This window comes from Mauremys reevesii, linkage group 25, assembly GCF_016161935.1.
Source record: "Mauremys reevesii isolate NIE-2019 linkage group 25, ASM1616193v1, whole genome shotgun sequence".
Classification (NCBI taxonomy): Eukaryota; Metazoa; Chordata; order Testudines; family Geoemydidae; genus Mauremys; species Mauremys reevesii.
In genome coordinates this window covers 9,480,961-9,549,871 of record NC_052647.1, presented here as the reverse complement: position 1 = coordinate 9,549,871, position 68,911 = coordinate 9,480,961, and the positions used below count along the sequence as shown (strand labels likewise).

The 68,911-nt window shown below is 59.0% G+C and overlaps 2 protein-coding genes across 2 annotated transcripts; one reads left to right on the top strand and one right to left on the bottom strand.

Moving 5' to 3' along the window:
• Positions 1 to 1,713: 1,713 nt before the first annotated feature.
• LOC120391484 (phospholipid phosphatase 3-like) lies at positions 1,714 to 18,104 on the bottom strand. Its single transcript, XM_039515129.1, has 7 exons — positions 17,917 to 18,104; positions 16,693 to 17,085; positions 8,983 to 9,140; positions 7,929 to 8,209; positions 6,173 to 6,230; positions 3,972 to 4,148; positions 1,714 to 1,948 (listed from the first exon to the last, which is right to left on the bottom strand). Exons 2-7 carry the CDS (start codon positions 16,883 to 16,885, stop codon positions 1,847 to 1,849), a joined length of 969 nt encoding a protein of 322 aa, XP_039371063.1. The 5' UTR covers positions 16,886 to 17,085; positions 17,917 to 18,104; the 3' UTR covers positions 1,714 to 1,846.
• Positions 18,105 to 35,968: 17,864 nt separating this feature from the next.
• On the top strand, positions 35,969 to 57,611 carry LOC120391194 (E3 ubiquitin-protein ligase RNF220-like). The gene is made up of 14 exons (XM_039514654.1): positions 35,969 to 36,512; positions 46,697 to 46,817; positions 47,100 to 47,142; positions 47,661 to 47,753; positions 48,183 to 48,225; positions 49,036 to 49,082; positions 49,519 to 49,645; positions 54,166 to 54,287; positions 54,566 to 54,570; positions 54,766 to 54,773; positions 55,168 to 55,240; positions 55,571 to 55,688; positions 56,372 to 56,446; positions 57,310 to 57,611. Exons 1-14 carry the CDS (start codon positions 35,969 to 35,971, stop codon positions 57,379 to 57,381), a joined length of 1,491 nt encoding a protein of 496 aa, XP_039370588.1. The 3' UTR covers positions 57,382 to 57,611.
• Positions 57,612 to 68,911: the final 11,300 nt, after the last annotated feature.

Genomic DNA, 68,911 nt, shown 5'->3' with positions numbered 1-68,911 from the left:
TGCCTCTCCATCCCGACCCACAGCTCCTACTACCTCAGCCCAGGGATCCCCCCCAGCTCTGCCAGTGTCCCTCAATCCTGACCCACAGCCCCGTTATCCTAGCTCTGGGATCCCCCCTCCATCCCACAGCCCTGCGGTGCCTCTCAATCCCGACCCACAGCCCCTACTACCTCAGCCCAGGGATCCCCCCCAGCTCTGCCAGTGTCCCTCAGTCCCGACCCACAGCCCCTACTACCTCAGCCCAGGGATCCCCCCCAGCTCTGCCAGTGTCCCTCAATCCCGACCCACAGCCCCCTGCTATCCTAGCTCTGGGCTCCCCGCTCCACCCCACTGCCGTGCAGGTGCCTCTCAATCCTGACCAGCAGCCCGCCCCCCACTATCCTAGCCCCCTAGGTGCCCCCCCAAGCTTTGCCGGTGCCCCTCAATCCCAGCCTGCAGCCTCCTGCTAGCCCAGCTCTGGATCCTCCGATCAGCTGATTGTACAGTCAAAAGGAGAATAAAACAACAGCCCCTATTAGTTAACAGTGCCGGGGGGGGGGGGGCAGGGATGGGATAGTTTCCCTCCCCCCCATCCCAATCCCAGCGCACAAGGACACATCGGCTGGAGGAAGCCTTATCAGCCGGGAGGAATGTGGGGAAGGATCCTGTGCCAGGACACAGCGGCCAGGCGGCTCCTGCGTGAGCTAGGAATTAGCCCCTGCGCCACCACCATTCAGCTCTGGGCTCACAGCCCCTCCGTCCCCCAACAATCCCCCCCCCCGACAGCCCCCTCCTTCAACCTCCCTTCCCCCCCAATCGCCTGCCTGAGCGCTGGAGGGCAGCTGCTGAGGCGGGGCTTGCAGAGAGGAGGAAAGCCCCTTGCTTGAAGCCCCCGGGACCAACCCATGCGCCCCACACCAGAGCCAGCCCCAGCCCAGAGCCAACCCAGTCGATTGTCTGTACCATTTATTACAAAAATACCATTCACATTATCAGGGCCAGCTGGGCATGGAGGGGGCGAGACGCACAGTCCAGCGCCTCCCCCACTCCCCCGGACGGGGCCCGGAAGCGTCTGAGAATGGGAGCCACTCGTGGCACAGATGAGCCCCCTTTGAGCCATCCCTGTGGCCCCCACTCCTGCCCAGCAGCCTGTGGTTCATCCTTCATGTTCGACCACCAGCCGCTCTCCCCGCCCTCCTCATCCCCCCGTCCACCAATCACAGCCCTCCTCCCCGGCAGCGGGGAGGGGAGGGGCCATTTCATTGGAGGAGCAGGTAGCAGAGTCTGGGAAGGTGGCCAAAGCGTATCATGCAAATCGTCATCATAATCCTTCCACGAGCTGAGAAATCCCAATGTGTGTGGGGGCGGTGAGGGAAGAGATGGGACTTCCTGTAATGCCCATGTCAAAGGAAGGCGGGACTTCCTGCAGCGTTGTGACGTCCGTGCCAAAGGCAGGCGGGACTTCCTGCAATGCCCTTGCCAGAGGAAGGTGGGACTTCCTGCGATGCGTCTGCAATATCCATGTTAGAAGAAGGTGAGACTTCCTGCCATGCCCGAGCCAGAGGAAGGCAGGATTTCCTTCTGCGACGGACAGAGGAGAACCCCGCCCAATAGGAAGCCTTTTGGGAGATGGCGACGACCTGACCCAGGGCAGGCATTCAAGAGGAAATTAAAGTGCTTGGAAAACAGCCGGCGGCGACCAGAGCAACACAGGAAAGCCCAGCCCTGCCGGAGAGGAAGCACATGGGGCCACGAGCGCTGCGGAGGAGCAGAAAGTGGGGCTGGCTCTCCCCCACGCCGTGCGGGGGCCTGCTGGGTGCTGGTCCCGGCAGGGTGATCCCTCCAGTCCCCCGTTCCGGCATGATGCCTAGCAATTAGTGTGGCCGCTGGAGTCCGGGCTATCGGGGCAAAGCGGAGGCAAGCGGGAGGCTGGGGGCTTGTGGCGGAACATGCCTGAGATGTGGAAGGCCTGGAAGGAGGAGAGAGAGAAAACCGGGGTGTGAGACCTAAAAGGAAGGGAGGGGGGAACTTATTGCACTGACGTGACCCTGCCCCCCACCCCACTCTCGGGGTGGGGGTTTATTCCACAGCTGGAGGGGAAACCGAGGCAGGCTCCAGTTTAGCCACAGGCTCAGGCTATAGGGTGAATCAGTATGTAAGGCAAGAATAGGCCCCCCCAGCTCCAACCTACCCCCTCCCACTCCCAGAGCTGGGGATAGAACCCAGGAGTCCTGACCTACGTTCCCTCTAAGCTGCAGGGCCGTGCAGCAGCCTATCAAGGGCTGTGCAGGTGCTCAGGGCTGCGGTGGGGAGAGGTGCCTCTCCCACGGTTCCATCCCCAGAGCTGCTGCGGCAGGGAGAGACTCTCTCCCCCCATTCCCGGAGCTGCTGCGGTGGGGAGAGGAGCCTCTCCCCTGGCCCTTTGCTGCTGGGGGGACAGAGGGCTGGTGGGGAGTCCTATCTCCCCACTGCGGCCTCAGGGCAGCCTGCACCCCAAACCCCTCATCCCCACCCCAAAGCCTAAATCCCCAGCTGCAGCTCTCATCCCCCTGCACCCCAAACCTCTGCTCCAGCCCTGAGCCCCCTCCCGCACCGAACCCCTCATCCCCGGCCCTACCCCAGAGCCAGCACCCCCAGCCGGAGCCCTCACTCCCCCTGCACCCCAACCCTCTGCCCTAGCCCACACCTGAACCCCTTGGCCCCACCCCCACCACAGATCACCTCCATATTGGTGCCCATAACAAGATTCATCTCACACACGGATGGGAAAAATTAGAGGGATCATTGGTCCTGACTCCCAGCCCCCATGCTCTGACCCGCCAGATCCCCCGCCCAGAGCTGGGGATAGAACCCAGGAGTCCTGACTCCCAGTCCCTTGGATTCTATATTCCATGCTCCCGGGCAGGCTGCGTCCCCCCTCAGTGCCTCAGTTTCCACATGAGTATAAGGGAGTTCACACCTCCTGCTGGGGCTGTGCTAAGGACCCCCAGGGTTGCGGGGAGGGAGCTGGGCCCCCACGGAAGGGGAGGGGAGGTTGACCGGGAGCCCAGCAGCCCTGTGATGAGGGAAGATTTCCTCCCTGTTGCCTGTTCTAATGCTGAAGCAGGAGGCGTTTCCTGTGCTGTTTCCTGGCAGCCCAGGAGCCATGGCCCTGGGAGCAACGGCATTTCAGCCCCTCAGCTCCAGGCTGGTTGCACAGCCCCCACCCCCTCAAGACTCGGGGTGGGGAGAGCATGGGGGAGAATCCTGGCCCTGGCTCCAGCGCCTGCCACCCAAGGAGGTCAGAGCGTTCTCCACACGTTCCCTCCAGCTGCAGCCCCTTAGAGCGCGAAAGGGACTGGCCCGAGGTCACACGAGTCAGCGGCAGAGCCAGGAATGGAGCCCCAGGAGTCCTGGGTTCTGGCCCCCACATTGAGCTAACTGCTAGACCCCACTCCCCTCCCAGAGCTGGGGAGAGAACCCAGAAGTCCTGACTCCCAGCGCCCCACTCTAACCGCTAGACCCCACTCCCCTCCCAGAACTGAGGAGAGAACCCAGGAGTCCTGACTCCCAGCGCCCCACTCTAACCACTAGATCCCACTCCCCTCCCAGAGCTGAGAACAGAGCCCAGGAGTCCTGGCTCCCAGCCCATCCTGCTCTAAATCCTAGACTCCACTCCCTCTCCCAGAGCTAAGAATAGAACCCAGGAGTCCTGGCTCCCAGAACCCCGGTCCCCTCACTCGCTTTAACCCACTAGACCCCGGAGCTGGGGAATGAACCCAGGAGTCCTGGCTCCCAGCTGGGCTCATGGTCTGAGTGTGGGGAGGGCTGGGACATGGACTCCGATGCTCTAAGAAACCAGACAAACTCCTCACACTTCCGGGAGCCGGGCCAGAGTCGAGCTGGTGACCTAGAAGGGTCCAGGCACTGATTTGTCCTGGACAGACGGCCGGCCGGCTGGTGGGGGGCCGGCTGGTGGGGGGCCGGCTGGCCAGCTAGAGGCTCACACTTACCACCCAGTAGGCGATGAGCGCCCCCTGCAGGAAGCCCACGGCCACGTCCGAGGGGTGGTGCCAGTAGTCAGAGATGCGGGTGAGGCCGGTGTAGAGCGCCAGCAGGAGCAGGACGAACTGCAGCAGGGGGCGCAGCAGACGGGCGCCCCGCCAGGTTAACCGCGCCTGCAGGTAGAACTGGGGGAGGGGGAGAAGGGGGGGGGTGCGCAGGGGGGGAGGGCACTGCTCCTGGTCGCCACTCCCCCCAAACGCTGCTGCTCCCGCCCCAAAACCCTACCAGCTCCCCCCTCGCGCTCTGATTCCTGCCCCCTACCCCCCTATGCTCCACCCCTCACGCCCCACCCCCAAACCCTGCTCCCCCCATCCCTGCCCCCCCCAGCACAGCAAGAAGAATAAAGGGCATCTGAGCTGGGGGGGCAACTCACAGTCCTAGTCGGTGGCGTCACCGCTGCCCCCGCCCGAGACACGTTCCCAGCCCCCACCGCCCGTCAGCCAGGGACGTATAAAGGACCTGTTTGTGCAGCTCCCCAAGGGAACAATGGGCCCTTCTCCATTGCCAGCCACATGGACCCAGGCATCCGGGGCGGGGGAAGGGGCCATTTGGGTGCGGTGGCGGCAGCCGGAAACTGATTCCCTTTGATGAGGGGGGAGATCGGTCAGGTGTGGGGAGTGGAGGAAAGGAGGGGAGTGAGTGGGACAGGTGCTGAGAGCAGAGTCAGGATTCCTGGGTTCTATCCCCAGCTCTGGGGAGTGGGGTCTAGTGGTTAGAGCATGGGGGCTGGGAGTCAGGACTGTCCCCTCACCCACTGGACCGCACTACCCTCCAGTCAGGAGACAGGAGCCGGGGCAGCCAGACATTGGCTGCACCGCAGACGATTGGCTGCTCAGGTGCCGGATAAGCCTCTGTAGGCATGTGGGGCCCAGAACCACTCTTCTGCCATCAGCCACTGGAGAGGGCTCTCTGCTCGCCCCACCCCACTCTCAGAGCCAGAGAGAGAACCCAGGTCACTCCGCTCTAACCACTAGACCCCACTCTCCTCCCACAGCTGGGGATAGAACCCAGGAGTCCTGGCCCCCCGTGGGCTCTGTGTGTAACCTTCCAACTGCCATGCTGGCAGGAAGTGCCTGGCACGGAGGGACCCTCTGCTGGGTTATTCCAGGCACTTGGCTCCACTCCCTGCTGAGGTCTCAATCGCAGGAGTCACTCTGGCTCGGGGTGGGACCCTGGACAGAGGTCGCTGGCTAAGAGGGGCTGCCAGGCCCAGCTGCTCCTTCAGGGTGAGCTCACCATGCACCCAGTGACCTCCCCCAGCCTGGCTCTGTGGGGAGATCTCCCCCTGCCCCCCGGTGACCTCCCCCAGCCTGGCCCTGCGGGGAGATCTCCCCCTGCCCCCCGGTGACCTCCCCCAGCCTGGCCCTGCAGGGAGATCTCCCCCTGCCCCCCAGTGACCTCCCCCAGCCTGGCCCTGCGGGGAGATCTCCCCCTGCTCCCCAGTGATCTCCCCCAGCCTGGCCCTGTGGGGAGATTTCCCCCTGCCCCACCGGTGACCTCCCCCAGCCTGGCCCTGTGGGGAGATCTCCCCCAGCCCCCCAGTGACCTCCCCCAGCCTGGCGCAGCGGGGAGATCTCCCCTGCTCCCGGTGACCTCCCCCAGCCTGGCCCTGTGGGGAGATCTCCCCCTGCCCCCCAGTGACCTCCCCCAGCCTGGCTCTGCGGGGAGATCTCCCCCTGCCCCCTCAGTGACCTCCCCCAGCCTGGCCCTGCGGGGAGATCTCCCCCTGCCCCCCGGGTGACCTCCCCAGCCTGGCTCTGCGGGGAGATCTCCCCCTGCCCCCCCCCGGTGACCTCCCCCAGCCTGGCCCTGCAGGGAGATCTCCCCCTGCCCCTCAGTGACCTCCCCCAGCCTGGCCCTGCGGGGAGATCTCCCCCTGGCCCCCCGGTGACCTCCCCCAGCCTGGCCCTACGGGGAGATCTCCCCCTGCCCCCCTCGGTGACCTCCCCCAGCCTGGCCCTGCGGGGAGATCTCCCCCTGCCCCCCAGTGACCTCTGCACAGGGCTCCACTGGTGAGGGGAACCCCTGCCCCAGGGCGTTGAGGGGTGACCCACGAGGGATGGGGCCAGGGTTGCCGGGGGAGGTTCTAGGATGGTCAGCTCAGGCCCGTGCACTGTTAAGGTGGGTGGGGCTGGGCGGGGGCACTTACCACCAGGTATGTCATGCTGTACATGGCGAAGGAGGCGTGGCCGGAGTAGAAGGACTTCCTACAAGGGGGCAAACAAAGGCCTGGGTTACAGCTGGCGGCACCGCCCGTTGCCGGGGGTGCAGAGGGATCCCGCCAGCAACCCCTCCGCCTGCCTCAGATCCCATCCAGGGCCAGGCCGGGGGGGCTCCGAAGCTGCTGCCCAGGGCGGGGGGATGTCCAGCATGGCGGGGGCAGTCTCCACGGGGAGCCACCCCCACAACCCCAGACCCTGGGACAGGGCAGCCGCCATGGGACCCCTCCGGGTATTACGGACACACACGGTATCTTGGAGCATCTGTGCGAGCCAGGGGCCGTGTTCTGCCCCCCTGGGGGCACGGAGCCAAGCTCCCTCCAGGAACTAAACTCAGCAGGGACAATTACTGCAGACTCTGGGAGCGACTGCACAGACTGGGTCGGACGGGGGTCCAGAGGCCCGGGAGCTGGCGGTACAAAGGGCCAACCTGAAGTAGCTGGGAACCCTTCACTTTGACCTTTAACCAAGAGGTCGCACCCTGTCAAAGAGCCTGAAGGACGTGGGCACCTCCTGGCCCCCCAGGCGGAAGTTGGCGGCCTGCTGAAGTGGGAATTTTTGGTCGTATTTGTTGTGAAGCCGGAGTGTGCCTCAGTTTCCCTGATACACTGCATGGCTGCCCAGCGGTGAGGCGGGGAAAGGGATGACGTTTGCTCTCGGTGGGGGATAAGTTGGCTTGGAAACCCCGACGAGTCTTTCACCTGGGAACGGAGGAAGTCAGAGACACGCACAGGGCCTGCAAATGGGGGTGACTAGGGATCTGGGCTGAGCAGAATCTTCATCGAGTCTCCATCTGTCTGTGCTGGGCCCCAGCTGATTACACAACCCGCTGCTGGAGCGTCACCGGGACTCCTCGGTCCCTGAGGAGCAGACAAGCCTCCCCCCGAGGTCTGTCCCAGCAGAGCTGGGGTGTCCAGACAACAAATGTGAAAAATCGGGACGGGGGGTGGGGGGTAATAGGAGCCTATACAAGAAAAAGACCCAAAAATCGGGACTGTCCCTATAAAATGGGGACATCTGGTCACCCTAGGCAGGAGGGCCCCAGAGGTTTCGGCCTCGGGAGGTGGAGCTTGGCTGGTTTACGCCGAGTTTTCTCTGCAACGCTTCTGGCCCAAGAAGAACCGGCCTAGCCCCCGGGAGAGAGCAGAACTGCAGGCGGGTAGCTGGGCGAATTACAGAGGGGCTGCAAGCCTAGGTCTCCGGAGGGGCGGGGGTGCCGAGGCCTAAGAGGACATCCCCTGAGCAGACACCGGTTCAAACCCGGCCTGGCTCAGAGGTGCGGTAACCCTGAAGCTGTGTAAGGGACCCACTCCTGGACCCTGCGGAGGGGCAAGTTGTAAGGGGATCCCCCCAACACTCTCCATGGGGACCTCCCCCCAGATACAGGGACAGGGCAGGGGGGCATGACACTGGGGCAAGGGGCAGTCTAATGTCAGAACTCCCCCTGGCCACCCATCACGTCACACTGGTCTCAGTGGGGAATCTATAGGGGATTTTTTTTAGGCCAGGCTGCTGGACACAGACAGACCCTATGGTTCTCCCGAGCCTGTAAGGCCAGGTGTCACCACCAGGGGGACCCCCCCAAATCTGGGCCCACACTCTGCAGCTGGCTCCACTAGAGGGGGACCCATCCTTTACCTCAACCCCCCACCCTGCCTTAAAGGGACGGTGCCCCCGGGAGCTCACCTGGCTTCCTTCTCCTGCGACGGCCCCGCAGTGCAGGCGTACTCCTCCACGTAGCCCCGGGAGCAGTTGAGGAGTGCGAGGTCCGGCCGGCAGACGGCCAGGAAGTGGGGGCGGAGGCGGCCGACGGTGATCTTGGCCATGTTGGTGAGGGACTGGCCCACGGTGCAGCCGAAGAGGAAGGCGCCGATCTCCTTGTAGAGGACGGCCACGTAGGGGTTGGGGATGAAGGAGCGGGAGCTCAGGTGCAGGGAGTGGATGCGGTAGCTCTCGCCCAGGGCGATCTGCATGGCAAGACGGGGAGGCACCGGGGGACGGCAGCTTGAGACGGGCAGCCGTCCCAGCTCCCTGCTCCATGGGTTGGGACACGGACCATCCCCCAGGGCCGTGGGAAGCTGGGGAAGGGGGGGCTCCCTATGCACTTTGCAGACCAGCAGAACTCAATTCCCTGTGTCCCCTGTCCCAGCCCCTTGGTTTGGGGGAGGGATAGCTCAGTGGTTTGAGCATTGGCCTGCTAAACCCAGGGTTGTGAGTTCAATCCCTTGAGGGGGCCATTTGGGGATTAGCCCTGCTTTGAGCAGGGGGTTGGACTAGATGAACTCTTGAGGTCCCTAATAATCTATGATTCTACCCTATAATCTCATCCCACCCAATCCCCATTTTTAAAGCCAGCCCTGCCCCCCACCCTCCTATTCTGCCCCACACCCTGCAGCAGGGAGTTCAACAAGGCAAGCAGCCTGCTGGAGGTGGGGTTCAGTGGCAGCGGATCGTGCCCAGGCTGGGATCCTGTCTCCGGGGCCAATGGCTGATGCTTTGGAGGAAGGGTTGGAAACAGGTGTTCTGTGCTGAGGGGCACAGCTAGCATTTTGTAAGGGGCACACGGGGGTGAGCTACCCAGAGCCCACCCCTCTGCCACCTCCAGCCTCTCACCCCCAGCCCCTGACACCCCGCAGGGGGATCAGCAGGGGGTGCTCTCTCCTGGCAGGCAGCGCGGGCCCCAGTGCGGCACTAGGGGGCGCTGTGCTGCAGGGGGCGCTCGCCTCTCACAGCGACTCACCGAGACGGAGGTGATGAGGATCCCCACCGAGATCAGCACCGTGTCGCTGACGGTCTCCGCCCGCTGGAGCGGGTAGCGGATGCTGCTGTCGTTGCAGTAGAAGCCGCGGCGCATGGGGGGGACCAGGCCAACCTCACAGACCAAGAACGGGACGGAGGCTGCAGCGGGAAGAGAGAGCGGGGTGCTGAGCAGGGGCTAACCCAGCCCAGGGAGCATCTGTGAGGCCCCCCCCCGCACCAATCCCACGAGCTTCCCCCACAGGGACTGGCTCAGGACACCCCAGTTTGACTGCCCCCCTCAGGGACTGCCCTCCCTTGTCCCGCCCCCATCTCACTGCCTCTCCTGCCCCAGGGCACCAGCTCATGACACCCTGCAACAACCCCCCCAATACTGACACCTCCCCCACCCAAATCCCACTGCCCTTCCCCCAGGCATCATGTCATACCACCCAACCCCCATCCCACTGCCTCCACCCCTCCAGGGACCAGCCCAGGACACCCCACCCCCACTATCCTGCTTCCCCTCGGGTCTGGTCCATGACTCACCCCTCTCCATCCTGCTGCCCCCCCCATGACTGGCCTGTGACAGCCCCCCCGACTCCTGATACCACACCTCCAGGAACCAGCCTCATTGCTTTGGTGGGGCTCTCCCCTCCCTGCCTCCACCACCCCAAGGCAGGGCACATGGCTCAGACCCCAACAGGTGGCAGCCCCCCCTCAACTCTGACCTGGGAGCAGAGCAGGGGGGGATCTCCCCTCTGATCCCAGCAGGAGCAGCCCTTGGATGCTGGGACAGGGTGCAACCTGCTTTGCATTAGGGCTGCTGGCAGGAGCCAGTGATGGGGGGTGCAGGGAGGGAGGAGATTAGGCCTTAAACTTCCAGCCAGGAGGGTGAGTTCCTGATTCCAAGAAGCCACGTCTGTGCCTGGCTCTTAAAGGGGCAGTAAAGCCAAATTCCCCCTCCCTCGTTAGAAGAGGAAAAATGCCCACGTGGCCCAGCTTGTCTCCTCTCCACCATGAACCCTGCACTCGTGAGAGACCCCTGCAGCGCTGGGGGCTGGAAGCACCAGTCTGGACAACGGTGAACAGACCCTGGTGAGGTGGGAGCAGAGACCCGGACGCTCCCATGCACAGATCCTGTCGCACGTGGGGGCTACAAGCGTGAAACCAGGGAACAGGCCTGGATCCCAGCATGCTGGGGGACTTAAGTGTGAATCCCGCCGGGTGGGTCCTGCTGCACACGAGGCTGGGAGCAGGAAGCCTGGCCCTCGGGTGCTTGGACACCAGCGTGATCAGCCGCTGGGAGCGGGAACCACAGTGCTAGTGCCCTCACGAGTGTGGATCCCAGTGAGCTGGGCTTGCAAATCCTGGCACTAGCACCCTGGCACAAGGATCCTGGTGGGCAGGGTAGGCATGTCCTGGCACTAGCACCCTGGCACGAGGATCCTGGTGAGCAGGGTGTGCATATCCTGGCACTAGCACCCTGGCACGAGGATCCTGGTGAGCAGGGTGGGCATGTCTTGGCACTAGTGCCCTGGCATGAGGATGCTGGTGCACTCAGAGGCAGGGAGCGTGAACCTGTGCAGTAGCAGGCTGGGACGGGAGTGTGAAGAGATGGAAGAAGATCCCAATGAGGTCAACGTAGGGAGTGCAAACGGTTCATCCTTCTGCTTCAGTTTGGTGGGATTCAAGCCCTGGTGGGACCCAGGCGTCCTAGCAGGCAGTGCCTGGGCTGTCACTTTAAGAGACAACGAGGCTGCATAACCCTCCCAGGGGGCTCTGGGCTCCTTTTTGGGGCTGAGAACGATGTTTCCACGTTTGGTTCCCAGGTTCCCTCCCTTCCCGTCTCACTTGGCAAATGAGTTTTCTCAGGATCGCTCTTTCCGACAGGCTAGGCCGCCTGCCAAGGGCCAGGGCGATGCCTGCAGAGCACCTTGGGACCTAGGAGGGGGCGCCCGACTCCCTCCTCCCAGCAGGGGACACCTCGCGGCGGGTGAGTGTCTAGGGCTGGGTGTGCTCTCCTGGGGGGCCAGCAGGGGGCGCTACCACCCTTAAGACGGGCAGGGAGAAAGCAAGGACGCCAGAGCTGGGAATGTCCACTAGGGGGCACTGCCAGCTTGGGGCAGGAGCCCTCCATAGCTGGGCAGGCCAGAGGGGCATGTCACCCTGGTGCCTGCAGGGGGCGTTCTCGGGAACGCAGCCCCCTGGCAGGAAGGAGCCACCCCCGGCTTTGACGTCAAAGATCTGAGACTCATGGGGACGGCTGGCCTGGGCCAAGGCTGGACCCCACCCAGCTCCCAGCGACTCCCACGCTGTGCGGATACCAAGGCCCCAGGGACTGGCTTGAGCTGGCTCCAGGTTTCCATCCTCACTCGGCTGCGCCGTGACCTGCCTGGGCAGGGCTGTATTTGTACTGAGAGCCCAGGGCTGGAGCGGCAGCAGCACGTTCAGAGCGGTGCCGGACACGCCAGCCGTGACCGGGAGCCCCAACCCACTGGGGCCAGATCCCCAGCCGGTGTAAATCAGCGCCCTCCATTGGAGCCACGGGGCCAGATCCCAGCTAGTGTAAATCAGCTCCCTCCATTGGAGCCAAGGGGCCAGATCTCCAATGGTGTAAATCAGCGCCCTCCATTGGAGCACAAGGTTTGGACAGAAGAAAAGTCCAAACACCCTGAAATCCGGGGCGGGGAGGAGGGGGAGGGGTGTTGTGTAGCAGCCAGAGACCAGCCTGGGGCTTTAGGGGCACACGCCCATCACGCCTTCAGCTACCTGCCCCCTTAGGGGGGTGCCAGGGCCTCCAGCCCAGAGGGGGAGGGGGGCACGCAAACGTGCACACGGGGGTTCGGCTAGCCGAGTGTGGGGGAGCTTCTTGTTGGCAGGACACCACCGTGCGAGCAGGGCGGGCAGGCGTGCAATCACATCCACCGAGCGGCGGCTCGTGCGAAGCCGTCAATTTCCTTGTGGGCCATGGGCTGAAGGCAGCTTCTTAGCCAGCGCACGTGGTACCCGGGCATGAGTCTGCGCCCACAGAGGGCGTGATTCAGCCCGGTGAGCGGGGGAGCACCGTTCTCGCCCACCAGGGGGCGCTGTCAGGACATTGGGGGCACTTCACCCACCCGGGGGGGGGGGGGGCACTGCTGGAACAGCAGGGGAAGATGCCCTGTGTGCCGGGGGCCACTGTGACACTGAAGGGGCGGGGACGCTCGCTCAGCCCCTTGCCCTGGTCTATATCAGCTCCGTCGACGCCAGCCCGGTGCCCCCAGCCTGCCCTTGAGCCAGCCCTGCCCAGCCACGGTGCCTCAGTCATCTCAGACACGCCAAACCTCCCGGCTATTCGGACAGGGCTCGGCTATTAATAGCCCCTCTCTTGTCCATGTTCGGGCGTCCCCCGCTCCCCCTGGCTCGCTGCCCGGGGCTAGGGGCTCCCTGCCGGTCAGGCCCAGGTGCCGGGCTGGGAGGGAGAGAACAGGGCCTGGGAGGGGGTTCCCTACCGTGCTGCGGGGGAGGGAGGGATTCCCGGGGCTAGTGCCTCAGTGGGTCAATCTTGCATGGGGGGGGGGGGACTCTTGGGACGACTGCTCTGGTGAACGGATCCCAGGGCCTGCAGGCACTCAGGACGGGGGTGCCAGCCCTGTGCCCCTGCAGCACCCGCTCCCGCCCGCCCCCGGGGTGGTGTATAGGGCCAGAAGCTCTCCCCCACTCCCGGGTAGGTTCAGCAGGCACCGCTGGGGCCCGACACCGAGGGGCGGAAGCAGGTGGAACCGGCGGCGGGAGAGGCCAAGGGGCACCCAGCGAGCGTCCTAGGGAGAGGAGCGGGGAACAGCTGCAGGGCGCGGCCGGCTCTGAACGGCAGCCAAGAGCCCAAGGCCAGGAAGGGAGGGCGGCAGGGACGGGATGGGACCAGGGCGGGAGGAGGAGGAGAAACGCGGGCGAGAGGCTGAAGCAGACAGAGGAGGGGAGCCCCCCTCCCCCCCCGCAGACCCCTGGCGGGCAGTGAGCTGGTGCCATGGGGTGTGGGGGGAGGTACTGGCAGGGGGCATTGGAAGCTGCCCAAGCCAGGTCCCGATCCTGGGGTGGGCTGTGCTGGCGGAAGGAGGGAAGCACTGGGGTCCTGCAGCGGGCGGGGGGTTCCCCGTGGGTTGGGATGATGGCGTGGGCGCTCCCCGGCGAAGGGGGATGGTTGGGATGTGGGCAGAGCCCCGGTGGGAGTAGGGGGTCATGACCTGGCACAACCTGTGACCCTTTCTTAATCCCCCTCCCCCCTCCCCCTGATGCCTTATCCCAGAGCCTTCTGGAGATCAGCGTTGTCCACCTTCCCCACAGCCCAACCCCCACCACCTGCCCCACCAGCGAGTCCTCCCCTCCCCCCCGATTTAACACCCCGCCATGACTCAATCCCCCCAAATAGCCTCCCTTTGCAATACAACCCATGCCCCCACCCTTCCCCCAGGATCCAGCACCACCCACCTTGTCCCAACCCCCACGATCCACCCTGCCAGTCTGCCCCCCTCCCCACCAATCTGACCCCTTCTCCAACTCTGACTCTCATGATCCACTCCACCAGCCTCCCTCTCCCCCAGGATCTGATCCACGCCACCCTGGCACAGTCCTATGATCCAACCCACCTTGCCCCCTCCCCAACATGATCCAACCCAAGACCTGAAGGCCCCCACCAGCCACTGAGCTCCCCCAGTCCAGCAGCAACCCCCATCCCTCAGAGTGGCGGGGCTGACGCGGCATCTCTCACTGCTCCCCAAGCCAAACCGACTCGGATCCCCCCCAGGGCACCCCCAGCTCTGCTAACGTGCTAGGATACTCCCCTGGCTCACTCCACTAACTGCCCCTCTGAGCCCAATGGCTAGTGCAGTCGGGTCAGGGGGCTCATAGAGAGGAAGGATGGCCAAGTGGTTAGTGTGCTAGCCCGGGACCTGGGAGAGCTCAGTTCCCAACTCTGCCACAGAGCTTGGGCAAGTCACTTGCCTCTCTGTGCCTCAGTTTCCCCAGGGGGTCCTACCACGCAGAGGGGCTGTGAGGCAACGTACATTACAGATGGTGAGGGGTTGGATACCAGGGCACGCGACTTCCGTGCAAGAACGAGCTCTATCTGGGCTTTGCCCTGCTCCTGTTTGATTGAAGTGGAACTGAAATAGGGTCTGTAAATCGGTTCGGAAACAGATTTACACCAGCACAGCCTCTCTGCAATGGGTTCCATTTGCAATCAGCTTCAACTGAACTGGTGTCAGGTTTTGTACATACGTTTCCCCCCCACCCCTTTAACTTAAGTCAGCTCCCTGGCCAGTAAGTAGGGGCCTATGAAATTCACGGACCATTTGGGACAATTTCACAGTCAGAGGATTTTAAAAATCGTAAATGTCCTGGTTTCAGATATTTCGATCTGAAACGTCACCGTGTTGTAACCGAGGGGGTCCGGACCCAAATTGAGGTCCTGGGGGGGAGGGGGTCACAAGGCTCTTGTAGGGCGACACGGGACTGCCACCCTCACTTCTGCCCTGCTGCTGGCAGAGGTGCTGCCTTCAGAGCTGAGCTCCCAGCCAGCAGCTGTCCGGAGGTGGGTTTGACCGAGCCCTGGGAACGGTCCATGCAGGGGAAAGGGAAATCCCATCCCTTCCTGGCCGGGCCGGGACTAGAAGCTAGAGCCTGATTCATGGTCGGAGCTCCCAGGTGGGATGTCCCAGCCCTTCTCCTCCTCCAGGCCCAGCACTTGGGGGCTAAAGGGGTCGTAGGCTGGGGGGGGGGAAGAGTTGTGTCCACAGCACCCCCCCCGACCACGGCGCCCCGGGAGGTCCCCCACCTGTAAGGCCAGTCCTGCTCTTTCCATACCATCCCACCCATCCCCTATTGCCCATTTCTTCTGGCAAACAGAGGCTAGGGACACCATCCCTACCTATCCTGGCTAATAGCCATCACTGGACCTATCCTCCAGGAATTTATCTAGTTCTTTTTTGAACCCTGTTATAGTCTTGGCCCTCACAACATCCCCTGGCAAGGAGTTCCACAGGTTGACTGTGTGTTGTTCCGCGCATCAAGTCTGCTCAACCACTTGCGTGCCCAGAAATCAAATAAAGCCAAAGCATTCCGATTTCTCGGTTTGAAACGACTCTTTTCCTTCCAAAATTTCCTCCAGTTTTACTTAACCCCCCCTTCCCCCCACGATGTTTCAAAACAGTTGCAGTCAAGTCAAAACATTCTGATTTTGTCAAACTGAAATATTTCCTTCCACCCAAAACGATTATTTTGCTTTGCTGTTTCGGTGAAAGAAACAAACCCCCAAAATCCATTATCTGCCCAGTTTTACTTATCTGGCCCCCAGTACCCAAAATAGATCACTCCTGTAGATTATCCCAGGATATTTCTGCCTATATATAGACAGACACATCAGAACCCAGACTGGTGGATCCATTTAGCTCACTACCCTGTCTCTGAGAGCAGGCAGGGCCAGAGAATAAAACCCTGTTGTCAGCAGTTAAGGGAGAATACATATTAACCTCTAAGATTCAAAGGTTGATTTATACACAAACAGGCCCTTTCTAGTCCTTTCAAACCTCTTGGTTATTACATTTTTAGCCCTCTAACTCCAGATAGTCTCATTAGCTCTTCCCCTTTAAAAAAAAAACCAAACAAAATCCTGCTGAAATCAAGGACATCTTGTAGCAAGGAGTTCCACAGGCCAAGGACACAACCTGCATGTGGAAAGTATTTCCTTTGCTCTGTTTTGAGTGAGCCACCTTTTGGCTTCATTCAATTTCTCCTTGTACCGTGAGGCACAGCCAACGGATCTACCTTCTCCGCCTCATTTGCCTCTAACACTCCCACAATGTTAATCTCTCTCTTCGGGCGTAAGAGGCTTTTCCCCAGGCCTCAAGCCATGCTCCATCCGTCTAATGCTGGATCCTTCTGCAGACGGCTCTGAACTGAGCCCAGCACCCCAATGGTCTGGCCCATTGATGCCATTAGAATATTTTCCATCTTATTCTCCTTCCTAGCCTAACGTGTGTTCCTTGCTTTTCCCTCAGCAACACCAGCAGTTTAGTGGGTCACAGGCTCTGAGAGCGTCGATCCCTCTGGGGTCCAGACGCAGCCCTGATGGGGAAAGGCGGCTAGATCGAAGTGAGACCCCTGCAGCTACAGTGCCATTAAATATCCTTCCAGAGGAGAAGGTGTGGGGCCTAACTGATGCCCCAGACATGCCACATGAGGCCCGGAGCTTTGAATCGTCAGGTTTGCGCAGATCCAGACTCCCCGGAGTCATGGGTTTGCTGGGAATGAAACCAAACTGATCCTCACACTCCAGCCAGCTAACCTAGCTTCCATGCCATCAACTTCAAACTGCGCTGGATTCGAGTTGCCCCCGCCCCAAAATAAGAGCCGGCACGTCTGTCTACAGGGAGACATGGTCTTTGCCTCCATGGGGCAGCTAGTAACTCTGCTTCCTCCCCCAGACCAGCTGGTGTCAACCTCCCCCCATTGACACCCTCCAGTTCAAGTCCTGGCCCAAGTTTCCTCCCCAGAGGTGGCTGCATTTCAGGGCCAGGGCACAGCTTTGGGATCCGCAGCACTACATCAAAGAGGGCAGGAGTCCCAGGGAACGGGGAGGCGGGGGCAGCTCCCCTGAGGGAAGGAGAACCAGGAGCCAGGGGTCCCGGGGAAGGTGGCTCCACAACGCATGGGGCTCTGCCCGCGCCACACTCACCCACGAGCAGACAGACGATATCCAGGACGACCAGGGTCTTTCTTTGCCCCAGCCCCGGGGCAGCATAATCCTCAGGCTGGGAGCTGGGCGCCCGGACGGTCACCCGGACGTCTCGGCCTCCCGGCCATGCCTGGGGCTCCACCGAGAGCCTGGGGGGCAGATCGGGGAGGAGTTCACACCTGCCCTTTTGCATGGCCTTCGGGCGGGGGAGGAAAGGTGCAATCCAGATTCCTAGAGCGGGTCCAGGGGAATGTGGATTTCAAGCCCCAGGAGCGGCAGGGGATTGGGAGGGAATCCGGATTCCGGGCACAGCCTGGCACAAGGACGGAGCGGCAGAGGGCTGGTGTCTTTCCTTCTCCTCCTCCTCCTCTCTCGGTACAGGGGTCAGGGAGCCTGGAAAGCAGCAAAGCAAACAAACGGTTGAAAGCTACAGGTCAGCCAGGGCTGCGGCTGCACTGGGGGGCCGCGCGGGGAGACGGGGGCTCAGTAGCGGGGAGGGGGGATCCCAAGGATCTATGCTCCAGGGCTGACGGCATCGGAAGGGCTGTGGGCAGAGATCCCAGCTCCAGGAGGGGCACACACAGGGCCAGCTGCAAGGGAGCATGGGCGGAGATGGCAGCTGCCCAGGGTGTGTGTGTGTGTGGGGGGGGGGCAGAGATCACAGCTTCCCCTGGCTGGACCCCCCCTGAACCTCCCCTTTGGGGGAGTCAGGGCAGGGGGCCCAGCTCCCCCCATGGGTGGGCGCAATCAGGGGGTTGGCATAGGAGGATCTGGGCAGGGGATCCCATGGGGGATCTAGGCAGGGGTTCAGGGGGGTGGAGGCCCAGGAAGGGGGGTGTAGTGGGGCTCAGGAAGGGGGGGTCCAGGAGGTACTGCACATCCCGGAGATGGGACAAAGATCAGCGCTCAGGGCACCTCCCTCTGGGGGACCCCACAGGCAGGTGAGATCCAGGGGGATCTAGTCATGGGGTCCTAGCTCCCTGTGGGGGCAGGGGGGTCCAAGGAGGCACCTAGGAAGGGGCATATAGGGAGCAGAGATCCTGGGAAGGGGGGGGTCCCCCAGGGGAGGAGAGGTTCAGGGGGCAGGGACCCCGAGAAGGGGGGTCTGGAGGTCCCGGGAAGGGGGTCCAGCCGGGGTCCCAGCTCCCCCCGGGGCAGGGGGCCTGGGATGGGGAGTCCCGGGACAGGGGGCCCAGCTCCCCCCGGGGCAGCCCTTCCAGGTACCTGTTGGCCGCTGCCGCGCTCACCGGCCCTGGGCTCCCCCCTCGCTGGGGCCGGTCTCCTCTCCCCGCCGCCGGGGGAGCGGGGCAGGGGGTCTCCCTGCAGCCGGGCTGGGGCGCTCGTTCCCCGGGCTCCTGCTCAGCCCAGCGCCGGACCGAGAGGCGCCGACGGCTGCTGCCTCCACCTCCAGCGGCTGGGGCTGGGACTGGGGCTCCTCCCTCCCCGTCCTGCCCCACGCGGGCTCTGGGGAGGGGCCCGGGCCAGGGGCTGGAGCACGGATCGGAGCGGGGGGGAGAGACGGGCGGGATTGACTGGCAGGGATCAGCGTCTCTCCAGCCTGGGACCCTCCTGTGTATCGCCACGGGGCCAGCAGTGGGTCGAGACCCGCCCCCACCCAGGCCTAGGGGGAGGAGGGGAGTGGAGAGGACTGAGCAGGGGTGGGGAGAGGGGGTCCCCGAAGCCCGGCTGGCCCAGTGAGCAGGGCTCAAGCCTCTGCCTTGGGGAAACCTGGGTTCTGTTCCCTCCTGTGACCTTGGGCCAGTCACTATAACCAGGGTGTGCCTCAGTTTCCCCATCTACAATGGGGATGAACAGTCTTGCCCTCCCTCACGGGATGGGGGGGGGGGATTGACAGAGCAGCTGTGAGGTGCTCACATAATACGGTAAGAGAGTCCAGGTAAATACCTTCGATTGAGTTAATAAATCCATGTTAGCTCCCTGGCCACATATGGGTTGTGACGCTGGCACCTCTGGCCTGTGCCATGCGGCAGGACTGTCCAGATAACCGGCATGGTCCCCTGGGGCTGGCTTCCCCTCTGTGAATCTAGAGAGCGGGAATAGCTGGGAGAGGGATTTCCAGGTGGGGCACCATTGCATTAGTCGCTATCTAGCTATCTATCCCCAGGAACCCCCCTCTCTCTGTCTATCCCCATACACACCCGACTAGCCCCCCAGCCCTGCGAACCCTCACTCCAGTCTCTATTGAGATATAGGGGCCTTTCCCCCCTGCACTAGATTGCATACCTGCATAATGGCCCCCTCCCATGCATGAAGATAGTCAGGACCTGTGTCCGCACCTTCCAGGCCTGTATCTCCAAATGAGGAATCCCACAGCCATGCGACGCCCTGGCTGGGCGAGCAGGGAGCATTGCTAGGTCTAGGGGGCCTTTAGCACTCCATCCTGCACCCCCTGAAGGCAACTGTAACACCCCCACTGAGTTCAGTGGGGCAGGACATGGTGGCTAAGCTCCTGGATCTTCCCCCCCCCCCCCATTCCCTAACCCCAGGGCCTGTGCAAGCAGGAGCAGGTACTTTTTGCAGGGATGGCTTTAAATTGCATCTGATTTTGCACCCAGAGTGTGGCCCTTGGGGTACACAGCACCACCTTGTGGCAAAAATGGAAGAAACTCCCAAGTAGGGGCAGGGATATTTCTGTGCAAGTTTTTATCCCCTCGGGTTTGGGAAGAAAAGAGGGGGCTGTTTTGCAATGGGAAAACCAGGAACGCCGGTGGAAACAGCAACCCCCAAAATGTGTGTTTGGGGGAGGGGCTGGATCCTTCTATTTGACTCCATCCCCTGTGCTGTCTACTAGTAATTCTTCCCTTCTCTCCCCTTCGGTTGGTTGTTCCAAGGGGAGCCGTCGGGGGAGAACCTAACTGTATCCAAGACAGAACTGGTACGTTGCTGGAGGGGATGGTGTGACGGGATGGCCTACAATGGCATGGAGCGGATCTGCGGCTGCTAGCAGCAAAGATCCCCAACAGACGGAGATGGGACACTAGCTGGGGAGGGCTCCGAGTTACTCCAGAGAACTCTGGAGTGTCTGGCTGGTGGGTCTCGCCTACACGTCCAGGGTCCAACTAGTCACTAGGTTTGGGATCAGGAAGGAATCGGCCCCCGGCTCAGATTGGCAGAGACCCTGGGAGGTTCTCCCCTTCCTCCGCAGTGTGGGGTCACGGTTGGACTAGAGCACGTGGTGGATTCTCTGTAACTTGAAGTCTTTCAACTCTGATTTTGGATGTCAGTGACTCAGCCAGAAGTTCGGGGGCTGTTCCGGGAGTGGGTGGGGGAGGTTGTGTGGCCTGCGATCTGCTGGAGGTCACACTGGATGACCACAACGGTCCCTTCTGACCTTAAAGTCTCCAGGTCTGTATTTGCAGCCCAGCTTTGCACCCGTCTCTGCACGCTCGCTGACTTTGAAGGGCGGAAGTTGTCTGCCTGTCCCCTAGGTGTTGCTCTTAACCACACCACTCAGGGTTGGGGGGTTTTTACTGGTACAGAGAGGGGTTGCAGGCTTCCTGCGGGTTGGCCTAACTCTGGGTGTTATGCAACTTTTTCAGTGCAAATGGAGGCCCGAAAGAGCAGTAAGCATGTGCGTGTGTGTGTGTGTGTGTGTGTGTGTGTGTGTGCACGTGTGGTGGTGGTGAAGGACTTGTCTGGGGAGCTGGCTGGAGTGAGGAGGCAAAAGGCCCAGCTGGGGGGGCAGGCTGGAATGGGGGGACAAGGGGCCTAGCTGGCAAGCTGGTCTGAGTAGGGGGCGAGGGACCCAGCTGGGAGAGGAGGATTGTGGGGAGAGAGAGGTCTGGCTATGGGGGAGTGGCTGGAATCGTGAGAGAGGGGCCTGGCTGGGTGGGGGCTGGCCAGAGTGGAGGGGTGAGGGCTGGTAGGGGACGGGTGGACTGGAGTGGAGTGGGGGGTGAGGGGCTGGCCAGAGAGGGGGATGGGGGGTTGATCGGGATACAGCCCCATGTATGGATGTTGCCATTAGACCAGTATAAAGCTGCTTTACACCAGTGTAGCTTTAACCCCACACTGAGCCCTGAGCTCAGTCCTGGCCTTGGCAATACAACACAACCCAATAAACTGTGTCTGTACAGCTCCGAGCACCGGGGTCCTGGGCCATAACTGGGCGCCTAGGCACTACTGTAATACACCTAATAAATAACATACAGCACCTAGCACCATGGGGGTCCTGGGCCACAACTGGGTGCCTAGGCGCTACCGTAATACACCTAATAAAAATGTACAGCACCTGGCACCCTGGACCATGACCGGGCGCCTAAAGGTTGTAAAAATAATGACTACGGATAATGAGACAAAAACGCGGTTCAATGAATATTAAGGGTGCAAAGCCAAGCTCTTGCCAGCCAGGAAACACCAGACCAAACGCTGCCTGTGTGTCCTCAGTCCAACCCCCTTGCTCAGAGTCTGACCCTGCAGCTGAGAGGCGAAGCTGTGGAAGAGAACCCAGGCATCCTGACTCCCTGGCCGGTGCCCGACCCCCTGGGCCCCTCCTAACTATCCACGGATAAAAGGAATCAAAATGACACATAACTTGATCGTTGCCTTGTTTTAAGTTTCTTTGAATGGGGAGGGGGTGAGGGGAGGGTCAGAAATGTGTTAGCAGTGAAAGGGTTAAATAATTTGGCAGCCGGCTAGGAACAGTAGGGAAGGTCACAGCTCTGTTAGGGTAACATTGTGGCGGCCTCTTTGAGGGCAGAGCAAACAGAGGGAGGTGACTTTGAACTCCTGTCTAGATTGGCAGGGGGTGGGGTGGCTGTCGTATACCAGATTAGGGATCCTTTCATCTCTAAATCACCAGATGGGTGGATTCTGGCCTCCCCTCTTAAACCTGAGTCAATCCAGAGTCACTCTGAATCCACGCTGGGGTCCCCGAGCTCAGCCTGTTGGGTGGGGTCTCAGCCCACTTTCTTCCAGGACTGGTATCTACGGCCATAAATACACACAATGGACCCTGATTCCCCGAACAGGCTGTGAGCTCCCTGCTCACCCCAGGGCAGGGGTGAATCCCAACAGCAGGGGGCGGTGTGGGGGGAAGTTTTTCAGTAGGTACATTGCGAGGATTGGCTCTCAGCCAATAGCAAAAGCAGGCTCTGTAACTGAGAGGCAGTGTGGGATGGTGCCCTGGACTGGGCCTTAGGACACCTGGGTTCTATCCCCAGCTAAGTCTCTTCCTGCCTTTGTTTTCTGGTTTGCTTTGTCTATTTAGATTATAAGATGCCTGGGGCATTGGGCCATCTTGGGATTGAGAGCTAGGTTCAGAGTCTGGCACAACGGGGGCCCTGATCTCGGGGTCTGTGTAGTGCCCAGGACAACGGGGCTCTGATCTTGTTCAGGGTCTGTGCAGCACCTGGCACAATGGGGCCCTGATCTCAGGCGGGGGCTGTGCAGCACCTGGCATGACGGGGCTCTGATCTTAGCTGGGCACTTCTAAAGCTTGGTGGTTATACAAATAATAACAACCCTGCTGTAGCAGCTGAGATGATGCAGAAGAAGCCCCGGGCTGTTTCCATTGCTCTCCCCTCCCTTCGCACGCACACCTGGGGCAGCGCTTGACAGAACAGCCGCAGAGGGGCCTCTGGGAGGGGTCTGGCCATTGCACGTCACCACGTCTCCCATCCTCCCAGTTCCACCAGAGGCGACTTTGTGCATCTGATGCATGCAGCGCCCCCTGCTGGGGAGAGTGGACAGTCCATAGCAGGGCAGGGGCAGCTTGGCCACCGGTATGTCAGGAGGGGACTAGGAGGGTGAGGGCGTGGGGAGATGGATGGGAGCTGAGCTCCCCCTGCTGGTGAGTTTGAGAAAGGCTCTTTATCTCCTCCACACTCCATGTAGAGCCAGTGTTGCTGCTGGCCTGTTGAAAGCAGTGGGGCTGTGGGCTTGGGAAGGGAGGGGAGCTGGATGAGAACAGGCTGGAGTTAAGAGTGCTGGGCTGTGGGCACTGGTTTGTTATTGTAGGGTTGCTTGTGATGTCTGGCCTGCACGTCTCGGGTTGCACGCGAGCGCTGGGCCGCGCGCACCATGGCTGTGCGAAACAACAGCTGCCGACCTATCCCCATCCCCTAAGTAAGCAGCAGGCTCCACAAAGATCCTGGAACGAAGACCTGAGCGGAAAGACGCTCTCCTGGGCCTGCTCGAAGGGGGGTTAAATATTGTGTGTGGCGTGGGGGAGATTCAGCCACAGCCAGTGTTACCTAGCAGCTCTGTGTTCTTGGGGAACCAGGGCGCAGTACCCAGTCTGTCTGACTGACGAAAGACCTTCCCCTCCCCCCCCACCTCTGCTTGAGCCAAAACCCATCAGAAGAAAGACTTACAAAGAGCATTGACAAGGCCTGGGAGACACCCCTAAACCCCTGAGATAAGGGGGACGGGATTAAGGAAACTCCGCTGGCCTCATTTGCATCGAAGATGGGACAGGGAGGCACCTCCATGAGCACACAGAATGGAGAACAGAGATTCCAGGGTAAGAACCGCAGGGAACTCTGGGACCAGAAAAGCAGGGGCGCACTGCATCATGGGGGAATCTCTGCTCCAGATGTTAATGGACCCACGCCGGCACACCCCCAGCTCAGCAGTGATCAGCCCAATTCTAGTAATAAATCCGTTATTGGTATCCAAAATAGTGAAACTCCTTAATTGCTTTGTGAGCTCCCTCCAAGGATCACCGCCCAAAGCCAGAAGTGAGCAGCTCCCGTGTCTAACCTGAACAAAGCAACGTTGCTATTCTCCCTTGTTCACACACAAACAAATCTAGCGTTCTCCCTTGAACCGTTGTTTCTCTACAAAAACCCCTCCCCATGCTCTGGATGCCTGGGTGTTCTGATGCCTGGATCCAAACTCTGCATCAGTTCCACTGGGACTTCATCTTCTCCTGACTGATCATGTTGGCGGCTCTGCCTGTCTCCAGCACGCCGGACCCTCAGGTACCACCTGGGCCCCCCGGTCGATTCAAGCTTCACGGAGTGGTGAGAACCCAGTTCTCTCTCTAGGTGTAGCCTTCTGACCCTGACTTGTGTGGTCAGTTACATTTTCTAAACCTGACCTTTATAATCAAGTTTAAGTTCGATTTAATACCATCACTCTTGTTTGCTTGGCTCCCGTACGGTTATTACCTGGCAATAAATAACTTTCACGATTAAGCTGGTTGCTTCTCTCTCTCTCTCCCCATCGTGGGGGTTTTTTGGTTTCCTCATTCACTCTGCAGCAACGCTCCTCGTACACCTAAGCTAAAGGTCCCTGCAGTGCCCTAAAATCCTGTGGGGTTTGCTCATCCAGCGGGTTGCTACCAGAACAATTGTAAAGTAAAAGTGGGGATATGGACGTGCTGAACCTGGGACGAGGGTGGCAGCTTGGACGTGCTGCTTTACCCAGCCTGCTCAGGGTTACTCTGTTCTGGTGCGGTGCCCATGGCATAGGAGAGTGGCAGTTTGGAGGGGCCAGCTTGGGAGTGCTGATTAACCCGGTCCGCTCAGACGGGCTCTGTTAATGTGTGTGTCTGTGTTCGTCTGATCCTGGGGCTGGAGGAACCCAGCCCGGGGGAACCGAGGTCCTGCAGGATAGCCTCATGTTGCCAGATTTTCCTGTTACTTTGTACATTCATTTATTAGGGTTACTCTTCGGGGGGGGGGGGGGTTTCTGTCAACGTGCTGCTTGTGTCACTTGTGTTCTCACATGGAGCTCCGCTTCTCCCTGCTGCGAGTCCCCTCCCAATGGAGCTACCCTGCAGGACGGACGGACGGACACCCCCCCCCACACACCCACACACCCCAAGTCTGAGTGAACCAGGTCAATCAGCACTCTCAAGCTGACCCCTTCTATGTCCCTCGACTCAGTAGTCTGGGCCGAGCAGCACTTCCAAGCTTTCACCCTCGTATGTCCCAGGTTCAGCATGTCCCTATCCCCACTGTCACGTTACAATTGCTCTGGTAGCAACCCGCTGGATGAGCAAACCCCACCGGATTTTTGGGCACTGCAGGGATCTTGAGCTTTGGTAAGAGAAGTGTTGCTATAGAGTGAATGGGGGAAGCTAAAAACACAAAAGAGTGAAGTTCAGAGTGAGCGAGGGAAGCAACCAGCTGAACCATAACAGTTCTTTATTGAATCATAGTGATAACCACACCAGGAGAGCCTAAACCAACATAAGAGTTACATTATTAAAGGTTACAAAAATCAGATATAGAAAACTAGACCTGACAAGTCAGGGTTAGAAAGTTACACCCGAGGTAGAAAATAAAGCAGAGAGAGCGAGAGAGGGATCTCATCACTTCCATGAAGCTTGAACGGGTCGGGGTTCCCAGGTGATGGTGGTAGCTCAGGGCAGGGGTGGCTCCAGGCCCCAGCGTGCCAAGTGCGTGCTTGGGGCGGCATGCCGTGGGGGGCGCTCTGCTGGTCACTGGGAGGGTGGCAGGCGGCTCCGGTGGACCTCCAGCAGGCGTCCCTGCGGAGGATCTGCTGGTCCTGCGGCTTCGGTGGAGGTCCACCAGAGCTGCGGGACCAGCGACCGGCAGAGCACTCCCTGTGGCGTGCCGCCGTGCTTGGGGCGGCGAAATGGCTAGAGCCGCCCCTGGCTCAGGGTCCTGAGTGCTGGAGCCAGGCAGAGCCCCCAGCACAGTCAGTCAGGAGAAGATGAAGTCCCAGTGGAACTGATGCAGAGTTTGGATCCAGGCATCAGAACGCACTTGAGCATGGGTAGGGCGTTTTGTAGAGAAACAACCATGGTTCAAGGCAGAACACTAGATTTGTTTATGGGTACACTGGTGACTCAAGGGTTTTCATTAGGCTAGACAAGAGGGGCTGATCATTCCTGCCTGTGGGTGGTGTTCCTTCAAGGGAGCTCACAATGCAACTAGGGTGCTTCAGAATTTTGGATACCAATCAAGGATTCATTACTAGAATTGGTCTGATCACTGCTGAGCTGGGTGTGTGCAGGTGTAGGTTTGTTAGCATCTGGAGCAGAGATCCCCCATGATGCAGTGCGTCCCTGCTTTTCTGGTCCCAGAGTTCAGTGCAGTTCCTGCCTTGGAATCTCTGTTCTCCATTCTGTGTGCTCATGGAGATGTCTCCTTGTCCCATCTTTGATGCAGATGAGGCCAGGGGAGTTGCCTTAACCCTGTCACCCTTGTTGGGGGGGTTTTGGGGTGTCTCCCATGGCCTTTTCATTGCTTTCTGTAAGTCTTTTTTCTAATTGGTTTTGGTTCAAGCAGCGGCTGGGGGGTGGGGGTGTCCTTCATGAGTCAGGCAGGCTGGATACTGTGCCCTGGTTCCCCAAGAACATGGAGCTGACTGGTATCCCCATTGCAGCAGGGAGAAGTAGAGCTCCGTCTGAGAACCCAAGTGACACAAGCAGCACATTGGTAGAAGTACAGAACAGCCCCCCACCGCCCCAGAAGAGTGACCCTAATAAATGAGTGTTCCCCAAAGTAACGGGCAGAGCTGGTAACAGAAGGCGGGAGGAGACTTTTGGGAAGGACAGGGACAGGACAGAGACCCCAGTCCCTAATTCCCCAGCCTGCCGGGAAGCCCAGATCTGGATCAGCATCTGAGCTTACGGTTCAGCCCCGTGTGCTGCGAAGGACCCTCTGCCCCCTGCCCCACCCCTCAGCCTTTTCTCGGCAGCATGTAAGTGGCGGTGCAATTTAACGAGAAGCAGGCATGTGACGCTCCCTCCCATCTCCCCCACCCAGGAGTAGACCCAGGTCAGAGGATAGAGCAGTGAGGGAGGGGGTTGTTATCATCTCTGGCTGGTTGCGCTTCTCTCCTGCAGCCTGTTCCAGTTTGTGCTGGGAGCAGGGATGCCTGGTTTGGCTGGGAATCCAGCTGGGCTGGGTCTGGGTCTGGAGGAGGGAACTCCCCGTTGTCGCCACTAGATGGCACCATGCAGCCGGAGGCTGAGTATAAAGGTGGGGGTGGGGGGGGGCGTTGAGCTGCTGTAGGGAGGCACCAGGTTCTCTTATGAGCTGAGAACAAGGCACAGGAGGATTGCCAGAGGCTCCTTGGTGCCCATTATTGTCCTGATCCCAGCCCCCCTGAGCTCTAACCACTAGATCCCACTCCCCTCCCAGAGCTGGGAGGAGAACCCAGGAGTCCTGCCCCCCCCTCCCAGAATGCCAGGCACGGCACAGACCCTAGCTGAGCTCCAGACCCCAATCGCATTGGGTGCTGCACAATCACAGCGTGAGAGCCAGCCCCTGCCCCAAGGAGCTCAACACTGAACTAGACAAGACAGGAAAGGAAAAATTATCCTCCTTGTTTTGCGGGTGGGGAAACTGAGGCACAGACAGGGTGGGGGCTGGGGGGTGACTTGCCCACAGTCACAGCTGGAGATAGAACCCAGGAGTCCTGCTACCCAGGCTCCCCTGCTCTAATCACTAGAACCCACTGTCCCCTGCCAACGCATCTCTCCCCTCTCTCTTGAGTCCCTTCTTTTCTGCTCCAGGCAGGTTGCTGGTCCCTTTTGAGGAGCAACGGGGCTTTGGGATCCCCCCTAGACACACACACACACACACACACACACACACACACACACACACACACACACACACACACACACACACACACCATTTCATTCCCACCGTAGCCTGTTCCGGCTCATTGCAAACAGTTACGGGGCCGGGGCTGGAGCAGCGCCTGAGCCTGGGGGAGTGTTTGCAAGGATATGGTGACAGGAGCAGACTGATCTGGGAACATCTCCATAGGGCTTGGAGCAAGGACAGGACAGAAATGCTGAAAAATGGGAGTGGGAGTCAGGACTCCTGGGTTCCATCCCCAGCTCTGGGATAGAGGAGTGGCGTCTAATGGTTAAAGTGGGTGGGGGCATAGGCGCCGACTTCCCCTCTGCCTGGTGGGTGCTCAACCCCCCCTCTCCCCGCCTCTGCACTGCCCTCGCCCCACCCCCATTCCACGCCGTCCCTGCCCCACCCTGCCTTTTCCCACCCCAGCCCTGCCGCCTTCCTGCCCCCATTCCACCCCCTTCCCCCAACCCCCCATCCCTGTCCTTCCTCTTCTCTGCCTCCTCCCCTGAGTGCGCTGTGTCGCCGCTCCTCCCTTCCCTCCTAGAAAGTCCTAGCTGTTAGGTGGCGGCAGGGGTGGGGGTGGGAAGCACTGGGAGGGAGGGGGAGGACTGGGGATGGGGGGGCAGAAAGAGGCAAGAAGGGAGAAGCTTGGCTGGCAGTGGGTGCGGAGCACCCGCTAATTTTTCCCTGTGGGTGCTCCAGCCCCGGAGCACCCACCGAGTGAGCGCCTATGGGTGGGGGTGGGGATTGACAGATTCCAAGGCCAGAAGGGTCCATTTGATCATCTGGTCTGACCCCCTGGATAACCCAGGCCAGAGAACTGCCCCTAGAGCAGAGCTTTCTGAAATGGCGCCAAGCCTGGTTTAAAAATTGTCGGTGCTGAAGAATCCGCCACGACCCTGGGTTAATTACTCTCCCACTAAGTATTTACGCCTTATTTCAGTCTGAATTTGTCTAGCTTCAACTTCCAGCTGCTGGCGCGTGTTATCTCATTCTCGGCTAGCCCGAGCAGCCCCCCGTTAAATATTTGTCCCCCACGTCGGTGTGTTTAGCCTGCGTTCAAGTCACCCCTTCACCTCTCGTGGTTACACTGACTCAGTTGAGCTCCTGGAGTCTATCACTGTGTTTTCCCCAATCCTTTGTTTTTTCTCGTGGCTCTTCTGAACCCTCTACGATCTGTCAACGTCCTGCTTGAATTGTGGGCGCCTGAACCGGCCACAGGATCCCAGCAGTGATCCCCCCAGTCCCCGATACAGAGGGAAAATCACCTCTCTGCCCCTACTCCAGATTCCCCCATTGATGCATCCCGGGATCCCATTAGCCCTTTTGGCCCTAGTGTCGCGCATCACGTTCAGCTGATTCTGCGCCACGGCCTCCAAATCTTGGTCAGGGTCACTGCTTCCCGGGATAGAGTCCCCCCGACTCTGAGAGTGCGGCCGTCGCTCTTTGTTCCGAGTCAGGACACCTGGGTTCTAGCCCAGCTGTGAAGGAGAAGGGGGATCTAGAGCATGGGTGGCGGGCTCGGGGGTCCGGCCAGTCCAGGGCTTCTCCACCCGTGGGGGCCTCATGTGGAAGGGGCGGGGCCGTGGGGCTAACCTCCCCGAAGGGGGGGGCCTATGCACCACCCATGGTCTAGGGGATACAGCAAAAAGAGTCAGAAATGATCCAAGAGCTGGAGAAAAACGCCTGACGGTGAACGGCTTAAAGGGGCTGATCTGTTCAACTTCTCACAAGAGCCAATGGCGAGATGTTAAAGCCAGACGGATTCAATGTCATAACGAGGCACCGATTTTTAACAGGGAGGGGGATTAACCCCTGGATTGAACTCCCCGGGGAAGTGGAGGGTTCACCGTCTCTTGAGCTCTCCAGATCCAGGCGGGAGCAGGGGCGCCGGAACAGGGGCCGCCAGGGGTCCCCATCACTTTTAAAAGTGGGAGGGTGAGCGACTGGGGCGAGGGGGTGGAGAGGAGCGAGGGAGGGCCTGGGGGGGAAGAAGTGAGAAGAGGGCGTGGCTTTGTGGTGAAGGGGCGTGGCCTCGTGGGAAGGGGCGGTATGAGCAGGTGGGGCCACAGTTCAGGCACCGGTGGGGCCCCCCCCCCACTTTTAAGGCGCTTCTGCCACTCCTGGACAGGAGGCCTTTCTGGAAGAGGCTTTCGCCAGGCGTGGGACTCGGTACGGGGAGGGAGCGGGGTGACGTTTGCTGGCCTGCGTTAGAGGGGAGGTCAGACGAGATGGCCCAACGGTCCCTTCTGGCCTTCAGCTCACTGTCACGCACCTCTGAGGGAGCAGGGAGGGAGGGACAGAGCCGGCGCAAAGCTGGGGTCCTTCCCCCTGCTGGGAGCCGTGGGGGTCCCATCACCTCCTCTGTGCCTAAAGACAAAGGCGGGCGCAGGATAACTCAGCACATCGACTCGTAGAAACGTCAGGCAGGAGGGGACCCACCTTGAGAGGTCGGCAAGTCCAGCCCCCCGCGCTGAGGCAGGACCAAGGACTGGGGTTTGTCCCACCTGTCCTTAAAAACCTCCCGGGACGGGGAGTCCCCGAGCTCCCCTTTGGAAGCCCGATCCAGAGCTGAAGCTCCTAATTCTAGCCTACGTCTCCCTCGCTGCAGATTAAGCCCATTGCTTCTTGTCCTACCTTCTGGGGGACATGGAGGAAACTGGCCCCACTCCCGGCTGCAGCCCCAGCTGCAGCTCCGCTCCCGGCCATGGCCACCGCCACAGCTCCTGCCCCAGCCCTCACCGTGGCCCATGGCCTGTGGCCTCTAGCTTCTGCTCCTGGCCTCGGCCCCCAGTTCCTGGCCCCAACCACGGCCTCGGCTCCAGCCCTGGCTGAGGACCTGCTCTCAGGTCCCTCCTCAGCCTTCTTTTCTCAAGACTCAACACACCCAGGTCTTTTAACTCTCTCCTCAAAGAAGAAGCCACCTGCAGCCAGCGCTGCCCCATCCCGAGCCAGCAAGTGGGTCCTTAACCCAGGGCCGCCCAGAGGATTCAGGGGGTCTGGAGTCTTCGGCAGCGGGGGGCCCCCGTGGGGCCTGGGGCAAATTGCCCCACTTGTGTCCCCCCCTTGGTGGCCCTGCCTTAACCCCTGAGCTTCTGGTGGGGAGGGAATTTCTTGGCTTGAGCTGGGGAAGGGACGGGGGTGGGGGACGGGGAGTTGAGCAGCAGGGAAAAGCAAAGCAGACGAGTGGCCCAAATTAGTTCTTTGTTGAAGCAGAGAAAGGGGGAGAGTGAAAATGCAACAGAAAGAGAGAGAGATCCCTGCACCCCCCCATCGGCCCCTCTAGGGAACTGGCCCCGGAAGAAAAGGAGATAAATGGAGGAAAGGAAGGAGAAATAAAGGGAGAGAGACAGAATTAAGCCGAGTTTGAGAGGGATGGACTAGCCGGGTGATCAAAGAGAGAAAAGCAGGGGAAAAGTTGTTGCGTGAGCGTCTGGGTGTGTGATTGTGTCTCTAGGAACCTCTTTCTAGGCGTGTGTGACACCGTGTGAGTGAGTCCACGTGTCTGTGTGTTATCGTAGGCGTGGCTTGCTGAATGTGTCCTGGTGTAGCTGTGCGATTGTGTGGCACGTGGGATTGTGGGGATATCTGTGTGGGGGGGAGTGAGTGTGCGAGTCTACGTGTGTTCCCGTGCATGTCAGTGTGGGAGCCTATTTTGTGTGTATGTGCACACACCTGTGTAACTCTGTGTGTGTGTGTGGGGGGGGTTGTGTCTATGTTATTGTGTGTGTATGATTGTGTCTCTGTCAGAGTGTGTGCGTATGTGGTTGTGTGTCTGCCGGTTATTGTGTGTCTGTCTGTGTGTGATTGTGTCTATGTGGTATAAGCGTGTGGTTGTGTGTCTGCCTATTATTGTGTGACTCTGTCCATGTGTGATTGTGTCTTTGTGGTGTATGCGTGCAGTTGTGTGTCTGCCTGTTATTGTGTGAGTCTATCTCGGTGTGCTTGTGTCTGTGTTGTGTAAGTGTGTACTCTGTCTGCCTGTTATTGTGTGACTCTGTCCTTGTGTGATTGTATCCGTGTGGTGTATGTGTGCAGTTGTGTGTCTGCCTGTTATTGTGTGATTCGGTCTGTGTGTGATTGTGTCTGTGTGGTGTATGCGTGTGGTTGTGTGTCTGCCTGTCATTGTGTGAGTCTGTGTGCGTGGAAACATCCTGACAACAGAAAGTGAAGGGAAGGGAGGGGGCTGGGGGGTGACCCCCGCTGGCCTGACCCTAGAGAAGAAAGAGCATTGAGCAGCTGCCCAGCGAGCAGAGCCGGCTCTCCCCAGCCGCAGCCCTCAGCCTCCCCAGCGCTCGGGACCCGGACCTCTCGCTGTGCTGTGGGGAAATCCAGCCCCGGGCCCAGTCCTCTCTCTTCTGGTGAGTGAGCCGCTGGGGCATTTCTGGGGGGCAGGGAGGGGATCAGGGGGGTGGGGTGGGGGTTGTACGTTTCCAGGGCTGTGGGGTGAATCTAACCACGCAGGAAGGTGGTGGGGGGCAGACGTTACGTCCTCCTGGTCCTGGTGTAAATCAGGAATAAACGCCACTGCAGTGTGCCCAGTTCTCCGCTCGCCCTGGTGTAAATCAGGAATAAACGCCACTGCAGTGTGCCCAGTTCTCCGCTCGCCCTGGTGTAAATCAGGAATAAACGCCACTGCCTAAGTAGAAAAGCGGCAGCAGGCCCTTATTTCACATGGCTTTGGGTGACAAAAAAAAAAAATCCATCACGGGGCCAAATTTTGTTCTTTACACTGGTGTAAATCAGGACACCGGTGACATCAGTGCACCGGCTTCTCTTCTCACTTACCTTTAACTCCGTTGACTTCCATGGGGGGTCACTCCCGATTTACCCCTGCGGGGAGCATGGACTTGGGTCTATTGTTCCGGATTTACCCCATAGCAACTCAGGGACAGGTTTGACCCGGGGTTCATGGAACGAGGAGCGATATTTTGGACCCCGCTGGCCTGATTCTGACCTCGCTTATGCCAGCGTGACTCCAGTGGTGTCAATGATCTCAGGGCCGCCCAGAGGATTCAGGGGGCCTGGGGCAAGGCAATTTCGGGGGCCCTTTCCATGAAAAAAAGTTGCAATACTATAGAATTCTCGTGGGGGCTCCTGTGGGGCCCGGGGTCTGGGGCAAATTACCCCACTTGCCCCCCCCCCCCCCGGTGGCCCTGAATGATCTTGATTCACCTCGCTGTGACTGTGAGCAGGATCAGGCCGGGGGGATGATTCTGGTCTACCCACAGCCTGGATGTTGAGGGAGAATTTTTAGAAATAACATTTTTAAAAGGCTCTTTGATTTCACTAACCGGATTAAACAAGACAAACCCCAACGCAGCAGTTGGGCGAGCTTGGCCAGCTCCCCAGCGGGTATAAGTGAGCATTGGCGCCTCGCGGATTTACACCGGGAGTGGGTGAAAGTGGTTTTCTCTGGGGTTGTGGTTGTTGGGGTGGGGGGCGATGGGGGACTGGCTCTGTTATTCTGGTGGCGGTGGTGGTGGTGGTGGTGGCTGATGGTTTGTTTTTGTTTTTTTTTTCCTTCTCTTGAAAGCTTTTGTGGGGAAACATTTTGTTACGAACTGAAATCAGGAGGGACTCGGTGGCAGGGGCTGATCCGGAGCCAGCGGGCAGCTTTCCCTTGGTTTCCCAGGGCGCTGGATCAGGCCCGTTGGCCGAGGAGGACTGGGCTAGTGGAGTCTGATATTGATCTCAGTTGCATGCGTGTAAATCTGGAACAAGTTCTTGATCCCCAGGGATTTACATTGGCATAAATTGGAGTCCCAGTTTGAGAACATGCTTTACGTTCAATTGGTCTTTAGCATCTGCTTCAAGTTAAGCACAAATACACATGCCTCTGCCTGGTCTCACACACACACACACACACACACACACACACACACACACACACACACACACACACACACACACACACACTGGCCTCAATAGCAGTGAGGCTGCTCCCAATCAAACACAAATCCTGGAAGCTGCTCATGACTTACTGGGCCAAATTCTGCTCTTGCATACACTGGCGTAGAGGGCTGCCGCTCCATTGGCCTCAAAGGGCCAGATCCCCAGCTGGTGTAAATCGGCATCAATCCATTGGGGCAAACGGGAGCAGACCCCCAGCCGGTGTAAATGGGCTCTGAGCCCCAACCGGGGTGAAGTGGTGTTGCCCCGTTTACACCAGCTGGGGATTTGGCCCAGTGAAATTACCCTGGTGTTACCGGGAGGAGAAGCAGGCCCTGTGGGCCCCCTGCAGCCCAGGAAGAGAGAAGGGCCCGGATTCTCTCCTCTGCGTGTGTGTGTGTGTGTGTGTGTGTGTGAGTGCGTGTGGGGTGCAGCATGTGCAAACGCCAGGAGAAAGGGGCACTTAATTTGCCTTTAATGGCCGAGTAATGGGATTAAGTGCCCCCCTGCAGCTGCGGGGGTGGGGGAGCAATCCACAAACAGGCACATCCCTCCTCCCCCCCCCCCCCCAGCAGCATCCTGTATCCTGCCCCTTGGGTCAGTGACTCACACCCTTGCCTGGGCCCTTCCCAGCTGACCCAGCCCCCTCCCAATTCGCAGCCCATTCTCTGGAGCCGCCTGAGCCACAATCCCGGCCCATCGGCTCAGGCCCCCCCTCCCCCCCAGCAGCTGTTTATCTAACTGCTCTCTTCACTTTCCCCTTTGTCCCATCAGGGGGTCTTCCTTGATTCCTTGTAATTCACCCGCCCAGACCACCCACAGTCCGGCCTGCCACAGGGCTGGGAGTGGGGTGTTAGGTGCTCCCCGCCTGCGTTTCCACCTGGGGGGGGGTTGCCGGATAACATTGAGCCCCACTACCAGAGAGGATCCACATGGGAACACGCAGAGCAAGTGGGTAAAGCAGGGGCTGAGAGGCAGGACTCCTGGAGTCCCTGCCAGCTCTGGGAGGGGAGTGGGCTCTAGTGGTTAAAGCACCCTGGGGGACTGGGAATCAGGACGCCTGGGTTCTATCCCTAGTTCTGGGAGGGGAGTGGGGTTTAATGATGCGAGAAGTGGGCACTGGGAGTCGGGACTGTGTCCCCAGCTGTGCCGCTGAATCATGTTGCTGCTCTGTGCCTCAGTTTCCCCATTGGTAAAATAGGGATAATAATGTATTTGTGCCTGTCTATCTATAGATCATGCTACATAACTGCTCGTCTAGTCACTTATAGGAACTTCGTATATAGTGGAGTAAACCAAAAGTCTCGAATGAATGTTTTCCAAGCTCCAGACGATGTATATTTCAATCCTGTTTACAGCAGAATATCTGCCAGAGGCAGAAGTGACTTCACGGGTCATAAACCCTCCTACGCATCCGTAGGCCGTAGTCTCAGCTGACAGGGGGTAGCCGTGTTAGTCTGTATCAGCAAAAACAACGAGGAGTCCGGTGGCACCTTCGAGACTAACATGGAGTGGGGTTTTCCACCCCGTGCATCTGATGAAGTGGGTTCTAGCCCACAAAAGCTTGTGCCCAAATACATTTGTGAGTCTCAGCTGACTGAGCTTACGGTGGGTCGCACCAGCTGAGGATTTGGCCTTTGTACGATGACTGTGAGGCCCACCAAGGCAGGGAGAGAATTCGGGTCGTGTTTGAGAACCGGCCCCGCGTGCTTGGACGCAACTTGGGACCTAGCAGAGACCGTCCAGCAGCTTTCCGAAGGGTGGCTGATTGTGAGCAATGCTAGGCTGCCTTTAGCACAGCGCCCCCTAGAGCCACACTCGGGCACTGGCACCAGCACTGACGGCCGCCCCTTACTGAGCCTCCCACTCGCTCCCTGCGGCACAGCGCCCCCTACCGCTTCATTGGGGTAGTGGGGCCAGCCATGCCTGCCGGGGGAGAGCGCCCCCTGCTGAGACTCCCACCTTGCTCCCTGCAGCACAGCGCCCCCTAGCGCCACAGTGGGGTCAGCACTGATTCAGACAGGCAAGCACCCCTCCCAAGCCCCGCCCCCATGCTCCATGCAGCACATGGTCCCCTAATGCTGCACTGAGGCTCTGGGGATGGCACTGATTGCCAGGGGACAGCGCCCCCTGCTGAGCCTCCACCCCGCTGCCTGCAGCACGTCGCCCCCTAGTGCCACGCTGGGGCGTTGGAGTTAGCCCTGATTGCTAGGGGAGAGCGCCCCCTGCTGACCCCCACCCCGCTCCCTGCAGCACGGCGCCCCCTGCTGAGCCCCCGCCCCGCTCCCTGCAGCACGGCACCCCCTGCTGAGCCCCCGCCCTGCTCCCTGCAGCATGGCGCCCCCTGCTGTCCCCCGCCCGCTCCCTGCAGCATGGTGCCCCCTGCTGAGCCCCCGCCCCGCTCCCTGCAGCACGGCGCCCCCAGCTGAACCCCTGCCCCGCGACCTGCAGCACGGCGCCCCCAGCTGAGCCCCAGCCCCGCTCCCTGCAGCACGGCGCCCCTGCTGGCCCCTGCCCGCTCTCTGCAGCACAGCGCCCCTGCTGGCCCCTGCCCGCTCCCTGAAGCACGGCGCCCCCTGCTGCGCCCCCGCCCCGCTCCCTGCAGCACGGCGCCCCCTGCTGAACCCCTGCCCCGCTCCCTGCAGCACGGCGCCCCCTGCTGAGCCCCTGCCCCGCTCCCTGCAGCACGGCGCCCCCTGCTGAGCCCCTGCCCCGCTCCCTGCAGCACGGCACCCCCTGCTGGCCCCCGCCTCGCCCCCTGCTGGCCCCCGCCTCGCTCCCGGCAGCACGGTGCCCCCTAGCCCGGTGGTTAATTGTCTCTCTCTCCCCTTAGGTCCCCGTGCTGTGGCACGATGGAGAACTCTCCAGGCCTCCTGAACCCCCTGGCGTCCCCAGCCCTCCTGGTCCTGGCCTCCACTTCGGAGGGCACCCGGAGCACCAGCACCCCGTGCCAGCAGCCCCGCCACTTTGGGGTGCCAGTCACCATGGAGAAGCCGTCCCAGCTGCCCTTCCTCGGCGCGGCTTATTCCCTGGTGTACCCCCACCCCGACCGCCTGGCGCCCGCCAGCCGCGACTACCCCCCGCAGCTGCTGCCCCTCCCGCCGCCTTTTGGCCCCCCCGGCCTGGAGCGGGGCGGGGTGGGCATGCTGGGCTACGGTGCCCTGCACCCCTTCGCCCCCTTCCACCTCGCCGACGACGTCGAGTGCTTCCCGGGGGGCTTCCTGGCGGGCAAGAGGCCCAAGGGCCGGAGCGGGTCGGAGCCGCCTCAGGTCTGCTGCCTGGCACTGGAGAAGGAGATGGAGGCCCAGCGCGCCCAGATGGGGTCGGAGCCCATTGGCGGGGTGTCCGGGCTGCACCCTTATAAGGGCTCCCCGAATCCACGGCATGGCAAGCCAGGTAGGGGGCGAGGGCAGCACCCCCAGCATCCCTCGGGGGTGGGGGACAGAATGGGGGAAAACAGAGGGAGAGAGAACCAGGTGGGGGACGGATCTTGGGGGGTTTGTCTGCCCCCCTGCCCAGGCCACGGGCTCTAAGCTTGGGTCCCCCTGGGGAACCCCTTCTCCCGCCTTTCTGTCCACACCCCTTTCCCTTGCCCTCCTCAGCAGCCCACCCTCGCCCTGTCTGGATCTCCCCCCCACCGCCAACACCCACTTTCCCTCACTGTATTCACCAGCTCCCCCTTCCCCTTGGCCTTCTGGGCTGCTCCCCCATCCTGGTAAACCCCCAGCTCCCTTCACCGTCTCCAACTCCCCCCCTCCCCTTGCCATCCCGGGACCCCTCCCCCCGGGGTCCCCTGCTGCCACCCATCCCCTGACTGGCCCCAGGACCTCCCCCTTGCCATTGAAGGGGCTGGCGGCTGCGTCCGGCCCTGAGTGGCCGTCGTGGAGGGGCGGGGAAGTGGCGGGGTGTGGGGCGCGCACGGGGAGCGACGCTGTGGGTGGGTTAAAGCAGGGGTCACTGCGAGTTAGGACTCCTGGGTTCCACCTCCAGCCCTGCCACTGACTCACCGTGTGACCATGGGCATGTGTCATCCCTGTGCCTGTGCCTCAGTTTCCCCCAGTGTATAATGAGGAGTAATGATGCCAATCCTCCTTTGCAACATGGTTGCAGACCATTGGCTGGGAAGGTGCCAGAAGCAGGGAAAGGAACAATAACCCCTCCGCGTGCCTCATGGGAACCGCCCCCATCAATCTGAGTCAGGATAGTGGGTAGCGAGGGAGCCACAGGACAGACCAAGAACAAACTGCAGCAGGGGCCTCAGGGGGTGGATGGTTCCTGGGCCCCCCATTTCAGGTACTCACAGCTCCCTACCCTCAGACCACACCCTGGGCCAGGTCACCCCAGAAAAGTGGATGAGCACCCTGCTCTCACCACTAGACCTCACTGCCCTCCCCAAGCCAGGGATAGAACCCAGGAGTCCTGACTCCCAGCCCTCCCTTCCCAGAGCTGGGGACAGAACCCAGGAGTCCGGGACCTATGAAGCTGCATTCTCCCCCTGGGCTTTTCTCATAGAGATGGGCTGGCCGCCACCTGCTCCAGTGGGGCTGGAAGGCTTGGGGCGGAGGTGGGTATGGCTCTCCCAGCCCCCCGCCCCCTGGTTGCTCTGGGGTCATTATCCCCAGGGCTCCTACTCTGTCTTGCATCGCTCCCCGCTCTCACGATCACACACCCACTGCACACTGTCGCACACTCACCCTCTCATGCACGCGCATGCTTCCCCAGTCACGCCCGCTCAGACACACACACTCACCCCCATCACAGCCTCTCTCTCACAATCACCCCCCCTGCACACTGTCACACACTCACCCTCTCACACACATGCACACTTCCCTACTCATGCCTGCTCAGATACACACAATCACCCCCATCACAGCCTCTCTCTCACAAGCACATGCCCCCTGCACACTGTCACACACTCACCCTCTCACACACACGCACATTTCCTCAATCACGCCCACTCAGACACACACAATCACCCCCCATCACAGCCTCTCTCTCACAATCACATACCCCCTGCACATTGTCGCACCCTCACCCTCTCACACACCTGCACGCGTCCCCAATCACGCATGCTCAGACACACACAATCCCCCCCCCATCACAGCTTCTCTCTCACAGTCACACCCCACAGGCCCTGGCACAATCATCCGCTCCCAGAGACAATCTCACGCACACACACACAGCTGGACCTCCCCCCCCACATCTGCAGCAGCTGCATCTGAAAAGGGAAAAGCCCATTGCTTGGGGGAGGCCACACCGCACTTTTGTTTACCAGGCAGAAAGGGCAGCTTATAAACAGTCACAACGCCCCCCCACCCGCCCTGTCCCCTCCACCCACCCTGCCTCCCCTCCTTCCCCTCCTCCCACCTGCCCTGACAGTGCAACTTTAGGTTGGGAAAAGCAAACAAAGCTTAGGCAGGTCTTTAAACTACTGCCCAGCCCCCTAGCTGCCCCGCCCTGAGTTCTATCCCCAGCTCCGGGAGGGGAGTGGGGTCTAGTGGTTAGATGTTGGGGGGCAGAGAGCCAGGACTCCTGGGTTCTAGCCCCAGCTGTGGGTGGGGAGTGGGGTCTAGTGGTTAGAATATGGGGCAGCTGGGAGCCAGGACTTCTGGGTTCTAGCCCCAGCTCTGGGAGGGGAATAGGACCCAGCCCCTGTGCGCCACAAATCCAGACATCTGGAGCTGGGATTTTCCTCTCTCCATTGACCCCCGCAAAATCTGCTGAGCCCCCTGAAATTGACGTACTTGGGGGGGTGGACTCTCTGTTGTTTGGGGGAAGGCTGTTTCAATCCCTCTGTTTTCCTGCGGGCGGCCTGTCCCAGCAAGCGCTCACTCTACAAACCGTCCCTGTTTGTTTTAACTCCCTGCGGTGAACCACAATTGCACGTTGGGGCCTGCCAGGGCCATGGCTAGTTGGGAGATTACAGCCCTGGCTAAAATGGTTGTGACAAATTCACCGCAGACAGCAGCTCTGTGGCAAACTCTAGGGATCCCACATAATCTCCCTGAGTTACCACATGGGCTGGGCAGACAGCAGGGGGAGGCAGCGAGCCAGCAGCCCCATCACTGACTCCCTTTGGGGCCTTGAGCCATTTCCCTGCCTCAGTTTCCCCATCGCTACAGAGCTGCAGGCGTGTGGCGCCGATGGCAAGTCAGTGGGTCTGATTCTCTTCTTCCTCACATCGGGATAAATGAGGAGTAAGCGGTGTAAATCAGCAGGTGCCTTGGTGTAGGTGAGATCAGAATCAGGCCCAATGGGCTCTATTCTGCCGCAGGCTCGGGCCTGCTTAAATTGAGCTCCTGCTCAGCATCAGCTGAATTAGCCGTGGCTGGGGGCTCATTAAGACCGGCTTTGTCCAGGAAACTGCCCTCACTCCCGATCCTACCGAGGGCGCCGTTGTACCCACAGGCCCGTGTAGACAGGACACTGGCGTCCTCGCTGCCCGTTGCCGCATGGCTCACCCAAGCCCCTCGAATTTACAGCCGAACCTAGAAATCCGGCGTCAGGGTGCCGGTCTCTGGAGCTGGGGTCCCATTGTTAGTTTAAGGCAGGGGTTCTCAACCTGTTTCTTTCGGAGTCCCCCCCCCCACACCCTGCTATAAAAACGCCAAAGCCCACCTGTGTCTCAACAACTGCTTTTCTGCATATCAAAGCCAGGGCCGGCGTTATGGGGTAGGAAGCAGGGCACTTGCCCGGTGCCCCATACCACAGGGGACCCTGTGAAGCTAAGTTGCTCAGGCTTCAGCTTTCTGCCCTGGGCTAATGCCAGCCCGCCTTGGCGGACCCCCTGAAACCTGCTCGCGGCCCCTGGACTCCTGGTTGAGAACCACTGTTTTAAGGGCTAATTGGGGTCTAAGATCAGATGACCCTTAATCCCGCACCTCCAAATTCCCAGGATCACGTCGCGTCTACACTAAGCGAGGAAACCCCTTCCGGGGAGAGCGGCTGCTTCTCTTGCTCAGCTGGGGTGTGTGTGTGTGTCTTCAGAGCGACACCGCCCCCTACAGCTGTAGCGGTGCCGGTGCCTTCTGGGAACCCCCTGCCCCATAGCCGCCAGGGCTAGAACCCTCCTGCCTCGCTGGGCATCTCTTGCGGTAGAGACGAGCCAACACGTCATAGAAAAGGGGCCTTCTGCATTGAGGCTGCTGGACCCAGGACAAACCCGGTGCCTGTCTCGGGCTTGCTCACCACTAGGGGTCTCCCCGTTGTCTCGTGGAAGAGGTTGGCATGGGCCGGGGCAGGGTGGCTTTGATCCTGCTAGGATGGGGTCCCTGCTCTGCAGCTGGGCCCAGGAGGGGTGCGCGGGGGGGTGGTAACTTGGCAATGGCAGGGCCGATGCACACAACAGAGCAACCTCTGTTTATCTCCCAGCAGGAGTCAACCACACGGTACAAACGCAACCTTTTCACGAGCCGCTGAGCAATCCGGCCTCCCCCTCCTCCACTTTGCACGGCTGTCCCACCCCAGCGCGGGGAGCTCGGGGTGGGCCTGGCTGGCCCCCTCTTTCTCTTGGATCTTGTCTTTTTGTCATGCTAATCCCCTCGCTGGGTGTATTCATCCCCTTCATTATCTCCAGGCTGCCAGGAGAACAGTGGCAGATGGATGAGATGCAGGGTAAAATGTCTCCATAATCCAGTTCATGTCCCCCTCCCCACCCCCGCAGGCACTCATTACTAATGGGGCTAAGAACCTTGCTAACCACTGGGGCAGCATGCAAACAGCATGGGCCCACCTGTGCCTACGGGGTTAAACAGAACGATGCTTCATACAGAGGCTCAACTTCAAGAACCCTCAAGTCTTAAAAAAAAAAAAAAAAAATCACAAGTCCTCCCACCCTCCATGAAATTGGCTTAAAAATCACGAGGGATTTTTTAAAAACAATACCTAGATATTTTAAATTGTACCGCTTTCCTGGGAGGGGATGGCCTGACCATTGCTTAGAGTCTTTAAAATGAGATGTAAGGATCTTCTGATGGGTGTTTTTTAATCCAGCTTCTGGGAGAAATTCGGGCTGTGTGTGGTGGGTCAGAGGTCAGGTGGGCTGGTCATGTAGGTCCCTTTCGGCCTGGGAAGCTTCCTGATGCTCCCAGCTCTGCATTAAGATAATGACTAGAATCCACTCTCATGCTTCAGGGCTGCAGCCAGTTGCATGCAGGGGTCAGGAAGGAATGTCCCAGGGCCCCCCTACCAAATGCACAATTGGCCAGATGGATCCTGGTTTTTTTTCCTGCCTTCCTCTGAAGCATCAGAGCTCAGCCACAGCTGCCACTGGGACACGGGGCAGGGTGGGCCGGTGCTCTGAGCAGATCCAGAGAATCCCTTTTTTAGCTATCTGGCTGGTGGGGCTTGCTCAGGGTCAGACTGATCGCCCGATTAGGAGTGAGGAGGAGTATTCCCCAAGTCAGATGGGCAGAGATCTTGGGGGCGATTTAGCTTCCTCTGCAGCATGAGGCTGGGATCATAGGGGCATGTCTCACCTAATCACTTCTCGGGCGTTGGTGACACCTGGGTCCCTCCTGATCTCTGCCGTTGGCGCATGACACTTTAGCTGTCCGTGGACTCAAATCTTTGATTTAACTAAAGTCATTGGGCTCAGCATGGGACGGGGGGTCCGGCAGGAATTTCGTAGCATGTGCTCTGTAGGAGGTCTGACTCGATGGTCTAGCTCGCCCTTCTGGCCTTAAACGCTCGGAAACAAAGTATTTTCCTTTTGGTTCCAGAACCTTTAGGGACCCGTTTTCCAGCATCTCTCTGCCACCACAAGGGCTAGAAATTTGCTTTTAAAAAAAAATGGAAAACTGAGATTCTCCCCTAATCCCCTGACTCCAGGGGGTGGGGCTTTAACTAAAAACTCCCTGGGTGGAATCCTGGCTCGGCTGATGTCTAAGGGAGCTTTGCTGTAGATTTCAAGAGGGCCAGGATTTCACCCGATGGATTCGCGAGGGTTTATCTAGCTCTTTAATCACTAGTATTGTTATTTACTAGCGGGTCGCTTGTTTTACACCCAGTGAGCAGCCTGGGGCCCCCATGCCTGTGATGTGTGTAGACAGCAGCAGGGAGATTTCATTGCCTGTGGCACCAAAAGGACACTGCCCAGGACCGGAGTTGAGAGGAAATCAGGATTTCCCGGTGCTCCGATTTTCACCAACATCAGCGGTGCTGAAAACATTCCCTGAAAGCTTGGAAGGGCTCAGATGTTGCATTCAGAAGTTATCGCGCAGATGGAGACACGCCACTGAGTTGATTGTAGCATCTCACTTCACTCGGTCCATTGTTTTTATTGTGTCATGGCCCGGGATCCCTTTGTGCTGGGCGCTGTAGGTTATTTATTAGGTGTATTACGGTAATGTCTAGATCTCCCAGTCATGGCCCAGGACCCCTTTGTGCTGAGTGCTATAGGTTATTTATTAGGTGTATTACGGTAACGCCTAGGAGCCCCAGGACCCTATTGCGCTAGGTGCTGTACATTATTAGGTGTATTATGGTAACTCACGGCCCAGGACCCCCGTGCGCTAGGTGCTGCAGAGACAGCCCACAGAAAGACAGGCCTTGCCCAGAGCGTTTCCAATCTAGGGTGGACTTCCCAGCCCCTCTGCTCGGGCCGCTCTCATGACACTGATCTATGCTGCCGCTCTTGGGCGTTTCGATGACCCTTCACTGCCACAGCCTCTTTGGCTTGAGAATCTCCCCACAAGGCCCTTCCAGCGCCATCGTCCCCAGGACTCGGATCTCCCCGCCTCCTGCCCGCCCTGGCCGAAAAACGCAGGGAATCTCAGACCCGAACCTCCGCAGCATCAGCCTGTCTCTGGGTCCCACCGGCCGGGCAGAAAGGTCAGGCGTGGCCAGTCCCCAGGACAGGGGTACCCCTATCCCTGCCCCACGCTCCCAGCTAAGACACACTGGGAACCCTGTGCAGGTTACTGAGGGGCTGGGGAGCTGATCCTGCCCACCCCCAGAGGCCAAATCCCCCCCGCCAGTGCCCCCTGGGTCAGAAAGAGAATGCCTGACCCCGCCCCACGGCAGTGACAAATGAGGGGGAAGGGGCCGTGCTGGGGGGCCAGGACTCCATTACATCTCACATGTATTCACAGCTCCCCGGGTGTGACCGGCCGCCCAGCTAGGGGCATAAAGCCTATTTTCCGCTCAGCTGGGCGGGCTCGGGACCCCCCACGGCACGGTTGGGAGGGGGAGGCCCCTTTGGGCCTCTCCGTCAGGCCCCCGGCGGTGACAGGGCGTGAAGAGGACAAATTGGCGTAGCTGATTCTCCCCAGGGGGGCCCCGGCCTCTAGGGGAGGGGGGAGCCCAGATCCAGCCCCTGCGAAGCAACCCAGAATGACGCCTGCTGACACACCCTCCCGATTTGTCTTTGGCAGATGGGGTGGGGTGGAGAGGGGGGCAGAGCAGACAATAGCCCTTCAGGATCTTAACTCAAGCAGAACTTTTGCCTCCATTTCCCCCTCCCCGCACTGTGCAGCCATCCACCGCCTCCTCCTTCCCGTGCCAGGGAGGGGCTGAACAATAGAGGTCCAGTGGGCGGGGGGGGGGGGGGGGCTGGACACCCCCCTGTTCCCCTGCAGACACACCCTCACTGGGCCCAGCAGCACAAAGATCGGGACTCAGGGGAGCATTATCCTCAGTCTACAGACTAGGGAAACTGAGGCGCTGGGGAGTGACTCTCCCAAGATTATGCAGAGAGCTAGTGGCTAGACTGGGAATGGAACCCAGGAGTTCTGCTCCAGCCACTAGACTCCCCTCCCCTCCCAGAGCCAGGAACAGAACTCAGAAGTCCTGGCTCCCAGCACCCCTCTGCTCTAACCACGACACCCTACCCCCCTTCCAGACCCAGGAATGGAACCCAGGAGTCCTGGCTCTCAGCACCCCTCTGCTCTAACCACGACACCCTACCCCCCATTCCAGACCCAGGAACGGAACCCAGGCATCCTGGCTCCCAGCCCCGTCTGGGGTCGGGGTCTCTGACAGCAGGGCTGAGGCCCAGTGCTCTCCATCACAGAAATGCCCAATGAAGCTGAGCTAATCACTCCCACTTCCACTCACACTCACCCACCCCTGCGCTGTTGTGTTGTTGTTACAGCTCATGACACGTTTGCAGTGAAATTGGAATCCCCACCACTGGGAATTGCCTGGTTTCCTTCAAAGCTCCGCCCCTGGCTGGTGGGAAGGCTTCCCCCCTGCCTCCGCACTGACTGGTGGTTCCTCCCCTCCCCGCCCCCTCGGTGGTGGAAGTTGGAGATTTGGAGCTGAGTTTCACTTTGAGGGGTTCTTCGGGGTTTTGTCTGACGTGGAGACTCAGAGCGAAACTCGGGAGTTGGAGCCTGCACGGATCAGCTGGGGAGAAAGTGCTGTCAGGGAACTCCAGTCAGATGGCATATTGTAAATATCGCCTGCCCTGGAGCTAACTGGGGGGAACCATTGTGCCAGGCGCTGCCCAGACCCCGACTGAGATCAGAGCCCCATTGTGCCAGGTGCTGCACAGACCCCGACTGAAATCAGAGCCTCATTGTGCCAGGCACAGCCCAGACCCCGACCGAGATCAGATCCCCCTTGTGCCAGGTGCTGCACAGCCCCCGACCGAGATCAGGGTCCCCATTGTGCCGTGTGCTGCACAGACCCTGACCAAGATCAGGGGCCCCCATTGTGCCGGGCACTGCACAGACCCTGACTGAAATCAAGGCCCCATTGTGTCAGGTGCTGCCCAGACCCTGACCGAGATCAGGGCCCCATTGTGCCGGGCGCTGCCCAGACACATGGTAGGAGACAGTCCCGCCCTACCCCACAGAGCTCACAATCTGATAGACAAGCCAGACCAAGGCTGGGTGAAAGCCCGTGCGCTAAGCCACTGCCATGGTGGAAGGATGTTCATGTAGTGACGGCATTAGACGGAGACTCAGCTGCAATTCCTGGCTCTGCCATGACTCCCTGTGTACCCTGGGGGAAGTCACGGCCCGGCTCTGTGCCTCAGTTTCCCCATCTGCAAAATGAGTTACCAAGACCCCTTCTGCCTCTCTACGTTGAAGAGCTCTCCAGGAAGGGTCTGCCTCTCCCCCTGGAGTTTGTACAGCACCAAGCGCAACAGGGCTCTGATTTTGGATAGAAACAACAATAATTATCCTCATTTTACAGATTGGGGAAACCAAGGCACGGAGCCAGACTGTGGTGAAAATCTCGGTGTTTCAATAGGAAGTAAAATCCTGAACAGTGCGGGGAGCCCATGGAAGAGCTGGGAAGTGAGGCTAAATCTCCAAAGGCCCAGATCCTCCCTTCTGGGCCCAGATCAGCTCGTGTGAGAAGCTCAGCCATCAGTATTGATATGCACGTTGTCTCGGCAGGCGTCAGTTTCGCAGGAAGTTCTACCTTGTGGCTGGAAAGTTTGGGTTTTTTTTGAGGGCAAATAAACAGAACCGAGGCACCTTGCTGACTTGTGGCCTCCTGGGACGTGGAATTGAAACTGGGCAACGTGGTGCCTTTTCAGCTCTAGTACATTGGAGGTGGGGGCAGAGGGGAAGGCTAAAAACAACCCACTGCTTGGGAAACAACATTTCATGAGGTCAGTGAGACCCAATGAGCTCTCAGCTCTGCCACGGCCTTGGTCGAGGAGCGTGCCTGCTCCGTGCCTCAGTTTCCCCTCCCCACTCCCTTTGTCTATTTAGCTGGTCAGCGGGAGTTTTGCTGCTATGAAGTCAAAGGCAGGGCTGGAACCCAGGTGTCCTGACCTCAGGCCAGTGCCCTGGATCACATCGCAGTGCCTCTGCGTGCAGCTTGCCTCTTGGGGTGCGTACAGCGCCTGGCGCAATGTGGGGGGAGGGGAGGCTGGTCTCAGTTGTTGCCTCTGGCCGCTACAACCAGGGCTGATTTTGCATCGGCTGGTAAGGAAGGCGTGTCACACCTTTGATCTCGCTGCAAAACCTTCTGTCCTCCCCCAGCCTTAATCTCTCCCTTCCATTCAGACCCTTCCTCCCACCCCTGCCAGGCAGCAGGTGCCCTGCTGTCCCTGGCTGGACACAATAACCCCAACAGGCAGCTCGGACAAAGGCTCAATGGGATTGAGTAATAGCTCGTTAACCAGGCCCTGACCCCCAGCCAGGGCTGAAGGAAGAAGCTCCCCGGGTCACATCGCAGAGGGCCGCAGCTCATTGACCAGACTGATTGATTGGGGATCTCCGCTCCCCGGGCTCCTCCGCCCCAGCTGCCCTCTGCTGGCCCCCCGGAGAGGCCTTGGCTCGGTAACCAGCCCCTCTTGCCCCTTAGGCAAGACGGGGACTTGCAGATTCAGGCCCTCCCAACAGGGGGTGCTGTGGGGAGTGGGGCAGGAGCACTGGCTGTGGGGGGAGCTCCCAGCTACCCCAGCCCTGGCCTCTCCCAGCAGGGGGCGCTGTGGGGAGCGGGGCAGGAACTCTGGCTGTAGTGGGAGCTCCCAGCTACCCCAGCCCTGGCCTGTCCCAGCAGGGGGCGCTGTGGGGAGCGGGGCAGGAGCGCTGGCTGTGGTGTGTGTGGGGGAGCAGCCAGCTGGGCGGGACGTCCCCGAGGCTGGGGGTCTGACCAGGCTGCCTCCTTTTTCCCAGGGGAGAAGAAGCTGGAGCCGTTGGCCCTTCGGTGCCCCCTTTGCCAGAGGGAGCTGCAGTGTGCGGAGCTGGGACAACACCTGCAGCAGGAGATCGAGAGACTCGCCCACCTCCTGGACAGGTATGGGAGCCCCCTCCCCTCTCTCCATGGCAGATGAGAGAGCCCCCCTCTCTTGCACAGGTACGGAGCCCCCTTCCCCTCCCCATGGACAGGTATGGGAGTCCCCTCCCCCCTCCCCATGGACAGATACGGGAACCCCCCACCATGGACAGACACAGGAGCATCCCTAGCCCAGTGAGTCAGCGAGACCCCTGGATGGCGGGGGGCTTTGTGGACTGGTCCCACTGGGGCTCTGCACTCTCCCTCCCCCCGGCAGCTCATCCTGTCCGTCTCTCTCCTCAGGGAGGCCACGACCCCTCTGGAGGACGCCCAGAGATCGTCCCAGGTGAGCTCCCACCTCGCCCCCCGGCTCCGGGGATGGCTGTTGCAAAGGGATTTTGTCCCTCTCTCCCCCCCTGCGGGGTTCCCCCCACATCCCCATCACCCTTCCTGGGGAGGGGCACTAGAGGCTGAAGTCTCCCCTGTGGGTGAACTCCAGGGGGCGCTATCCTGACCCAGCCCAGCCCAGCCATTGCCCCAGCTCACAGGCTGTAAGAGGCAAGGGTAGAGGTGGTGAACACTGATTCTTCGCAGAGAGCTACTGAGACTGGAATAGCCGGGAGCTCATCCCACAGCCAGTGCTCCTGCCCCGCTCCCCACAGCACCCCCTGCTGGGAGAGGCTGGGACTGGAGCAGCCAGGAGCTCCGCCCCACAGCCAGCGCCCCCTGCTGGGAGAGCTTGGACACCAAATGTCCATAATCACTCCACCCCCAGGGGCTCCAGCCATCCCGCTGCTCTCCCCCTGCTGCTCCAGCCCCCCATGATCAGCGGCGCAAGCTCACCCCTCACATCTTCCCTTCCAGTCTCCAGCGATCTCTGCTCAGGATGGCACCGACTCTCCCCAGGGGTCGCCGCAGGCCTACGAGGACGGGTACAACAAGGTGGACAGGCAGCAGGTGCGCTCCCCTGACCACATCCCTCCACAGGGACTCGAACTGGGGACCTTCGGCTGCACAGACACTAGCCCCAAACATGGGAGATAAAGGGGCCCTTCCCCCGGCTGGTGTAGCTGGCTGTTGTAGTACCCAGACTTTGCCAGTAGAGGGAGACACGATTGCATGGACTAAGCCAGGGTGTTGCAGGAGGTTAGCAATCCAGCCTGGAGCCATGTGGTGGGGGTTGGGGGGCCTGACTTGGGATCCCCTTTCTCCCTGACCTCTGGGCAGGGAGGAGGCTCCGCAGATGCATCTGGGAGAGGGGAAGCCATCCACCCACGCTCTCCAGCTGGGGCGAGCCGCTTAGAGCCTGCCTGGGCAGGGGAGGCGACACAAGAGCAGTTTTCTTCCTTCGCCTGAGACTCACCCCTTTGCTTTCTCCCCCCACAGACCTTTCTGCGGGTGAAGTCAAACCGGGAGGGCCGCATGGGAGGTGAGAAGGGGACTCAGCTTGGATCTGGGCTGGTGGGGGGTGGCATTTATACTGGGAGGGTCGGGTCGGACTGAACCTTCAGTGGTGGATCAATGCTGATAAGGGGTGGGAAGGTCTAGTGGTTAGGGCATGAGACCTGGACCTGCATACACAGGGGTTTCAATTCCTGGCTTGGACACCAAGTGTCACCTAGTGGTTAGAGCTGGGACTCTAGTTTTAGAAGAGAAGTAGCATCTAACGGTGCGGGTGGACTTTTCCCAGCCATGCCTCTTACTGACTGCGTGGCATGTCACTGCTCCGTGACTCGGTTTCCCCATATTTGTCAAGTGGTGGGGGAGGGATAGCTCAGTGGTTTGAGCATTGGCCTGCTAAACCCAGGGCTGTGAGCTCAGTCCTTGAGGGGACCGTTTACGGGATCTGGGGCAAAAATCTGCCTGGAGATTGGTTCTGCTTTAAGCAGGGGGTTGGACTCGATACCTCCTGAGGTCCCTTCCAACCCTGAGATTCTATGAATAACATTGAGCCACTGTGGAAGTCTCACAGGGGAGGCACTTTGGAAGCAGAAAGCCTGACCCTGCTTTTGCAGACCCCGTTGCTTTCGGAACTTAATAACCTGAGCAGGTTGGATTGCAATCTGGGCCCCGATCCAGTGACTCCATCCCCCTGAGTTGTCCCCTGCCCAGGTCCCTCCATGGAGATCCAGCTGCCCACCCCCCATGAGCTGTCCAGCGCTCCCCATCAACCCCCTCTCCAGGGATGCACAGCCTCCCCCTGGAAGGTGCTTTCCGATCTGTCTCTCTTGTCTTGCAGCCAGAGCCGGACGGTTTAAACGGATCAGACCCTGCCTGGAGGAGCAGGTGAGGATCCGGGGCTGGGTGTCTGGGTGTGCATGGATCGGGCCCAGCATATAAGGGATTTAGCCCCAGAGATCGCCCCTGAGTGGTGCCGTGTTAAACTGCAGCCTAAGGGCCAAGGATGAGGGCAGGCATTTTAATATGGGATTGCAGTAGAGACAGTCGTGTGGAGAGTGAAACTGCCCCCAGCAAGGCTCGATACCAAGCTAGATGGGCCCATGGGTCTGATCCAGGACGGCAGGAAGTGGGGGGATATGGGGCTACTTGAACCCGTGGGTCTGATCCACAGCAGTGCGGCCAGGGTGGGGGGATACTAGATTGCAGAGGTGTCCCTTGAGGGGAGACGGTCTCTGCTTCCCACCCCTACCAAGGATCAAACTCCCAGCAGCAAGAGACAGACTCCCCCTGCATACGTCCGGTGTCTGTGTCTCTCCCGGAGGCCCAGATGGAGGGGCCTCTCCCCAGGGGCTCCAGGCTGGCCGAGGCGGAGGACGAATTCTCCGAGGGGAGCCACTGCGGTGGGTACGAATATCGCAGCCCGAAGAAAAACGTCCTGGAGACAAAAGGTAGGAGGCAGCTCTCGCGATGGGGACAGATTGGGGGGGGGTGGCTTGGGAGGCATGTGTGTGGGTCCCTGCCCCCCTGGGTATGTGAATTCTCTTCTCACCCCTCCCTCTTCCTCGCTTCCCCCCTCCCCTGCTGCTCTGGCTGCGTCTGAGCGAGGCTTGGAGCTGTTCTGGGTCAGTTACTCCCAGGTGCCTCTAGGCTGCTCTAGTGACCTTAAATGGGGATGGAAATGGCCCACCAGGGGTCTCTGGGGCTGGCATGGGGCCAGGGTTAGGGTTCTGCACCAGTCTGGCGGGGAGGGGATCATTCACTGCACTGTGGCTATTCCTGACCTCCAGGGCCGACGGGGGGTGGATCGGGGCGTAGTTAGGGCTGTGGCTATTCTCTTCTTTCCCTAGGGGGCGGAGCATAATTTAGAGCGGCCTCCAGGCTGCTCTACCTGCAGCATGGGCTGGGAATGTGTGGAGCATAAAGGTAGCTTCAAGCAACTTTCCCTCTCTCCCTCCACCGTCCCAAGCACAGGAAGGGAGTAACTGAGAATTCACCCGTGCTGGGTCTGTTGAGCACTGGGCTGCACTGGCTCTGAGCCAGCCTGGTGTTCCTACCCCCTCCCCAAAGGAGCTCTCTGGAGAGGGAGGAGGCTGTGCACAGCTGTGGAGCTACCAGATGAGTTTGTTACATTGGTGTTAGAGTCGGAGCAGAACCTTTGATGCTGGAAAATGGGCTTGGTCAGACTAAAGTAGGGTGTGATACACCTGTGTGTACTGGGGGCGAGACCACTGCCCTCTACTGGATGGAATCAGAATGCTCTGGTATGTGTCATAAGCCCTGTATTGCTAATGGAGATTCTCCTTTAATTCAGGCAGCAGAAGTTTAACCCTTTGGAGGAGGAGAAGGCTCTGTCCCCGAGGCCCCCTGTGTATGGCTTAGCTGAAATCCAGGGCGTCTGTGCTCCGCAGGGCAGAGATTCCAGGCAGATTCACCCCCTCTGCTTTGTTCTTGTTTTTAAATCCAAACCCCTCTCCACAGCACGTTCCCCAGCCAGATGCAGAAACGTCACAAATTTCAGTTCCTCAAACCCACACCTGGATTTGTACAGACTGGTTGGCTCAGCAGAGCCCAGCTGAGAAATCTGACAGTTTCCTGTACTTCATGCTTCCTGCCCTCAGTTCAGCCTGGGCTCAGTTCCTTGCTATGGCATTCACATCCCAAAGGACCTAATGGGATTGGGGGGGGGGGCTGGGAGTCAGGACTCCTGGGTTCTATCCCCAACTCTGGGAAGGGAGTGGAGTCTAGTGATTAGAGCTGGGGGGGGGGGTAGGTTTGGGATCAGGACTCCTGGTTTCTATCAGTTGCTCTGGGAGGAGAGTGGGATCTAGTGGTTAGAACACGGGGGGCTGGGAGTCAGGACTCCTGGGTTCTATCCCCAGCTGTGGGAGGGCAGTGGTTACCTAGTGCTTAGAACACTGGCTGTAGTATTGTCTAGTGGTTGGAGCAGGGGACTGGGAACCAGGACACCTGGGTTCTCTTCCTCTGTGTGACCATGGTCAAGTCATGCCCCCCTGCCCCGGGCCCAGTGTGCCTCAGTTTCCCTATTTGTATCACGGGAGTTATACTTCCCAGGGTGGGTTGTGAATCTTTCCAAAGCCCTTTGACACAATCCTTAGCTCAGCTGGCTGGTGCTAGAAGAAAGGCAGGATGGTCCAATGAGTCTAGGATGAGGGAGACCAGGGTTCAAGTCCCTGCTCGGCCACAGACTTCCTGTGTGACCTGGGGCAAGTTACTTAGCCTCTCTCTGCCTCTGGTATTATCCCATCTGTACAACGGGGATAATAGCCCTGCCCTGCCTCCTGGGGGGTTGTGAGGATGTGTAGATTGTGAGGTGCTCAGATGCAATGAGAATGGGGGCCGCCTGAGATAGACTATAAAATACAACGCGTTGTTAATTATCAGTGGTAATTAGCAGCAAAGGTGGGGGTGGGGCAGGAGAGAGGGCAGCCTCAGATCCCTCAATGGAAAGTGGGAAGCCTACAGAATGGACACCTAGGTCCAGCTCCCTAGCTGGCGTAAACTGGTGTCACTCCACAGGGGGAGACCAGCTCCCAAGCTGGTGTAAACTGGTGCCACTCCATTGGAGTCGGTGGAGCTCTGCTGCTTTACACCGGCTGAGGATCTGGCCCTTGTGGAATAACTTGCCCCAGATCCCCCCCCTTTCCTGGGGGGTTTGCCCCATGGGAACAGGACGGAGATCCTTGGCGGAAGAGCTTCCAGGCCCAGCTGGAGCAGAGCCGGGGGGCAGGTGGGTGGGATGGAGCAAGGGGCAGAGTCACCGACTAAGCAGGGCCATGGGCGGAGGTTGCTGCCTTCTGCGAGGCGGTGGGCCCTCAACAGAGGTCAATGCAGGAGGGGATACCTGGCATGTGACCCCGCAGGGCCTGTTAGCGCCCAGTAGTTCATGGGCTCCAGAGGCTGCATGGGAGGCAGAGGAGCAGCAGCAGGAGGAGGTGGATGGATGCAGGATGTGGGCTCTGGGGCAGCCTCACTGCCCCCTCCAATCCTTCAGTGTGATGCTGGGCGGGGGCTTAACTGGAAAGGGGGGAGCGGCTTCTGTAGAGTGGATCGTTCAGGACACCTGGGTTCTCGTCTTGGCTCAGCCACTGACGTACTGTGTGGCCTAGGGAAAGTTGTGTTGCCCCTCGGTGCCTCAGTTTCCCCTCCCAGCCTGTGTCTATTTGGAGCGTAAACTCTTCAGGGCAGGACTTGTTCTGTGTCCGAGGCGCACTGGGAACCTGATCTCCGTTGGGGGATCTTAGATGGGAAGCTCCCTAGGGCAGAAACGATCTCTTTGCTCTGGGTCTGTGCAGCACCCAGCACAAGGATGTCCTTAGGTGCTACCGTAATACACCTAATAAATAATGTTCAGCGCCCCGCACAATGGAGTCCTGCTGGGCCATGACTGGGGTGCCTAGGTGCTACCGTAATACACCTAATAAATAATGTTCAGCGCCCCGCACAATGGAGTCCTGCTGGGCCATGACTGGGGTGCCTAGGTGCTACCGTAATACACCTAATAAATAATGTTCAGCGCCCCGCACAATGGAGTCCTGCTGGGCCATGACTGGGGTGCCTAGGTGCTACTGTAATACACCTAATAAATAAGGAACTATACTGACACTCGTCCTGGTGGGGGGGGGCAGAGTTTTAGTCCAGTTATGCTTGCCATCCTCCGCCCCCCCGTCTTCCTCACAAAAAATTGTGCAAAGTCTGAGTTTTGCTGAACAAAAACAAACGTCAAACCCGGCGAACTTTGCACGAGATGGAATTTTTGTTGGGATTATCGCTTTGCTGGGCGCCGAGGACAAAAGCGGCAGGGGGTCCCGAGGCTTTCGGAGAGGAGCCGGTGGCCCCGGTTCTTAAAGATCGGGCATTGCGGTGATACTGTCCAGCTCGGGGCCCCGTTACGCTAGGTGCTGTACAGACCTGTTGTCCCATGCTAATGCTGCAAGGGAGCGAGGAGAGGGCTGTTTAATTTTGTACTTAAAACCGGGGCCTGTCTGGCACCCCCCTGGCACCCCACCGGCACTCCCCCCCACTTTTGTTGCCACCCAGGATCTGCCTGGGCTGTCGTGAAACAGGATCTGCTGTCCCTGGGAGGGGGGAGGTGCTGCTGCCCCTAGAGCAGTGCAGCTGGGGAGGCTGTCTCCCTGCCCCCCCTCCCCGCCCCCAGTGTCTCCCAGTTCAGGTTGTCATGGCGGAATCCCCTGGCATTGTGGTTCCCACTTCCTCCGCTCGCCCCTCTGTCTGCGGTATCTGAGCAGAGACTTCCCCCAGAGGGACAGTTGTATTACTATACCTGGGGGCGGCAGGGTGGGGGCATTGCTACCCTTATTTCAGGAGCCTGTGCCCCTGCCTGCCGCCCACCCCACCAGCTGCCTTCCTGCCCCCCCTTCCCTGCACATCTGTTCCACCAATCCGCTCCCCAAAGCCACCGTCCTTTCGGGGTTCCCCACCAGGCCAGTGGGGTACAGCGATGAGCTGGCCTCCCTCATCCGCCTCTCCCTCCTCATGCTGCTGGCTGACCTTGGGCAAGTCACCTCCCTGCCCCATGCCTCAGTTTCCCCTCTACCTTCCATCTACTTAGATTGTAAACTCTCTGGGGCACTGTCTCTTGCCGGGTGTTTGTGCAGCGCCTGGTGCAACGGAGGGGCCCGTGATCCCAGTCGGGTGTGGGTCTGTGCAGTGCCTGGCGTGATGTGGGGTAGGGAGGGAAGTCTGATCTCAGTTGGGAGGAATCTCAGTCAGATGCTGCCATAATACAGCGGTAACGCCGTTCGTTTCTCCCCCATCCCCGACTGGCCACGCGTAGAGATTGATGAGTGAGCTCCAGCCCTGGCTAAGAGAGCCGGCTTTTCTACCTCAGCCAGCAGAGCCTGATGCCGTTAGATCTCGGGGTCGCGGGTGGGGTCCATACAGCTGATGCCCAGCGCTGTATTAAGAGCCCCTTCCCCATCTCTCCCAGACTGCAGACTCTTGGTGGCACAGAGCAGCGACGAGGCGGACATGGATTCGGATGGTGACGAGCTGCCGGCCTTCGCCAAGCAGACGTATCCTGCTCCCTGTGGGGCTGAGGGAGGAGCAGGCGTAAGGGCTGGGAGGTTTCCCTTCTGCCCCTAGACTAGGTGGCCATTCAGAGAAGTGGCGGGGTAGCAAAACCCCACGGCTGCACCATTCGCACCCGCAACTCACAGAGTTGCGGCCCGGCCCTGCTTCCAGGCCGCACAGCCCTGCAGCTTGAGCTGATGGAGCGCTCCCCCGGCTGGCAGCGGTAGTAAGTCCCTTAGTCGCTCCCACGTGGACCCAGCAGCTGGTGATGTGCCACGCCCTCTATAGGAGCGGGGAGGAGACAGCACACACGCTAGTTGCCGTCAGCACCAGCCCAGCTGATCAGCGCTCGGGCAGCCTGGAGCAGAACCGGAGGCCAAGGTTGGATTGAAGCGTCATGCTGGGCCGGAGGTGAACTCGCACTCAGTGGAGTGGGATCTAGTGCTTAGAACAGCGTGGGCTGAGAGCTGGGGCATCTGGGTTCTAGTCCTGGCTCTGGAAGGGCAGTGGGGTCCAGTGGTTGGAGCAGGAGGGCAGTGACTCAGGACGTGACTTTCTGGGCCTGACACTGAACTCTGCCTCCCTCTTTAATTCAGGCAGGTTTCTTTGCCTGTTGTGCCTCAGTTTCCCCCTCCCCACCTTCCCCAGCCAGTTTGCAAAGTGCTTTGAGATCCTTGAATGAAGGGCAAAGCACACCTGGGATCTGTATCACGTCGTGGCCTGGACCGCGGGCTCTATAATCGGCACGTTCCACGACCGCCTCTTTCGGCAAACTCAGCCCGGGCCACCTCCCTGATTTCAGCCCCGGCTTTTGGGGGGACACTGTCTAGATCCCTGGAGCTCTCCGGCTGTGGGGGGAGGGGCCTGTAAGGGTATTGTCTCTTCCTTCACTGCCACCTGACCAGGTGCCTGTCTGCAGTCTCGAAGAGCGCCCCAGCGGAGGAGGACAGCAGGAAGCCAGGGGGCCTGGGTGCACCTGGGACGGCAAGAGGGTAAATCAGGGGGGGCTCCCGCTTTCTCTTGGCTTCCTTCCAGTGCCCTGTTGCTCAGTGGCTGAGCCGCTCCAAGGGCTCCCGGGTGTGTGCCCTCGACTGCCCTGACCTGCCCCCTCCATCGCGCCATCCTGCTAAGAGATGGCCCCGGCTCAGCGCTGTCCGTCTATCTTCTCTCTCCCAGCCCTGCCCCAGAATCCCAGCACTCCCTCGGGTCGTCTGGATCCGAATTCTGGCTTAGCTTAATCTCTAGTCGCCTTCTCCCCCCTGCCTTGCTCATGTCCAGTGCCAGCCTCTCAGCTTCTCTCCAATCCTCTCCTGTCCCCGCAGCAAGGTGGAGGAGGAGGAGGGAGATGCCACCCTCACCATGGAGCTGCTGAAGGCTCAGATCCAGGAGCTGCGGCGACGGCTCCTCCGGAAGGACTCGTACAAATGCCACATTTGCCTGGTAAGGGTGGCCCATCCCCCGGCTTGTTACCACCCCCTCACACACACACACTGGGCCCAGGAAGCAAAATTTGGACCCGGATCCGACATATTAAGATCCGGGGGTTTTGACCTGGCATCTGAACGAGCAAGTTCACGCGACTGGCTCCCAGTGCAGAGCAGTTAGAGGTGGAGATGCTGTGATGTCCTCCCCCCCCCATCTCTGCTTGGGACCAAAACACGAGGTCTGGATTCCACTCCCTCCAGAGTCTGGCATCATTCTGGATACTTGAGTAGCCAGGAGCTCCCCTCCCTGCAGCTAGCGCTCCCGCCCCGCTCCCGACAGCGCCCCCTGCTGGAAGAGGCTGGGGGTGGACTAGCCGGGAGCTCCCCCGCAGCCAGCGCCCCCGCCCTGCTCCCTACAGCGCCCCCTGCTGGGAGAGGCTGGGGGGGACTAGCCGGGAGCTCCCCCGCAGCCAGCGCCCCCGCCCTGCTCCCGACAGCGCCCCCTGCTGGGAGGCTGGGGGACTGGCCGGGCTCCCCCGCGCAGCCCCCCCCGCCTGCTCCCGCCCCGCCCCCCTGCTCCCGACAGCGCCCCCTGCTGGGAGAGGCTGGGGGTGGACTAGCCGGGAGCTCCCCCGCAGCCAGCGCTCCCGCCCTGCTCCCTACAGTTCTTTCCCAATGTTCAGTCTCTTTCCTTTCCAGGACTCGTACTCTGTGCCTTTGACTTCGATTCAGTGTTGGCACATCCACTGCGAGCAGTGCTGGCTCCGGACCCTGGTAACGCCCCCCCGCCCCCCTGTTCCCTTTGGGCTCCCTGCCCATGCTCCATTATCCGCTCCAGAGCATGAAATACACAGTCCAGAGACACCCCTTGCGCATTTCACTGCATAACCCCCCTGCTAGCTCTCCTCTCCCCGAGTCGCTGCTGTGAGCCCCCCCAATGCTGGCTTGACTCCAGGCATTGATGGCAGGTCAGACCTGCCCAGCCCTCTGTTCTGTACCATTCAAGCTCTCATGCCGTGCCCATCACCATGGTCCCTGGGCACCTGCTCATCACCATGGTCCCTGGGCCCCTGCCCATCATGCATCAACTCACATGACTGCTATTGGTTTCTTATTGTGCTCTTGAAGGGAAGTCTGGTCCGGTGGTTAGAGCAGGGGGGCTGGCAGCCAGGACACCTGGGTTCCATTCCCAGCTCTGGGAGAGGAGTGGGGTCTAGTGGTTAGAGGAGGGCGGGATGGGAGACAGGACACCTGGGTTCCATTCCCAGTTCTGGGAGAGGAGTGGGGTCTAGTGGTTAGAGGGGGGCGGGATGGGAGACAGGACACCTGGGTTCCATTCCCAGTTCTGGGAGAGGAGTGGGGTCTAGTGGTTAGAGGGGGGCGGGATGGGAGACAGGACACCTGGGTTCCATTCCCAGTTCTGGGAGAGGAGTGGGGTCCAGTGAATTGGGGGGGTCAGGGTTCTCAGCTCCTATTCCTAGCGCTAACACTTAGCACCCAGAGGTAGCTGCATTTCAGTGGCAGGTGACGGGCGTGCTGAATGCAGGGTGCTCTGCCGGAGTCGGGGGGGGGTGCATTGTTAACCATTGACCAGATCTCTTTTAAAGCTTGACGTCTCCCGCTGCCCTTTCTTCCAGGGCTCCAAGAAGCTCTGCCCGCAGTGCAACGCCATCACGTCCCCCGCCGACCTGCGGCGCGTGTACCTATGATCTCAGGCCAGCCTCCCAGCCCCGATGGCTGCATCCTTCAGCACGAGCCACGCATCCCGCTCCCCCCAGGCCCCCCCACTGCAGACTGAACTCAAAGTGGGAGGCTGCTGACCCGCTAAAACCACCTGCCACCCATCCTGGGACGTGAAAGCAAAAGGAGCTACACCTGCTCCGGGCATGGGGTGTGACTTGCCGTGGCATCCCCTCGCCACGGCCAGGAGCGGGGGGGACGGACGGACTGGGGGGGGCTGCTTTCCTGTGGCCCGTTTCCCCTTCTGCCCCCTCTTGTTTGTCTTCTGTTCATTAAGTAAAACCTATTTTTAGTAACGCTTGACCCTGGCCTGAATGCGTCGCTCCCACCCCTCCAAAGAGAGCCGCTGACGGCGGGGGGCATGTGGCGAACACGCCCAGGCCCTGCTCCCAGGCTGGGGCGCCCCTGACCCCAGGCTCAAGTCCTGGCTCTGCCACACACTCCCAGAGGGAGTGGGGTCTAGTGGGTTGGGGATCAGGACTCCTGGGTCCCCTTCCTGCTTGGGGGGAGGGGCAGAAGGGGGCTTGCGGTCAGGACTCCAAAGAACCCAATTCGCCCTGGCTCTGCAGCTCAGGATCTCCCAGCCCCAGGGCCGCCCAGAATGGGGCAAGTGGGGCAATTTTCCCCAGGCCCTGCAGGGGTCCCAGGAGAATCTAGTATTTTATAGGATTGCAACTTCTTTTTATGGAAGGGGGCCCCGAAATTGCTTTGCCCCAGGCCCCCTGAATCCTCTGGGCAGCCCTGTCCTGGGGATCTGTCTCCGGCCGCATATGGCTAGTGACCTCATGCAGCTCACTGCCCCTCGGCGGAGCCTCAGTGCTCCCGGCCTGACCCTGGGGGGCAGCGGTTAGGGGCTGATTGACTACGGTGCCGCACCAGCCAGTCAACAGTGGGGAATGAATCCCAGAGCCTTCCACCCCTCCCGTGTGCCGGGGGAAGTGGCTACAGGAGGGGTCGGGCCGGGCAGGGCCGCCCAGAGGATTCAGGGGGCCTGGGGCAAAGCAATTTTGGGGGCTCCTTCCATAAAAAGAAGTTACAAAACTATAAAATGCTATATTCTTGTGAGGCCTGGGGCAAATTGCCCCACTGGTGGCCCTGCCCCAGGAATCTGGATGCCCAGCCCCCTGCTCTACCCACTCCTCTCCCAAGCTGAGGATAAACCCAGAAGTCCTGACTTCCAGTCCACGCTGCTAGATCCCCACTCCCCTCCTGAGCAGGGGATTGAACCCAGGAGTCCTAGCAGCTGATCCCCGTTAAACCCCAAGGCCATATGCCCCACACACTGGAGTCAGTCTGTCTGCCTCGACTGGGGATGGCGGGCTGCCCAGGGCTCCTCCGTACCCTGCCTTCCCCACTGTGCTGAGAAATCACAGCCCTGACGCAACGCTGGCTGGAAATCTACCAAGTTCACATGATGGCCTCACGGACCCCGTGGCAGACAGGAAACACTGTTGCTGTAACAGGCCTGCCTGGTTTCCTCTGGAGCTAAGGGGTGGCAAATCCCTCCACTCCCCCCACCCCTCCCCGACTCTTCCCCAGCTGCTCTGTGCGAGCCCAGTAAAGCTGGGTTATGGCTGAGCTGGGTTATCCCACCGCCGAGCTCCATGCACTAGGCAACACTGCCTTATATGACATCCCCAGGACGCCTGGGTTCCATTCTGTGCTCTCCAAGGGGAGCGGAGTGTAGTGGTTAGAGCAGGGCGCCTTGGAAGTCAGGATGCCTGGGTTCATCTTGACTGACTTGCCGCGTGACCGTTTTTTTAACAACACACTTCAGCTCCTGGATCCAGCCATCTGGCCTGTTCAGAGCAGGGGGGTCGGGTTCACCCGGTGTTGCGAATTGGGTCGGTGGCAAGGTTCTCAACCCACCAGGTTAGTAGAGGAAGGGTTAATGGTTAGAGGCATCAGGGCTCCTGGGCTCTCATCATAGACCAGGCAGGACACAGTGGGGTCTAGTGGTTAGAGCAGGAGGGCTGGGCACTAGGTGTCCTGGGTTCTATCCCCAGCTCTAAGACAGGAGTGGGGTCTAGTGGTTAGAGTGTGTGCAGGGTGGATCTAGGATGCCTGGGTTCTCATTCCAACTCGGGGGTAGGGGGTTAGACTGGAGAGAATTGGAAGGCAGGACTCCAGGGTTCTCCTTGGCCGATTTGCTGTGTGATCCTATTTTTAACACACCACACCACCCGTCGGTGCCTCAGTTTCCCCCCCCCCCCCCCGAGGCTCAGACTGCCCAGGATTCTGTGAGGCGCACCCAGGAAGCCCGGTGCCACCTCAACGGGTATGAATTGAAGTAAAGCCTCCAGCATCATCGGGGGACGGACCTGCTGTGAGTAGCTGCGTGCAGGGAGGATGGGGAAGCTGCATGAAATGTGTGGGTGGGAGCAGAGGCCGAGGGGTAGTTTCAGATTCCTCCTCCCATGCGTTCACAGAGCCAGGAGCGATTTACACCTCCAGAAAGGGGCTTTTCCACTCTCTCTGCCCGGAGTTTCCTGTTAAGGCTCATTGCATGTCTATCTATGGATCTCTCTCTACGTTTTTTGTCAATGGAGTTCTTCATTCACCCCAGTGTCCCCTGCAGGAGACAGCTCCATTCCCGCTGGGTGCGTTCAGGACTGGGAGGTTTCATTCTCGAGCAGGTTCTTCCAATAATACCTAGCTCTCAGGTAGAGCTTTTCTTCCGTAGATCTCAGACAGCGAGATCCTCAGTGGTACTTCGTGCGGAGCCCCATTGAAATCAAGGGCAGTGAGACCTCTAAGAAACTTTGAGTAGCTGGGCCAAATTGCTTTAGAGGTCAGTGTCATTATCTCCATTGTACAGATGGGGAAACTGAGGCGGAGAGCGGCTAAGCGACTTGTTCAAGGTCACCATGGCAGAGCTGGGAATTGAATTCAGACCCCACCCCACCCCCGTGTCCTAGAGGGGCACCCTAACCACTGGAGCACCCTTCTGCTCCTAGCAGAGCGACGGAGCTCGGTCAAGTCACATCATTGCTCTCAGCCTCAGTTTCCCAATCTGTAAAATGGGAAGAATGCTCATTCCTTTGTCTGTTCAGATTCGAAACAGGGCTTCTGAGTTTCAGTTTCAACCGATAAACACCAATAACCCCATGCTAAAAAAAAATAATCATCATTGTTTAATCCAGAAAACACCGGAAATGGTTGGTTTGTTCCTCTAAAGACACAAAAGCACATCACTGCTGATCAGCTGAAGTGGGGTGAAAACACCCTGCCTGTGAAACCCGGCACGGAGCTGGTTTATGGTAAAATGAAATAACGTAGGCGCAAAATATACATAGGGTTAAGTCAGTTCAGTTATAAGGAATGAAGCTGGAAAGAATTACAAGTAAAACAAAACACAACACCACAGGCGCCAACTCCGTGGGTGCTTCGGGGATGGAGCACGCGCTGGGGAAAAATGGTGGGTGCTGAGCCCCCACCAGCAGCCCCCCGTCAGCGTCCCCCCACTGCCTCCTGCCTGCTGCAATCAGCTGTTTCGAGGCGTGCAGGAGGGGCGAGGAGGGAGGAGCTGGGCGGGGAGGGAAGAGGTGGGATGAAGGATCCATCTTTGACAACTCGCAAGAGTTCTGGCCTCTTGTGTCTGCTCAGCGGCAGCCAGTGACATGGATTTTTCTCCGGGTTACCCCTCAAAGTAAAGTGGCTGCAAGCTGTGGGGAAGGCGGCATGGAGGCCGGTGGGGAAGGAAGCTCCGTGCGCTTTCTTCCCCCCGTCTTAGCTGACGAGCTTTGTTTCGCTAATAGGTAAAAATGGACGATGGTTTTCTTTGCCTGAAGATCGGGCTGGGTCAGCGAATCAAAGGCTCATGCCTTTGTCTAAGCAGGCCTGGTTACCGGCTGCCCCGGCATTCCCGGCTTGCAGGCACTCGAGTTATCATTCCAGCCTACGTCCATAACGCTTAATACCCACCACGTGCACACACCACCTCGGAAATGTAGTGAGCCGCGAGGTATTGGCTTGCCAATGGTACCTCTCCAGGCAGACGTTGTACCTGGAAGATCACAACAGTGTGCAGGGTGTGAATACGGAGGTGCGTAATGTCACAGGGGCTGACCACCCTGCAATTAAAAACCCGCGGCTGGCCCGTGCTCATGGGGCTCGGGCTAAGGGGCTGTTTAATTGTGGGGTAGATTTCAAGCTGGGGCTGGAGGCTGGGCTCTAGGACCCTGTGAGGTGGGAGGGTCCCTGGACCTGGGCTGTGACCAGAGTGTCTACACCACAATTAAACAGCCCTTTCGCCTGCGCCCAGGAGCCCAAGTCAGCTGGCACGGGCCAGCCGCGGGCATCTAATTGCAGCCTAGAGATACCCACAGAAATGCAGGAGTGGACGGTCATCATTCTAGCCCATCTGCTCTGAGGCAGGACAATGTCTACCAAGCCCATCCTTGTCTCACCTGTTCTTAAAACCCTCCAGTGAGGGGGATTCTGCCACCTCCCTACGTTCCCCGGCCCCGTGCAGAACCAGCTTCAGAGTTCAAAGGTGTTTTTACCAATATCTGTATCTTCCTTGCTCCAAATTCTGCTCTCCATGAACACGGAGAACAACTGATCATCATCTTCTTTAGAACAACCTTTCCCCCTATTTGCAGACTGTCCTCGGGTCCCCCCTCCGTCTTGTCTCTGGACTAAACAGGCCTGGTTCTTTCAACCTTTCCTCAGAGGGCAGGTTTTCTAAACCTCTGATCCTTTGCTGTTGCTCTCCTCTGGACTTTCTCCAATTTGGCCGCATCTTTCTTAAAGCGCAGCCCCGCAAAGAGGACCTGGGACGCCAGCGGAGGGCTCACCTCCTGTGTCCTACATTCGACAGGCCTGTTAATACACCTACGACAATCAAAGTCCAGACGCCCAAAGGAAAGATCAGGGAGATCTAACCTCCCCCCCTCCCCCAAATAAGCAATTGAATCAACTGTTCGTAGACACTGTTACTATGTATAAAAAATACGTCACGTAAAGGCTTCTATGAAAGCGTGTAATGTCTTGAACCTGATGGTCACTGGGGGATCCGTGTACAGGATACGGTTATGAATATGTGTCCAAAATCGTCATTGTCACCACAAGTGTGACTGCAGCATCACCTCGAAGCAGCCTGGAGAGACAACCAGGCAGGGCGCCGGCTCAACGCCTAGAATTGTGGAGCCAGGAAGAGACAACGGCCTATGGCGGACCAGTCAAGTTAATGGGAAAACAATGAAAGAACTTGAAACTGAAAAAAAGCCCAGTCTGGGAACCCCCCCCAGCTCTGTGTAACGTTCTGAGAAAAAGGAAAAAAAAAACCACAGCAACGGCAAACCCTGTCAAAAGGGAAGGGGGTTGAAGGGAAGCTTAGCCGGAAACCCAAGGTCAGCATCCCGGACTTGTCTACACTTGACATGTTACAACGGCACCGTGTTGAAGTGTGGCCGCTCCCGGTGCTGACGGGAGGAGTTCTCCTGTTGGCGTCTGTGATCCATCTCCCTGAGAAGCAGGGCCGGGTTGGCAAGGGCGCCAGTGGGGCCATGGAGCCCGGCCCGTGCTCAGAAGGGGCCCTGGCCTGCTCCGTTTGCACTGCCACTGGCTCCCCCCGCCCCCCGCCCATCACTTCCTCCTCCCGCTCAGCCCACCAGCCGGTCCAGGGCTCCTCTCCACCCCCTGGCCCCACCCGCTGGCTCCTCTCTGCCCCCTGGCCCGACCCCAGCGCGCCTCCGGCTCTGGGCAGTCTCTGCTTCCCATCACCTGTGGGGCCTCACCTGTCTCCCCGGAGCTGAGCCGCGTGGGACTGGTGCAGGAGCCTGGCCAGTCTCAGGCAGGTGTGTGGGGAGGGAGCGGGGGGGGGGGCGACAGTGTGGGGGGCTTTGCTTGGCCCCCTTCAGGGGGAGGCTGGCTGGGGCAGACCCTGGACTGGCTGATCGCGCCGCTCCCGAGGGGATGGAGCAATTCCCCGCCCCGGGAGCAGCCCTGGCTGCGCTGCCGGCTCAGCCCGGCAGACACAGTCACCTCCCGGCAGGGCTGGTGAATGCGGCCGGGAGGCAGGGCGTGGGGGACGGAGTCTCGGGGGGAGGCAGGTGGCTGGGCTGTGAGGGGGCCGGGAAGATGTGTGTTGGGGCAGTGGGGAGTGGGGGTTCTGTGTGGGGTGCTGGGCAGTTATGGGGGGGCTGTGGGCAGAGGGGCGCTGGGCAGGGGTGGTGTTGTGCAGGGCGCTGTGCATTTGTGGCCGGGTCTGGGGGCGCTGGGCATAGCGGGTCCGGGAGGGCTCTGGCCATAGGGAATCAGGAGGATATTGGGGGGGGGAGGGGCTGTGTGGTGTGGCATGGGTCCGCCCCCACGGGGAAGGGGCATGCTGGCAGCACAGGGCTGGGCGGGTCATTGTGTGTCTGGCAACTGCCAGTTTGTAAATAGTGCCCTCGCACTGGGCTGCCCCTGCCAGGCCAGGCCCCACTGCCCCCGGCTGGCCTCTCGCTCTGGGGATTGACCTCCCCGCATCATGCGCCAGTGCCTCCAGGGGGACCACACATATGTTTGGTGCTGGACCCACAAAAGGTTAATCCGGCTCTGCTGAGAAGCAGTAGCTAGGTCTATGGAAGAATTCTTCCAGCCACCTGGAGCTGTCTGTATTGGGACTTAGGTGCACGAGTTAACTACGTTGCTCAGGGAGGTGGATTTTTCACATCCCCGGAGCGACCAGCCATACGGGAGCAGCTGCCTGTGAAACACTGGATCCCCTCTAGTGCAGCGGGCCCGCATGCAAACTGTTCGGCGACAAGTGGTAACTCGTATTAGAAAAGGAAACGTCGCTAAGACAGATGCGTAGAACCTGAGATTGCATCTTGACGTTTATTTTCTGGGTCACTTGTCTCTGCTCACTTTTCCTCGCTATCTCATCTCTGAGTCAACGATTTTCCCTATTACGTGAACCTCTTTGCTTTCTGTTGTGCAGTCTGTGTGTCCCCAAGTGAGCCAATAACCGGGGGCAGGTTTCATGCCTTCGGGGGTGATGGATCTGGGGGACTTGGGACCAGAAGGGACAGCTGAGTTCCCCAGCTAGAAGTCACGAGACTGGTGGGAACCAGGATGAAACCTTATGCTTGTGGGCTGGCTACTGGTGTCAGAGCACCGAGCCATAGCAGCGATAAGACACCTGCAGGGGGTGACAGAACCCTGTACTGGTCTGGGTGATCCCCTCACAGTTATAACACCGAGGAGTGACACATCTGTTGCAGGAACATCACATTGCTGGCTCACATTCAGTTTGGGATCCCCTGGAACGCCTGAGTTCCTATCTCACCCGTGACCCCTTTATTAAAGATACACTGTATTCTGCTCCCGAGCGCCCAGAAGGAGGCAGCGCTGAGCGTCACGGTTCATTGTCAGATCCTTTGGCAGACAAAAGGACAGGCAGAGGCCAGGTGTGCAGTGCGTGTGTTCACGTTAGATTCTTTGCAGAGCGCTTGTGCAGTAAGATCATTCCAGCCCAGCGCAGCCATGGTATATTTCCATTCAAGGGCTCTCATTGTGTGGATTCATTAACCCTATCATCACCCTTCCCTCCATCTGTGTAACCAAGCCCACTAGATCCACCCCTCCACCCAGCAAGACAGGACAAGTTCATTTCATGCTGCCTCTAACTGGCCAACGAAGATCACTTGGGCTGCCACAAGGGATGAGTCCTCGCTCTGTCACGCCTGGGTCCTGTTGATTTCTAAATGCATTCGGTTAGGCTTGGCCAATATTTCATTCACGCTAATTTATACAACTGCCGTATACCCGGCGCGTAATCCACATCTTTAAAGAGAGGTAGTGTAGCATGTTCCAGCCCTTTACAATAAACAGTCTGAGTCATCTGAGTCACCTGTATTTCAATCGTACGACACTCCCGGGCAGCCCGCTTGAGTCACAAGATCTGACGGGCGCTTCTGGTTGACACTGTTTGCAAATAAAAAAAAAAGCCAGCTCAGCATGACAGGTAAATTCGCGTCTTCGACTCGCAAGATGAAATGCAGCTCAGCGGGGGCCGTGTATCGTCATTTGTACTTTACCAGTGTCCACTCTATTAAAGACACGGCTCCGACCCGCTACGGTCTTTAGGCTCCTAATTTTGAAATCATATATCTACCGTATCCTGCTCCTGAAATTGCAGATGGCCGTTGTAATTAGGCGTTGACATGAGACAGCACCAGTCTGCCAAATTAGCCATGCCTATAGGTCACATCCACTCAGGAGCACTGCCCCACTACGTAAGAGGCTTTATGATTGCCCCATTTTTCCCTTCCCTGTAGCCACCCATTGTCTTCTGCCCTATACTTAGATTGTCAGCTAACTGGGAGAGGGACCATCTGTTTGTACAGCACCTAGCACATGATCCATGATGGGATTTTTTTAGAAGCTACCATAATACACCTAATAAATCATGTACTGCATCCAGCACAGTGGGGTTCTGGTTCGTGACTACTGTACCTAGATGCTACCATAATACACCTAATACTGCACAGTGCGTAGTACAATGGGGTTAGGGTGACCAGACAGCAAATGTGAAAAATCGGGACGGGGTTTGGGGGGTAATAGGAGCCTATATAAGAAAAAGACCCCAAAATCAGGACTGTCCCTATAAAATCGGGACATCTGGTCACCCTAAATGGGGTGCTGGTCCATGACTGAGGCTGCTAGATGGAAACAGCAGTGCTCGCTTGAATCACCGCCTCAGCAAGCAGGCTTGTTGCTCTGATCTGTAGCTATGTCAGCATGGCCAGCAATCTACCGGAAAACCTCACCATCCTATTGTTTGTGTGAGTCATCTGTAGATACAATGGCTCAGCAGCTTTGTTCTCCGCAGAGCTTAAAATAGCCAAGCAGGGCTTCTCTGGCAGATGTTCCTTTTTTTAGTTCACTTACAAAATAACCCCCCAAAGTCTTTTAATTTGTAATTAAAAAAAAAATTAAGGTGCATTTCTATCGCTGAAATAGTTTACACGCCTGTTTTTCCTTTCATCCCAAAGGGCTATCGAATGTTTTGCCCGCTACTAAAATTGCAGCTGCCTCTAGGGTGGGACACAGCAGCTGGCTGACCGTGCAGCAAGTAGGAACAGGGCTTATTCACCTACCCCTGAAATGCAGCCACCTCTAGGTGGGGCATGGCAGCTCCTCAACAGCACACAGCAACGCGTCACAATAATTTAGGCCAGGAAAGCAGAAGAATCTCAGCTGTAACTGCAGGACAAAAAGGAGGGTGACAGAATTGAAAGTTGGAACTGGGCCAGCAGTGCCCTGATTCTTGTGAAAAGGCTCATGTGATCTCTAAGGAACACGAGTGGTCAAGACCTCGGTTTTCCACGTTTCATCTGAAATTCAGCACTTCCAAATAACACAGCACCCCCACCCGGCTTCCTGCAGCGTGGCACCCCCTACAGCTGTGCTGGGACACTGGGATCAGCTCTGATGGCACAGAGACAGCGCTCCCTACCGAGCCTTCGTCACTGCTCCCCCTACCCTCTGGGTTTCCCTGGCAGTCTCCCATCCGACTACTTAGCACACCAGGCCAGCCTCTGAGAGCTGACGAAAACCTAGCCAACCATGACGCTGGCTGCAGCCAATACACAGGAAACACAAGGAGCCGAGATGCAATTTTTCCGTAGCATTCTTGGAGTCAAAACATTTGTCTGAGCTGACTGAAGGGGAAGCCATCAGATGGAATCTGGGGAGGTGTGAACCACCCACTCACACCCCAAAGAAGCAGCAAATTGTATCAGCTTCTGGGATAGGTTTGATCTGACGTACTGTGGCCTATTAGGCCCTAAAGATGCCACAGGGGCCCGTCCCCGCCCACCAGTGGCCGTTGGGAAGCAGAGAATAGCCATAGTGTAGCATGATCTAGATAATACCTAGTCCTGCCATGAGCGCAGAGGCCTGGACTAGATGACCTCTCGAGGTCCCGTCCAGTCCTACGATTCTCTGATTCTGTGCTCCAGCATTGCCTTGATCTGCCCCCAGTGCTAAGAACTGGGTTTGTGCAGAGCCCTTACATCGGTCCCACACTAGCTGGAGAGACCTCCCCGCCCCCAGCTTGGCGGCGGGAGAAATTCTAAGGGCTTGTTTATATGGGGACGCTCAGGAAAGTTAATCTGAATTAACTTTGAAGTGGATTAGGTCAAGAGAATGGAGTGGCTTGTTAGGGGAACTAACAGCGGGTAACATAGTTCATGCAAATGAACGTGAGTTTATGGAAAACAGAGCCTGTCAAACTAACTTGATACCTTTTTGATGGGATTACAAGGTTGGTTGATAAAGGTCACAGTGTTGATGTAACAGACTAAGGCGTGGGCTACACTGGGGGGGGGTTTCAAACTAAGAGACGCAACTTCAGTGACGCTATTTGCATAGCTGAAGTCCAAGTATCTTAGTTCAACTTGTCTGGCCGTCCTCACGGCGTCGAGTCGACCGCCGCGGCTCCCCCATTGACGCTGCTTACTCCTCCTGCTGAGGTGGAGTACAGGCGTCGATTTGGGGATCGATTTATCACGTCTAGATGAGACCGATAAATCGATCCCTGATACATTGAGCCAGCGGGTAGTACCCTTAGAGTTTGTAAGGGGTTTGAGTTGGTGCTGCACGATATTTTGGTTGAAAAACTAGAACAATATAAAATTAACAAGGCACACGTTAGATGGATTAAAAACTGGCTAACTGATAGCTCTCAAAATGTAACTGTAAATGGGGAATCTTCATCGAGCGGGTCTGTGTCCAATGGGGTCCCACGGGGGTCGGTTCTTGGCCGTATGCTATGTAACACTTTGATTAATGACCTGGAAGAAACCATAAAATCACCACTAATAAAGTTTGTGGATGACACAAAGATTGGGGGCGTGGTAAATAATGAAGAGGACAAGTCACTGATTCAGAGCAATCTGGATGGCTTAGTAAACTGGGTGCAAACAGACGCTATGCATTTTAATATGGCTACGTGTAAATGTGCTCATATAGGAGCAAAGAAGGTCGGCCATACTTACAGCATGGGAGACTCTATCCTGGGAAGCAGTGATCCTGATAAAAATTTGGGGAGTCACGGTGGATAATCAGATGAACAAGAGCTCCCAGTTACCAAAAGGGCTAATGCGATTTTGGGATGTGTAAACCGGGGAATCTCGAGTAGGAGTAGATAGGATGTTTTACTCCTGTATTTGTTACTGGTGCGACCGCTGCTGGAATCCTGTGTCCAGTTGCGGTGCCCAAAATTCAAGGAGGATGTTGATAAATTGGAGAAGGTTCAGAGAAGAGCCACAAGAATGATTAGAGGATTGGAAAACCTGCCTCCTAATGATTGACGGAAGGAGCTCAATCTATTTAGGTTAAAAAAAGAGAAGGTTAAAAGGTGACTTGATCATAGACTTTAAGTACCGACATGGGGAACAAATATTTCCTAAGGTGCTAACACAGAAAGGTCTAACATGATCCAAAGGTTGCAAGTTGAAGCTAGCCAGGGGTCGGCAACCTTTCAGAAGTGCTGTGCCGAGTCTT

Coding starts and splice junctions, on each gene's coding strand:
- LOC120391484 (XM_039515129.1), bottom strand. CDS start 16,885: ATGCAAAAGGGCAGGTGTGAACTCCTCCCCGATCTGCCCCCCAGGCTC. Junction 4,149..6,172: donor ACAGCATGACATACCTGGTG/GTAAGTGCCCCC, acceptor CCCCTCCCCCAG/TTCTACCTGCAGGCGCGGTT. Junction 1,949..3,971: donor CGCTCATCGCCTACTGGGTG/GTAAGTGTGAGC, acceptor TCCTCCTTCCAG/GCCTTCCACATCTCAGGCAT.
- LOC120391194 (XM_039514654.1), top strand. CDS start 35,969: ATGGAGAACTCTCCAGGCCTCCTGAACCCCCTGGCGTCCCCAGCCCTC. Junction 47,143..47,660: donor ACGCCCAGAGATCGTCCCAG/GTGAGCTCCCAC, acceptor CTTCCCTTCCAG/TCTCCAGCGATCTCTGCTCA. Junction 55,689..56,371: donor ACAAATGCCACATTTGCCTG/GTAAGGGTGGCC, acceptor TTTCCTTTCCAG/GACTCGTACTCTGTGCCTTT.